General features: G+C 45.0%; 4 protein-coding genes and 4 long non-coding RNA genes across 11 annotated transcripts; 4 read left to right on the top strand and 4 right to left on the bottom strand.

Moving 5' to 3' along the window:
* Positions 1–3,802: 3,802 nt before the first annotated feature.
* On the bottom strand, positions 3,803–8,638 carry LOC123421902. Of its 2 annotated transcripts, XR_006620055.1 has the most exons (4): positions 7,147–8,638; positions 6,944–7,057; positions 4,766–4,876; positions 3,804–4,252 (listed from the first exon to the last, which is right to left on the bottom strand). It is a non-coding gene; the product is annotated as an uncharacterized LOC123421902 (long non-coding RNA). The 2 variants fall into 2 exon arrangements; XR_006620054.1 differs by having other exon boundaries at positions 3,803–4,252; positions 6,944–8,638.
* Positions 8,639–11,482: 2,844 nt separating this feature from the next.
* On the top strand, positions 11,483–15,091 carry LOC123421909 (beta-galactosidase 1-like). Its single transcript, XM_045107621.1, has 11 exons — positions 11,483–11,647; positions 11,743–12,018; positions 12,105–12,197; positions 12,326–12,478; positions 12,593–12,681; positions 12,846–12,951; positions 13,074–13,161; positions 13,291–13,412; positions 13,514–13,872; positions 13,964–14,052; positions 14,148–15,091. The coding sequence occupies exons 1-11, from the start codon at positions 11,483–11,485 to the stop codon at positions 15,089–15,091; spliced, it is 2,484 nt and encodes an 827-aa protein (XP_044963556.1).
* A 4,114-nt stretch (positions 15,092–19,205) lies between these two features.
* Positions 19,206–25,199, bottom strand: LOC123421905. The gene is made up of 3 exons (XR_006620058.1): positions 23,505–25,199; positions 21,327–21,437; positions 19,206–20,812 (listed from the first exon to the last, which is right to left on the bottom strand). It is a non-coding gene; the product is annotated as an uncharacterized LOC123421905 (long non-coding RNA).
* Positions 25,200–28,043: 2,844 nt separating this feature from the next.
* Positions 28,044–31,652, top strand: LOC123421908 (beta-galactosidase 1-like). The gene is made up of 11 exons (XM_045107620.1): positions 28,044–28,208; positions 28,304–28,579; positions 28,666–28,758; positions 28,887–29,039; positions 29,154–29,242; positions 29,407–29,512; positions 29,635–29,722; positions 29,852–29,973; positions 30,075–30,433; positions 30,525–30,613; positions 30,709–31,652. The coding sequence occupies exons 1-11, from the start codon at positions 28,044–28,046 to the stop codon at positions 31,650–31,652; spliced, it is 2,484 nt and encodes an 827-aa protein (XP_044963555.1).
* A 4,112-nt stretch (positions 31,653–35,764) lies between these two features.
* LOC123421903 lies at positions 35,765–41,758 on the bottom strand. 2 transcript variants are annotated; one of them, XR_006620057.1, is made up of 4 exons: positions 40,267–41,758; positions 40,064–40,177; positions 37,886–37,996; positions 35,765–37,371 (listed from the first exon to the last, which is right to left on the bottom strand). It is a non-coding gene; the product is annotated as an uncharacterized LOC123421903 (long non-coding RNA). The 2 variants fall into 2 exon arrangements; XR_006620056.1 differs by having other exon boundaries at positions 40,064–41,758.
* A 2,844-nt stretch (positions 41,759–44,602) lies between these two features.
* On the top strand, positions 44,603–48,211 carry LOC123421907 (beta-galactosidase 1-like). Its single transcript, XM_045107618.1, has 11 exons — positions 44,603–44,767; positions 44,863–45,138; positions 45,225–45,317; positions 45,446–45,598; positions 45,713–45,801; positions 45,966–46,071; positions 46,194–46,281; positions 46,411–46,532; positions 46,634–46,992; positions 47,084–47,172; positions 47,268–48,211. Exons 1-11 carry the CDS (start codon positions 44,603–44,605, stop codon positions 48,209–48,211), a joined length of 2,484 nt encoding a protein of 827 aa, XP_044963553.1.
* Positions 48,212–52,320: 4,109 nt separating this feature from the next.
* Positions 52,321–58,313, bottom strand: LOC123421906. Of its 2 annotated transcripts, XR_006620060.1 has the most exons (4): positions 56,822–58,313; positions 56,619–56,732; positions 54,442–54,552; positions 52,321–53,927 (listed from the first exon to the last, which is right to left on the bottom strand). It is a non-coding gene; the product is annotated as an uncharacterized LOC123421906 (long non-coding RNA). The 2 variants fall into 2 exon arrangements; XR_006620059.1 differs by having other exon boundaries at positions 56,619–58,313.
* A 2,845-nt stretch (positions 58,314–61,158) lies between these two features.
* LOC123421901 (beta-galactosidase 1-like) lies at positions 61,159–64,767 on the top strand. The gene is made up of 11 exons (XM_045107617.1): positions 61,159–61,323; positions 61,419–61,694; positions 61,781–61,873; positions 62,002–62,154; positions 62,269–62,357; positions 62,522–62,627; positions 62,750–62,837; positions 62,967–63,088; positions 63,190–63,548; positions 63,640–63,728; positions 63,824–64,767. The coding sequence occupies exons 1-11, from the start codon at positions 61,159–61,161 to the stop codon at positions 64,765–64,767; spliced, it is 2,484 nt and encodes an 827-aa protein (XP_044963552.1).
* Positions 64,768–69,965: the final 5,198 nt, after the last annotated feature.

Raw genomic sequence — 69,965 nt, 5'->3', positions numbered from 1 at the left:
ACTGACGCAGTAACAAGTTCGCGAGTTTGCCTTAAAAAATGTACTATTATTCTATACTTGTAAGTTCTATATACTTCAGAGTCATACCAGACCAGGAGCATCTAGAATTTTAGATCCCACATCTGCGGTGCAAGGTACTAAACTGTTGCTACCTGAACGAATTCCATGTATCGTTCTTACTATCTCTTATGCATGTGATCTTGCATGGGCTCTTGTGTTGAGTATGGTATATGCCTCCTATGCATGTGTTATTCTTCACGTAACACCCTCATATTTTTCTGACACAGAGTTGGCAACAATACTGGCGATCGAGTTACAACTGGGATGTAGGTTAACCGGCGACATGCCGCTCTCAACGTGCAAGTGCAGCAGCCCTATAACGTGCGTCCACATGGATCTCTGCAGTTGCCGGTGGAAATCCATGGTGATTCCTATGTATTTCTGGCAATGTGCAGGCTCACTGCTGGCGCTGGGTGGCTACTAGGGGCGTACAAAGGCGGCTAAGTTTTCCTTCATTTTAAATGGTATTCTTGATTTGCGACAATCCTAAGGGCCTATTTAGCGGGAAAAATCTACCAAAATACTTTACCTTGATTTTGGTGATACATTGGGTTTTCGAAGGCGGACCGAGAGGGAGCTCGAAGCACGCCTCCTGCAGGTGTAGATGGTCACGGTGGAACACATGGTTTGTGATTGATGAGATATTTTAGGAATTTTACGATGGAAGCCACCCGCAATTGCCCAACAATTTTGTGTGAATATTTACGAAAGAGTATGGCTTTGACATTTAAAACATTTGGACATGTCCGAAATGTCTTTGACATTGATTGAAATATGAAAACAATAGAAATTTATGTGAGTATTTATAAATTATGTTTGTGAGCATCGTGAGTGTACCTTTTCAAAGCTACATTTTTGTTTTGTGCGTGTACCATACAGTATTGTACAGGTCGACCAGGATAGAAAACCATGCGTGTTAGGATCTTGTTGCATGCAGCGTCACCATACAATATGAAGGCTCATGCGAGGGATGGTTCCAACTAGACAAAGATAATCCGGTCTTGATAGAGGGGCAAGGCTGTCCCGTCGACAGTTTTCTTGAAAAACCCTGCGATCGCTATGCACGTAGGAAGGGGGTTTGACAAAAAAGCGACGAATAGGTGAACGTCACCAATTTTTTAGATAAGAAAAAGGAGAAGAAGGATGTTTACCGTTTGCTAGCAGACCCTTATATTACGGACCTATATCGCGCGTTTACAGTTTGCAAAAATCGCTTTTTACGACTAGCGAGGGTCGCGGCAAAACATAACCCGCATCGTGGAACTATAAAACAGAATATTCACGAATATTCTGTTCTACAGTTTCATGGGCAGGTTCTGTTCTGCCATGGCCCTTGCCAACCCGCAAATCGCAAGAATTCAAACTTACAATTTGGCATCAATTCCATTGATTTGTAGCAAATTTGAACAACCAAACACAATTTTCGCTCAAATTAAACCATTGTTTTTTTTATCAAGACACTAAAGAACATCATGCAAAAGCAACCACCATCTTCACCACCGTCTTGGTTCTCGTTTCTCTCCACAACCCCAAAAGAATCTCACGCAAAAGCCATTATCATCTCCGTGACCATCATCGTCAACATCATCACTCTCCATTTCCGCCACCCATTCCCCCACCGGCGCTGAAGTCATCACACCTTGCAGCCATCATTCTTCTCTTCAAGATTTCTTTTCTTGCCATATCATGTCATTCTTTGGTGATGTCGTTCATTTTATTGTGATTCATTGTCATGATCTTGTTCTCCTCTGCAAGAAGCTTGGACAAAGCCTTGTTCTCCTCGGTAAGGGCTTTCCTCTCCTCAATGGCGGCCTTGCACAACCCTTCTTCCTTGAGTAAGGGCCACTTTCTTGCTTCTCCTGCGCTTTCTTCTCGGCCAACTCCTGCTTCATCTCCTCATTTGATTGCACCATGATATCTATCTTATCATGCAAGCTTGATGCCTTCGATTCCCTCTTGATCTTGTCCTTCGCCTTTTTGTTTCATCCGACTTGTTCTTGTTTCTTGGGCCATCATCATCTTCATCATCATCATCCGTCTCGGTGAGGGAGCCATTCTTCGGTGGGGATTCTTCCTCAATGAACTCCCAGTTTTGGCTATGTTGATGCAATTTCGAACAATGCTCTAGGTTGAATGACCTACCATGGGAAGCTTCCATGTCCTTGTACCTTTCTTGCACAATTACTCCTAAAAAACAAAAACAAAATTCAACATATGAAACATGTTTCAAACATTTAAAGTACAACGTGAGAAAGAACTCACATAGTTCAATTCAACGGTATCACTTGGTGGTGCATTGCGGTCTTATTCCAAGCAAGCAGCCCAACGGCTACAAACCGGCTTGATAGCGTCCCAACGACCTTGAAGAGACCTCAAGGTGAGCGGTGTTCTATTGGGATACTTCGCCATGAAGCAGAGGAATTGACCCTCTATCATTTGCCAATAGCACTTGGCGGTTTGTCTGTGATGGTCGTCGCATCAAGAGACACAACTTCCCACGCCTTGATAAAAAACTAACAAAAGAATTGTCACCGCATGTTAATTTTTATGCCAAACAAACTAACAACAAGAAGCTATGCATATTCTTCTTATTATTCCACTCAAATCATGGTGAAGTCAGATTTGATACAGGGGATTACTCCACTTTAAGATTATATACAATTTAAAGTTCAGAACCGAGTGACCATACCAGCAGAGGAGAGTAGTCTACTTTGAACCATGCTTGCGCCTTTGTTCTCAAATCACGCGAGAAAACCAAAACATACAAACTGTGCGTGCTATGCAGATGTGGAGGAGGGGGGAAGCTCACCATGTTTGCTAGGATGGGCAAGCAGCCATCCGTCTGCTAGTCCTTCCACATGACCAATGTCCAGTCTATAATGAGCAAGCTAAAAAAAGTGTAATGTATGTGTCCAGTAAACATGCACACAACAAAATAGCAATCGGCCGGTCATCTAATCTATGTAAAACAATTCAGTGATCCCACTCCTATCTTGCATTGTTTCATTGACAAAACCCATTAAAATGAGAGTCATGAATGAGTGAAAAGAAATACATGTTCTGTTATGGAGCTAGCAGTTAGGAAATAGCATGTCTAGCTTTCCAAATCAAGAAGATTTAGACAATCGAGCAACAATAGATGATCAAGCAACAGTGAAAATGACCAAATGAACTGTACATGATCATAGGAACGATTGATATCAGGAATGCACTGTTAGGGTACATAGGACAGAACATGCCAGAATTTGATAACAACCCTAGGAATCAAACAACCATGTCATCACTAGTAGACGAATCAGAGTTATAGTGTTTTAGAGGACATGCCATAAGGGGCTTCTTTATAACAAAGCCTGGTAAACCATCACACATATCACACAGCCAAAACATTCCAACCACTGGCATGGAGATCAACCAAGGACCAACTGCAACCAGCACACACATTACCCAGCACGTCGACAAGGGAAACACTCCAGCGCATGCAACACAATACCCGGCAAAAGACAAAAACTCATAGGACTAAAATTGAGGGCTAAATCCACTAATTATTTTACCATAATCACCACGAGAAGCACAAGTGCTTGCATTAGAGACCATCAGCGCAACCCAGAATCCTAGAAATTGCCATGTAATTAAATGTACCAAGGATGGATGGTCATCAGCACAAGTGCTTGCATTGCAAGACGAGTGTTTGTGACTCCTTGAGCATCTCAATGAGTTCAAATCGATTTCTGAATGCAACATCATATGTGAACTATAATTATGTGCAATAATTCTGCCAACATAAACAAAATGATACGAAAACAAGGCATGATCGTACTGAAGAAAACTAATAAAATGAGCCTACTACTAAGTTTTCCACTCATTCAAAATTCATTTGTACTTTCAAGTAATACTTTGACAAAAACTCAGGTATAACTTGGTATTTATAATATAGCAGGCCCCCAAAACAAAACGAAAATAACAAATGGCAACTCATATGTGACAATTCTAGTAAAAAGCAGCAGCAAGTGTGATAAAAGGAAGTTCTTGTACTAGGTTGTAGTAGCAGTTGCTAGTACCTTTCTTCACGGACAGATGAAGAACAATAATGTTCTCTTCCTTTTCCTGACTGAGATCAGCACCACAATCTAGAATGTAACTGAAGAAGGGCGGGTTTAAGCCATCCACGGTGTGCCCCAACCTCCAGGGGAACCTTGACAATGTAACAATTTAATTCATGACACTGACAAAGACCAACATGTATATATATTAGGAAGTAGTAACAAACATGAGCAGGCTAATGGACATGGGAAGTGTGTAATCGTGTAAGGACAGGCTATGGTTTGATATATTCCAAATTATCACCATTTACATGAAAACCAAAAAGAACTGGACATATATTCACATGTTGAGCTATACTGTTTTTCCTGAATCCGAATAATGATAGGATGCCCAGTTTACATAGTGCCTACTCCAGCCACCAAGTCTCTAATTTAGAAAGAATGGGCTATATTCTACACTAACCCAGCAACACAGACATGATGATTCACTCCAACTGTATTTGAATATAAAATATATGTTTGGACCCCGCTAGTCCCAGGGCCTATGCTAGTCCCAGGTTCCATTGAAACTAGTATAGAGCTTGCAAGTTGCAATTGTTGCATCAACATTGTGTACAATGATGTTTTGCCGGGGGGATGAGAATAGGAACGCGATGATGTGACACCTTTTGCACGCATCCTGGATAGGAGCAGTTAGTAGATACGTGCTTTGCCGACTACTAGAACCGTGGTCCATGGCCATCAATACCACAAATGGAAGGACAGGCTAGTTGGTTCTGTAAATTGAAAAAAAAACATTATTTCCATGTCAAAGTATTATGATAACAATCCGAAAATAGGAAATGGCCGATACTGAAATTTAAAGTATTGAACGTCACAAGCATGGGTACAGCTAGTGTCACACGTCCAACAATCTAAAGTGAGACTACTGCTGCTATCACTGGCAGTGGAGCAGGAAAGGCGCTAGTTTTGACAACTTGTATGTGTACTACTGCAAATGAACCAGATCAACCATGCGGCTAACTGAAAAATGGAAACAAAGTCCTCCACATGCCTTGGAATTATTTCTCACATGTTGACCCGACAAACAATTAACTAGTTGATTACTCGGATGTATGCAGACCGTTATTTATTTCTTCAAGTAATTTTTCGTTTCAGGTGATCCAAGTCTAGCCAGAATTGCACGAGGAATCGTACTTGCAAAATTAACTTGATGCTCGCGAGACTGGAGAGTGCTGCTACATGCACAAATTCAGTCTTCCAGGTTGACCTCTCAAATATTTTAGGTCTTGATAGATGACCATGTCATGGGCTCATGGCAACCTATGGTCACCATAGTACTATTAGAGTATCTCTAGCAGACCCCCTAAAAGGGCCGAACCCGCAAAATAACCGCCAAAATACAGGTCAAGGCGGAAAATGCTGCTAGACCAGACCCCACTACCGCGTCCGGCCCGTAATTTTTTTTTGCGGGGCGCGACAAAATGCCCACCCTAACCCGCGAAAATGCAGGTTCTTCCGCCCACCCCGTCGGTGCCCTGTATATATCTAAGCGGTTAGTTGGTGGGACATTTCACCCGCGCTTTTCCCCCACCTACCGCCGCCGGGTGCCGCCTTCGATTCCGGCCGTACCAGCCGTCCGGATCATGACGGTGGGCCGCCGCAGTCCCAAGATCGGCCTCCACCACGCCCTCGTGCCTCGGCTTACCGGAAAGCTACAAATCGGTGGTTGTTTTGTCGCGACCACCAGATTGGCTTTTCCAGCCACCGTTGGCTGCACCAAAGCCATGGATTGGTCGGGAGCACCCCGCACAGCCTCGGCAAAGCGCGAGCGCCGCATGCAGGTACTGGTTCCATCCTCTAGTTGCTGGCGTCGGTTTGCCGGCAAGGACTCTTCCGGCCATCGCTTGGGCTCGGCTTGCCGATGCCACTCATAGAGTGCGATGACTGCCTAGAAACAGTGTTGCGGCTCACATCCAACACACGGCAGCACCTCGGATGGGTATTCTTCAAATGCAGAAACGACGGGGTATGCCCTTCTTCCTCTTCTGCTTTGTCAACTTATTTGGTTAAATTATGGTAGCTTATTGAGGTGTTCATCTGTGTAGGAAGGTAGATGCTAATTTTGGTATTGGAAAGAAGAATACATCGATCTATTGATAGAAAGAAACTTAATAGATGTTCGTGCACTCCTTAGTATAATTGAACCTAACGATGCAGCTGCATGTGCAATTAGAATAGATATTAGAGGTGAATCAACGTCTAATTGTTTAGAATCAAAGCCGAAGAATGAAGAATGCAAGATGAAGAACCCCTGGATCAACAATGAATGCATGGAGAAGATGTTGATCCAACTAGTGGGAGCAGTTATGGAAGTTGGATATCTTCTAAAATGTCTAATTGTGGTTCTTGTTTTTTTTGGTCTTGCTGTTTTAGCAATAATTTGGTGAATTATGATGTATCCAATGCCTTTGAAGAAAATAAAGAAGCAACTAAATGTGTTTTCATGCCTGAAAATGCAATGGAAATAATAGATTTCGCAGGCCAGCGTGGGCGGCGGCCCAGCAGACCCCGTAAAATGGACCCTCATAAAAGGATATTTTGCCGCACACGCCGGTCCACAAAAGGGTTTTTCCGCGAACTGCAAACGACTTTTGCGGATCGGCTTTATACGAGGTCTGCTATAGATGCTCTTACATATAAGCAGGAGTCAAATACACGAATTCAGACTGAAGAAGCCATACGTACATGTTCCATATATTATCATCTATCATATAAATGAAGCAGGTATTTGTTCTACCCGAGCGCAACCAGAGGGGAGCAGGGGAAGGAGAGGAGCTAACCATGACTGTTATGGAGCCGATGCCGAACAGGCAGCGGGTCCAACGAAAGAGCCTACCACCACACACCTCGATGAACCCCTTGTCATCTCGTGTACCGATGGAATCCTGCTGCTGCTGCACAAGAAGGACATAACGAATGTTGATCTCAAATGGAGAAGGAAAAGAAGAAATCATGTCCTAGTAATGGATCCAGTAACAAAGACCTGTCCTAGACGCTGGAGCGGGGCTCCATGGAGTTCAGCTTGGGGGTGCCCTCCCTGGGTGAGCTTGTCGAGCCCCACCAACACGTACCAATGTTTAGCACCTGCACATGCAGTGCAAAAAAGAGGTCAATCAACATACCAAAGTGATGAGAGGTTTATGACCATTGTCAACCTGAACCCATGGTCAATACTGTTCGATCTAGTACTGGTTTCCGTGTGGATGTGTGCCTAGCCAGTATTCAAATTTATTGATTGAGCTCAATCCTTCTGCTCATGAACTTGCTCGTAGGGCTGCACGGTGGGTTTTTCCTGAAAAGGATGGACCTTTCATGTAGTTAATTCTGCTGGTATGACTTTAATCTTGTTCCTCCAAAATGGGGTAGAACATGGTGGTTTGATGACATATTTATCTGTTGTGGTTACTCTCAGTATCCGGCAATTACTTTCACCAACTCAAGAAATTATACGAGGCCATGAAGTTCAAAATTTTGGATAGACATGTGTCACTTTTTAAAAAGAATGTTGATACAGAAGTGCATCTCTCTCGAAGAAAAAGATACAGCTTTTTTGAAAACACATATACTATAGATAGGCAAGAACCTGTTTTTTTTTTCTTTTCTTTTAGAACAAATATAATAGACTTGGCAAATGGCTGGACCTGTTTTACACGTTATTCAACAGAAGAGCATATAATGAACATTTTATTCCACAGTAATGTCAATGTGAGCACTCAAAAGCAATATGCTTCATTTCAATGGAGGAAAAAATATCCATTTGACACAGGGATACGGTCAATTTCAACAACAAAATAGGCAACATCACAGAAAAATAGAACTCCGGTGAGATTGTAGAGGTGTTGGCAAGAGCCTCTCTCTCTCCCAATGGATGCACACACGCGCGCAAGCTGTTGGAGCAAATTGACACAAGCAAAAACAGAGGAGGAGGAGAGCAGCACACACACAGATTTGTTTTGCAGGCAACGGATGCCTTTTTTCTTTCTTCTTGCTTGACCAACAACACACACCGGTTCTGCTTTTGATGTCCAGTTACAAAAATCATTTTCTTGTACCGAATTTGAGAGGGGAAGATGGGTTAGAGCAGCTTACTACCTTGACGAGCGAGGAGAACCAGAGGAGGGATGTCCATGGCGTACAGAGCAGCAGCACAACAAGCAGGTGCATGTCCCCTAGAGCAGCAGTACAGCAGGCGGATGAAACAACCTTCCTCTCCCATGGCGAAGGTGCTCGATCAGGGAGAGAGAAAAGGTGAGGTGAGGAAGAGCCTACAGAAATATTACGAGACCGAAAGTTGAAGATTTTGGAGAGACATGCGCGGCCTTCTTAAAAAGAATACTGATAGAGGCAAACTAGATGTACACAAAATAGAATAGAGCAGCTCATAATGTCTAGCACTATACACAAAATAGGCAACTTCAGAGAAAAATAGTAGTCGTACTCTAGTGAGATTGTAGGGAGGCGCCAAACCAGATGAGATCATGCGAATAACAAATCATTTTTTTGTAAAGATCTTTCAGGTAGGCAAGAACCTGTTTTTTTTTCGTTTTGAACAACTATAATAGAGCTGGCAAATGGTTGGCTCCTTCTTACAAGTCATTCAAAAGAATAGAACAGCTCCGTGATGTCTAGCACTCGAAAGCAATATGCTTCATTTCAAAGAAGGAAAAACAAAAAGACTCATTTGACAGAATAATAGGGCCAGTTCAACAACAAAATAGGCAACGTCGCAGAAAAATACTACTCTAATGAGCTGGATCATTTTCTTGTACCAAATCTGAGGAAATCTGAGAGGATGAGATGGGTCGGAGCAGCTTATTACTTCCTTTCTGGTTTAGGGTCTTGAGCAGCAGCACATGCCTCCTCTCCCATGGTGCCTTCCACGCTCGCCATGGCCGGTGATAGGGTTCAGGTTCCTCTTGCCTGCTAGGTCGCCATGGCCGCGGGCTAGGGAGGGAGGGACTGCTGCTGGTGTGGCCATGGCATCGAGCTAGGGTTTCGTCCTGAGCTGCTGGATTCGATCTGGGGTGTAGGGAGAGAAGGGTGGCGTAGAAGGCGGAGGCCGGAAGGTCGCCGACGAGTCTGGGAGTGGGGAGCTCGCCGGTTGTCGGAGAGGGAGGTGGTCATTGGCGGCTGGATGGGGATGGGGATGGGATGGGGATGGGGATGAGATGGGGTTGGGGTTGGGGTTGGGGGCGGGGTTGGTTGGGAATCGGGAAGGAGGGCCTATCGTCTCTACTGGTTGGTGTTTGGTTATCTTAAAAATCATTTTTAATTGGCACCGATGGGCCTGCCCGCTGCAATAGTTCAAAACCATGAAAAATTTCATGTGGTCTTGGCGGGCCTGTACGCGCCGGTTCGAAACGAATTTTCCTTCTGGCGCGGACCAACAAGAGCGCGCGAGCCATAGAAGGTTTTCGTCATCGACGAATGCTTCTGATTGGTCAGCGTTGAGCTCTCATGGATCGATCCCCTCCTTCCATTTGGTCCATTCATTTTTTCGAATCCAACGACATACACTTCACGTCACGTGGATCATGCTCATTGCTCTCTGTATATCCCGTTTAACGATTCTAGCCTAAACTTCCTTCACCTATTATATATAAATCTAAATGTAAAACCTAATAAACATGTTCAATACAAATATACTCCCTTCGTCTGGAATTACTTGTCGTAAAAGTAATAAAAATAAATGTATCTACAACTAAAATAAACCTAGATACATCCATTCCAAACGAAGGGACTACGAAACTAAGAAGACGTTCAACTTTGTTGGTATAAGTTTTTTCTTCATGTCTACCTCGTCCCGTGTTCCTCCCTCGTCTGATGGTGGACACCCGACTAGTCCCTATAAATTTGACCATCAACTTTGTTGGTATAAGTTTTTTCTTCATGTCTACCTCTCCTTTTGTTGCTATTATTTTGTCCCTATAAAAGGCACAGTGTCCACAACAGCAGCGATCAATTCATTGCATGCAATGGTATTAATTAGAAAAATTAACATTTTTTTTTCTTTTTTTTCTCTTCGTCTTGGCCGCGATGCACAACCTAAGATGACCTATACACCAAGAAGGAGGAAGTACCTCTCCTTGATACTACCCATAGTGGGAGTAACATAGGTAGTACTCCCTCAATCTGGGTTTTATAGAGCATGTGCTTAGTTCAACTTTGTTGATTCCATGCTTCATGGCGGTAAACGGGCTCAATGCAGTAAGGATCCCGGTGGGATGGTGGATTGCCACTGGAGATAACCCTCCGACTCCATACGTTGGAGGCTCTCTCCAAGCCTTGGACAACGCCTTTCGATGGGCAGAGTACGTAGTCTAATTCACGAAATTGATTTTTTTCGAAACTTATCAATACAAAATTAAAGGAATTATGAATTAATCAACACATTTGTGGATGTATTTGTAGGGCACGCAAGCTAGGAGTGATCATAGGCTTGCAAGAAGCTCTTCGGTTGGGATTATTTCTCAATCAACTTTCACTTTTGGCTATGTTGATGCAATTTCAAACAATGCTTTAGGTTGAATGGCCTACCACAGGAAGCTTCCGTGTCCTTGTACCTTTCTTACAGAATTTCTACCACAGGGAGTTTTTCCACATGGTTTCTCACGAAAGGTTTTTAATGAGGCAATATCAATGCAAGCATGGACGATATATGTCATTTTCTCTTTATTTTCCCACTGGGTTTTAGAAGGAGTTTTTCATGGCATATTGTATGTTTTCTTCTCAATTTTTTCCACAGGGTTTTGGAGGAGAACATTTCAAAGATGATGGGTCTCAAGGACAAGCGAGGATTAGGGGGTGTTAGGATTTATTTTAAACTAATTATAATAATTAGGGAATAATCCTCCCTTGTACAGAACCGCTTCGTGCGGGTTGCTAGCCAACCGACGCGACGGTTTTTTCACGACCCCCACGAGCGGACGCATCCGTTCGTGGCGACGGTTAATTCCCTGTGTATTTAATCCTCATGGATCATCAATGAAAGAGACAGTTCGATCAAATCATACTTTCACAGATGCATGTGCTCTCTCATCGCGACTCTCTCCCTTCCTAATCAAAGAATAGATAAAACGAATAGACCATCTGATTTAAAACAAGAGTCCATGTGAATATGCACTTCCATATACACACGCGTGCTTATCCTACTAATCCATGGCTCTAACGCAGTTTGTTAGCTGCACGCATGAGTGCGTGCGTGGCTCTTTGCTTATCCTACTAATCCACGCCAATATATCTTTCTTTCCCCAATAAATACACACGGCCGGCGGTGCGTGCGTGCATCCTTTCTTCTCCCTAGCTAGCAGCTTCTCGCCATGGAGCGCGTGTCGTGGCAACCACTTGCGCTCCTCCTCCTCGCGGCGGCCGCGGCCGTCGCCAGCGGCACTGAGGTCGGGTACGACGGCCGGTCGATGGTCATCGATGGCGAGCGCCGCCTCCTCATCTCCGGCTCCATCCACTACCCCAGGAGCACGCCAGAGGTATGCATTGCACACGGAGCAGCAGATGAATACACCATCGTCTCGTCTTAGTTTCCATGAATGAATTGTAAGTCTCGATCGTTGCTTGCCTGCAGATGTGGCCGGATCTGATCAGGAAGGCCAAGGAGGGCGGGCTGGACGCCATCGAGACGTACGTCTTCTGGAACGGCCACGAGCCTCGCCGCCGGCAGTACAACTTCGAGGGCAGCTACGACATCGTGCGCTTCTTCAAGGAGGTCCAGGACGCCGGCATGTACGCCATCCTCCGCATCGGCCCCTACATCTGCGGCGAGTGGAACTACGGCGGCCTGCCGGCATGGCTGCGCGACATCTCCGGCATGCAGTTCCGCATGCACAACAACCCCTTCGAGGTACCCACACTGCTAGCAGATCCTTCCCAACAATATAATGGTTTTCCTTGGAGGTCAAAATACGACCAAGTTATTGATGCTTGCAGCAAGAGATGGAGACCTTCACGACCCTCATCGTCGACAAGCTCAAGGAGGCCAAGATGTTCGCCGGACAGGGAGGCCCCATCATCCTCTCTCAGGTACGTAGTAACTAACTAATATTAATTATGTGAAACTTATCTAGCTTGCATTCCTAGCTACTTGTCGTCGACAAAAGAGTGGATCAGTGAATATAACATATATATATGTGAACAATTTACATATATAGATCGAGAACGAGTACGGGAACGTCATGGACAAGCTCAACAACGACGAGTCGGCGTCTGAGTACATCCACTGGTGCGCCGCCATGGCCAACAAGCAGAACGTAGGCGTGCCGTGGATCATGTGCCAGCAGGACCAAGACGTCCCACCCAACGTGGTCAGCGCATGCACATTTTCATCTTTCCTATTTTTGTCTCTACCAATTATTATTCTTCTTTCTTCCCAAGTGTAAAACAAAAAAAACTCAATGCTAAGTCTTCTTAATTACTAGATCAACACCTGCAACGGCTTCTACTGCCACGACTGGTTCCCCAAGAGGACCGACATCCCCAAGATCTGGACTGAGAACTGGACTGGCTGGTACCCTACATATATATATACCTGGATCAACCTTTATATATTAATTTTCCTTCTTTTTTTCTTATGGAACCTACATGCATATGCGCGAAATTGGTTAGCACGTTCTACTATATGTTGAATGAAGTTCAGATTGCTCTTACATTTTATCCACGATATATAATTAGGTTCAAAGCCTGGGACAAGCCTGATTTCCACCGGTCCGCCGAAGACATCGCCTTCTCTGTTGCCATGTTCTTCCAGACGCGAGGATCGCTCCAGAACTACTACATGGTGATTGATTTATAACTAATCTATACTTTTCTCTTCTACATTAATTTCCATCCTCTAGCAGGCTGGCATGAACTGAATTTTACATCATTTGACATGTTGATCGTCAATTTATATGTGATCAGTACCATGGTGGCACCAACTTTGGCCGCACGTCGGGTGGCCCATACATCACAACCAGCTATGACTACGATGCCCCTCTCGATGAGTACGGTACGTGAACCATCTCTTGTTGTTCCTTCAATTCATATATTCGTCCCAAGCTTATTTGCATCTTGTAAATTAATAATTAGTGTCAATATGCAAATCATATTCATTATCCTTTTATGTTTTTGTTTTCAGGTAACATCAGGCAGCCAAAATACGGGCACCTCAAGGACCTCCACAATGTCCTCAAGTCCATGGAGAAGATCCTACTCCATGGGGACTACAAGGACACCACCATGGGCAACACCAACGTCATGGTAACTAACATGCATTCACATACAATACAAAAATCCTAGCACTGTTTTTAATGGTGTTCACAACAAAATTGATCCATTTGGTTCATCAATATCTACACTAGGTTACCAAGTACACGCTGGACAACTCCTCTGCCTGCTTCATCAGCAACAAGTTCGACGACAAGGAGGTCAATGTGACCCTCGACGACGGCGCAACCCATGTCGTGCCCGCATGGTCCGTGAGCATCCTGCCGGACTGCAAGACCGTCGCGTACAACAGCGCCAAGATCAAGACACAGACGTCGGTGATGGTGAAGAGGCCGGGGGTGGAAACCGTGACGGATGGCCTTGCTTGGTCGTGGATGCCCGAGAACCTCCATCCTTTCATGACGGATGAGAAGGGTAACTTCAGGAAGAACGAGCTGCTCGAGCAGATCGCGACGTCGGGCGACCAGAGCGACTACCTATGGTACAGGACAAGGTAATCAAACATCTTGATGCTTAATACAGAACTACACTGTTGCATAAGATTGAAATATAAATTAATCTCTGGTGATGATCAAAATGTGCAGCTTGGAGCACAAGGGGGAATCGAACTACAAGTTGCACGTGAACACGACTGGCCATGAGCTCTACGCTTTCGTCAATGGCAAGCTTGTTGGTGAGCGTCCCAATATACTCTGAGTGGTTTGCACACTGATGGATTAATGAACTTGATCAAGCTAATGTTAATTGATTTGATTAATTGGCATGCAGGGAGGCACTACGCTCCTAATGGCGGATTCGTCTTCCAAATGGAGACACCGGTGAAGCTCCACTCTGGCAAGAACTACATCTCCCTCCTCAGCGCCACCATCGGGCTCAAGAACTATGGTGCTCTGTTCGAGATGATGCCCGCCGGCATCGTGGGAGGGCCGGTGAAGCTCGTCGACACCGTCACCAACACCACCGCCTACGACCTCTCCAACAGCTCCTGGTCCTACAAGGCCGGCCTCGCCGGCGAGTACAGGGAGACCCACCTCGACAAGGCCAAGGACCGCAGCCAATGGAGAGGCGGCACCATCCCGGTGCACCGCCCCTTCACCTGGTACAAGGCGACCTTTGAGGCCCCCACCGGTGAGGAGCCCGTGGTGGCGGACCTGCTGGGGCTCGGCAAGGGCGTGGTGTGGGTCAACGGCAACAACCTGGGCCGCTACTGGCCGTCATACGTCGCCGCGGACATGGACGGCTGCCGGCGGTGCGACTACCGCGGCACATTCATGGCGGATGGCGACGGGCAGAAGTGCCTCACTGGCTGCAACGAGCCGTCCCAGAGGTTCTACCATGTGCCACGGTCGTTCCTCAAGGCCGGCGAGCCCAACACGATGGTGCTGTTCGAGGAGGCCGGCGGCGACCCGACGAGGGTGAGCTTCCACACCGTCGCTGTCGGGGCGGCGTGCGCGGAGGCCGCCGAGGTCGGCGACGAGGTGGCGCTGGCGTGCAGCCATGGCAGGACCATCTCCAGCGTGGACGTGGCCAGCCTCGGCGTCACGCGCGGCAAGTGCGGCGCGTACCAGGGCGGCTGCGAGTCCAAGGCGGCGCTGGCGGCGTTCACGGCAGCGTGCGTCGGCAAGGAGTCGTGCACGGTGCGGCACACGGAGGACTTCCGCGCCGGGTCCGGGTGTGACTCCGGCGTGCTCACCGTGCAGGCAACCTGCTGATCCCCACATGAACCAAGGAATAAATTATAGTTAGTGTCGTTTAGGCTTAGTGTTAGCTAACGTCAATCAGGAGCTAGGCATATGTGTTAGGGGGCTAAGTAATTAGCCCAGAACAATTACATGGTTCGCTTCATGTGATTTTCGATGGAGATCATCGAGGTTAAACCAAGAATTTTTCGCCTCCTCGATCAGTTTGCTATAGGGTGAAGATTTTCGGTTGAAGAAACAGGCAGACAATACATATGCGTTGGTAATTTCTATTTCTTATATACATATGGGTTTGCTTATTTGAATCACAAGTAACAACGTGGGAAAATAAATTTTGCACCTTTAATTAAATTAAATATTTAACAGCATCCACGTATAGTTTAAAAAAATTAACTTTTTCTACATAATGTTCCATTCATTTGGCACAAACAAATACACTTATTTATTTTTAATGTTCTTTCTCATGTCTCATTCTGTTGATAATAAAAAGGTTTGTTTAAACTTCTTGTAAATCTAAATAATACGATTTTCCATTGCTTAACAAAAAAGTATTATTTCATTCTATTACATATATTTTCTGATTAACTCGCACAGTGGCCCTCTCAAGTGTGCGAGCAAGTGTTCTACTATAACCATCACAAACATTATGTAAATAACGTATCACTTATGTGGTAAAGTTCTTTAAATAAGTTATATGACATTTCGGGGAAAACATTTTAAATTGATGATCAAATGTGGTCTTCACATGCGATTGTTAGTGCTCTAAGTGTTAGCTACCGTGAGGAACAGGTTAATTATTCTGCAGGATATGTGTTAGGGGGCTAATTAGCCTAGAACAAATGCATGGTTCAGTTCATGTGATTTTTGATGGATCAAGGTTCAATCTAGAATTTGTTGGGGTGATTGTGGCAGCTCGTTTTGTTATGGGGAAGATTTTCCGTCGGAGACACAGGCACATGAAGAATTTGTTGCGGTGATTTTCCAAGTTTCATATGTACTCATCACATAGTTTGAAACAATAAGGTTCTGTAACTATCACAAATGTTATTCAATTAAAGTCCGGACCAGGAGCATATAGAATTTTAGATCCCACATCTGCGATGCTAGCTACATGTACTAAACTTTTGCTACACCTGGACGAATTCCATGTACCGTATCATTCTGATGCATGTGATAATGCAGGGCTCTTGTGTTAATTATGGTACTATATGCCTATGGACCATCTACAATATCATTCTTATGCATGCGATAACGCAGGCCTCTTGTGTCATTCATCAGCACGTAACACCCTCATATTCTTCTCACACATAGTTGACAATAAGAGTTACACTCGGGGGGGGGGGGGGGGGGGGGCTAAACCGGCAGTGTGGTGCAGTACGGAGCAGTTACACATGACGCTGTAACATTCACTTACTCTGGGAGTTGGTCGTAATACTTGGTTAGGCCATGTTGAAGATCTTCTGTTCGCCCCTGTAAACACTGACGCAGTAACAAGTTCGCGAGTTTGCCTTAAAAAATGTACTATTATTCTATACTTGTAAGTTCTATATACTTCAGAGTCATACCAGACCAGGAGCATCTAGAATTTTAGATCCCACATCTGCGGTGCAAGGTACTAAACTGTTGCTACCTGAACGAATTCCATGTATCGTTCTTACTATCTCTTATGCATGTGATCTTGCATGGGCTCTTGTGTTGAGTATGGTATATGCCTCCTATGCATGTGTTATTCTTCACGTAACACCCTCATATTTTTCTGACACAGAGTTGGCAACAATACTGGCGATCGAGTTACAACTGGGATGTAGGTTAACCGGCGACATGCCGCTCTCAACGTGCAAGTGCAGCAGCCCTATAACGTGCGTCCACATGGATCTCTGCAGTTGGCCGGTGGAAATCCATGGTGATTCCTATGTATTTCTGGCAATGTGCAGGCTCACTGCTGGCGCTGGGTGGCTACTAGGGGCGTACAAAGGCGGCTAAGTTTTCCTTCATTTTAAATGGTATTCTTGATTTGCGACAATCCTAAGGGCCTATTTAGCGGGAAAAATCTACCAAAATACTTTACCTTGATTTTGGTGATACATTGGGTTTTCGAAGGCGGACCGAGAGGGAGCTCGAAGCACGCCTCCTGCAGGTGTAGATGGTCACGGTGGAACACATGGTTTGTGATTGATGAGATATTTTAGGAATTTTACGATGGAAGCCACCCGCAATTGCCCAACAATTTTGTGTGAATATTTACGAAAGAGTATGGCTTTGACATTTAAAACATTTGGACATGTCCGAAATGTCTTTGACATTGATTGAAATATGAAAACAATAGAAATTTATGTGAGTATTTATAAATTATGTTTGTGAGCATCGTGAGTGTACCTTTTCAAAGCTACATTTTTGTTTTGTGCGTGTACCATACAGTATTGTACAGGTCGACCAGGATAGAAAACCATGCGTGTTAGGATCTTGTTGCATGCAGCGTCACCATACAATATGAAGGCTCATGCGAGGGATGGTTCCAACTAGACAAAGATAATCCGGTCTTGATAGAGGGGCAAGGCTGTCCCGTCGACAGTTTTCTTGAAAAACCCTGCGATCGCTATGCACGTAGGAAGGGGGTTTGACAAAAAAGCGACGAATAGGTGAACGTCACCAATTTTTTAGATAAGAAAAAGGAGAAGAAGGATGTTTACCGTTTGCTAGCAGACCCTTATATTACGGACCTATATCGCGCGTTTACAGTTTGCAAAAAATCGCTTTTTACGACTAGCGAGGGTCGCGGCAAAACATAACCCGCATCGTGGAACTATAAAACAGAATATTCACGAATATTCTGTTCTACAGTTTCATGGGCAGGTTCTGTTCTGCCATGGCCCTTGCCAACCCGCAAATCGCAAGAATTCAAACTTACAATTTGGCATCAATTCCATTGATTTGTAGCAAATTTGAACAACCAAACACAATTTTCGCTCAAATTAAACCATTGTTTTTTTTATCAAGACACTAAAGAACATCATGCAAAAGCAACCACCATCTTCACCACCGTCTTGGTTCTCGTTTCTCTCCACAACCCCAAAAGAATCTCACGCAAAAGCCATTATCATCTCCGTGACCATCATCGTCAACATCATCACTCTCCATTTCCGCCACCCATTCCCCCACCGGCGCTGAAGTCATCACACCTTGCAGCCATCATTCTTCTCTTCAAGATTTCTTTTCTTGCCATATCATGTCATTCTTTGGTGATGTCGTTCATTTTATTGTGATTCATTGTCATGATCTTGTTCTCCTCTGCAAGAAGCTTGGACAAAGCCTTGTTCTCCTCGGTAAGGGCTTTCCTCTCCTCAATGGCGGCCTTGCACAACCCTTCTTCCTTGAGTAAGGGCCACTTTCTTGCTTCTCCTGCGCTTTCTTCTCGGCCAACTCCTGCTTCATCTCCTCATTTGATTGCACCATGATATCTATCTTATCATGCAAGCTTGATGCCTTCGATTCCCTCTTGATCTTGTCCTTCGCCTTTTTGTTTCCATCCGACTTGTTCTTGTTTCTTGGGCCATCATCATCTTCATCATCATCATCCGTCTCGGTGAGGGAGCCATTCTTCGGTGGGGATTCTTCCTCAATGAACTCCCAGTTTTGGCTATGTTGATGCAATTTCGAACAATGCTCTAGGTTGAATGACCTACCATGGGAAGCTTCCATGTCCTTGTACCTTTCTTGCACAATTACTCCTAAAAAACAAAAACAAAATTCAACATATGAAACATGTTTCAAACATTTAAAGTACAACGTGAGAAAGAACTCACATAGTTCAATTCAACGGTATCACTTGGTGGTGCATTGCGGTCTTATTCCAAGCAAGCAGCCCAACGGCTACAAACCGGCTTGATAGCGTCCCAACGACCTTGAAGAGACCTCAAGGTGAGCGGTGTTCTATTGGGATACTTCGCCATGAAGCAGAGGAATTGACCCTCTATCATTTGCCAATAGCACTTGGCGGTTTGTCTGTGATGGTCGTCGCATCAAGAGACACAACTTCCCACGCCTTGATAAAAAACTAACAAAAGAATTGTCACCGCATGTTAATTTTTATGCCAAACAAACTAACAACAAGAAGCTATGCATATTCTTCTTATTATTCCACTCAAATCATGGTGAAGTCAGATTTGATACAGGGGATTACTCCACTTTAAGATTATATACAATTTAAAGTTCAGAACCGAGTGACCATACCAGCAGAGGAGAGTAGTCTACTTTGAACCATGCTTGCGCCTTTGTTCTCAAATCACGCGAGAAAACCAAAACATACAAACTGTGCGTGCTATGCAGATGTGGAGGAGGGGGGAAGCTCACCATGTTTGCTAGGATGGGCAAGCAGCCATCCGTCTGCTAGTCCTTCCACATGACCAATGTCCAGTCTATAATGAGCAAGCTAAAAAAAGTGTAATGTATGTGTCCAGTAAACATGCACACAACAAAATAGCAATCGGCCGGTCATCTAATCTATGTAAAACAATTCAGTGATCCCACTCCTATCTTGCATTGTTTCATTGACAAAACCCATTAAAATGAGAGTCATGAATGAGTGAAAAGAAATACATGTTCTGTTATGGAGCTAGCAGTTAGGAAATAGCATGTCTAGCTTTCCAAATCAAGAAGATTTAGACAATCGAGCAACAATAGATGATCAAGCAACAGTGAAAATGACCAAATGAACTGTACATGATCATAGGAACGATTGATATCAGGAATGCACTGTTAGGGTACATAGGACAGAACATGCCAGAATTTGATAACAACCCTAGGAATCAAACAACCATGTCATCACTAGTAGACGAATCAGAGTTATAGTGTTTTAGAGGACATGCCATAAGGGGCTTCTTTATAACAAAGCCTGGTAAACCATCACACATATCACACAGCCAAAACATTCCAACCACTGGCATGGAGATCAACCAAGGACCAACTGCAACCAGCACACACATTACCCAGCACGTCGACAAGGGAAACACTCCAGCGCATGCAACACAATACCCGGCAAAAGACAAAAACTCATAGGACTAAAATTGAGGGCTAAATCCACTAATTATTTTACCATAATCACCACGAGAAGCACAAGTGCTTGCATTAGAGACCATCAGCGCAACCCAGAATCCTAGAAATTGCCATGTAATTAAATGTACCAAGGATGGATGGTCATCAGCACAAGTGCTTGCATTGCAAGACGAGTGTTTGTGACTCCTTGAGCATCTCAATGAGTTCAAATCGATTTCCGAATGCAACATCATATGTGAACTATAATTATGTGCAATAATTCTGCCAACATAAACAAAATGATACGAAAACAAGGCATGATCGTACTGAAGAAAACTAATAAAATGAGCCTACTACTAAGTTTTCCACTCATTCAAAATTCATTTGTACTTTCAAGTAATACTTTGACAAAAACTCAGGTATAACTTGGTATTTATAATATAGCAGGCCCCCAAAACAAAACGAAAATAACAAATGGCAACTCATATGTGACAATTCTAGTAAAAAGCAGCAGCAAGTGTGATAAAAGGAAGTTCTTGTACTAGGTTGTAGTAGCAGTTGCTAGTACCTTTCTTCACGGACAGATGAAGAACAATAATGTTCTCTTCCTTTTCCTGACTGAGATCAGCACCACAATCTAGAATGTAACTGAAGAAGGGCGGGTTTAAGCCATCCACGGTGTGCCCCAACCTCCAGGGGAACCTTGACAATGTAACAATTTAATTCATGACACTGACAAAGACCAACATGTATATATATTAGGAAGTAGTAACAAACATGAGCAGGCTAATGGACATGGGAAGTGTGTAATCGTGTAAGGACAGGCTATGGTTTGATATATTCCAAATTATCACCATTTACATGAAAACCAAAAAGAACTGGACATATATTCACATGTTGAGCTATACTGTTTTTCCTGAATCCGAATAATGATAGGATGCCCAGTTTACATAGTGCCTACTCCAGCCACCAAGTCTCTAATTTAGAAAGAATGGGCTATATTCTACACTAACCCAGCAACACAGACATGATGATTCACTCCAACTGTATTTGAATATAAAATATATGTTTGGACCCCGGCTAGTCCCAGGGCCTATGCTAGTCCCAGGTTCCATTGAAACTAGTATAGAGCTTGCAAGTTGCAATTGTTGCATCAACATTGTGTACAATGATGTTTTGCCGGGGGGATGAGAATAGGAACGCGATGATGTGACACCTTTTGCACGCATCCTGGATAGGAGCAGTTAGTAGATACGTGCTTTGCCGACTACTAGAACCGTGGTCCATGGCCATCAATACCACAAATGGAAGGACAGGCTAGTTGGTTCTGTAAATTGAAAAAAAAACATTATTTCCATGTCAAAGTATTATGATAACAATCCGAAAATAGGAAATGGCCGATACTGAAATTTAAAGTATTGAACGTCACAAGCATGGGTACAGCTAGTGTCACACGTCCAACAATCTAAAGTGAGACTACTGCTGCTATCACTGGCAGTGGAGCAGGAAAGGCGCTAGTTTTGACAACTTGTATGTGTACTACTGCAAATGAACCAGATCAACCATGCGGCTAACTGAAAAATGGAAACAAAGTCCTCCACATGCCTTGGAATTATTTCTCACATGTTGACCCGACAAACAATTAACTAGTTGATTACTCGGATGTATGCAGACCGTTATTTATTTCTTCAAGTAATTTTTCGTTTCAGGTGATCCAAGTCTAGCCAGAATTGCACGAGGAATCGTACTTGCAAAATTAACTTGATGCTCGCGAGACTGGAGAGTGCTGCTACATGCACAAATTCAGTCTTCCAGGTTGACCTCTCAAATATTTTAGGTCTTGATAGATGACCATGTCATGGGCTCATGGCAACCTATGGTCACCATAGTACTATTAGAGTATCTCTAGCAGACCCCCTAAAAGGGCCGAACCCGCAAAATAACCGCCAAAATACAGGTCAAGGCGGAAAATGCTGCTAGACCAGACCCCACTACCGCGTCCGGCCCGTAATTTTTTTTTGCGGGGCGCGACAAAATGCCCACCCTAACCCGCGAAAATGCAGGTTCTTCCGCCCACCCCGTCGGTGCCCTGTATATATCTAAGCGGTTAGTTGGTGGGACATTTCACCCGCGCTTTTCCCCCACCTACCGCCGCCGGGTGCCGCCTTCGATTCCGGCCGTACCAGCCGTCCGGATCATGACGGTGGGCCGCCGCAGTCCCAAGATCGGCCTCCACCACGCCCTCGTGCCTCGGCTTACCGGAAAGCTACAAATCGGTGGTTGTTTTGTCGCGACCACCAGATTGGCTTTTCCAGCCACCGTTGGCTGCACCAAAGCCATGGATTGGTCGGGAGCACCCCGCACAGCCTCGGCAAAGCGCGAGCGCCGCATGCAGGTACTGGTTCCATCCTCTAGTTGCTGGCGTCGGTTTGCCGGCAAGGACTCTTCCGGCCATCGCTTGGGCTCGGCTTGCCGATGCCACTCATAGAGTGCGATGACTGCCTAGAAACAGTGTTGCGGCTCACATCCAACACACGGCAGCACCTCGGATGGGTATTCTTCAAATGCAGAAACGACGGGGTATGCCCTTCTTCCTCTTCTGCTTTGTCAACTTATTTGGTTAAATTATGGTAGCTTATTGAGGTGTTCATCTGTGTAGGAAGGTAGATGCTAATTTTGGTATTGGAAAGAAGAATACATCGATCTATTGATAGAAAGAAACTTAATAGATGTTCGTGCACTCCTTAGTATAATTGAACCTAACGATGCAGCTGCATGTGCAATTAGAATAGATATTAGAGGTGAATCAACGTCTAATTGTTTAGAATCAAAGCCGAAGAATGAAGAATGCAAGATGAAGAACCCCTGGATCAACAATGAATGCATGGAGAAGATGTTGATCCAACTAGTGGGAGCAGTTATGGAAGTTGGATATCTTCTAAAATGTCTAATTGTGGTTCTTGTTTTTTTTGGTCTTGCTGTTTTAGCAATAATTTGGTGAATTATGATGTATCCAATGCCTTTGAAGAAAATAAAGAAGCAACTAAATGTGTTTTCATGCCTGAAAATGCAATGGAAATAATAGATTTCGCAGGCCAGCGTGGGCGGCGGCCCAGCAGACCCCGTAAAATGGACCCTCATAAAAGGATATTTTGCCGCACACGCCGGTCCACAAAAGGGTTTTTCCGCGAACTGCAAACGACTTTTGCGGATCGGCTTTATACGAGGTCTGCTATAGATGCTCTTACATATAAGCAGGAGTCAAATACACGAATTCAGACTGAAGAAGCCATACGTACATGTTCCATATATTATCATCTATCATATAAATGAAGCAGGTATTTGTTCTACCCGAGCGCAACCAGAGGGGAGCAGGGGAAGGAGAGGAGCTAACCATGACTGTTATGGAGCCGATGCCGAACAGGCAGCGGGTCCAACGAAAGAGCCTACCACCACACACCTCGATGAACCCCTTGTCATCTCGTGTACCGATGGAATCCTGCTGCTGCTGCACAAGAAGGACATAACGAATGTTGATCTCAAATGGAGAAGGAAAAGAAGAAATCATGTCCTAGTAATGGATCCAGTAACAAAGACCTGTCCTAGACGCTGGAGCGGGGCTCCATGGAGTTCAGCTTGGGGGTGCCCTCCCTGGGTGAGCTTGTCGAGCCCCACCAACACGTACCAATGTTTAGCACCTGCACATGCAGTGCAAAAAAGAGGTCAATCAACATACCAAAGTGATGAGAGGTTTATGACCATTGTCAACCTGAACCCATGGTCAATACTGTTCGATCTAGTACTGGTTTCCGTGTGGATGTGTGCCTAGCCAGTATTCAAATTTATTGATTGAGCTCAATCCTTCTGCTCATGAACTTGCTCGTAGGGCTGCACGGTGGGTTTTTCCTGAAAAGGATGGACCTTTCATGTAGTTAATTCTGCTGGTATGACTTTAATCTTGTTCCTCCAAAATGGGGTAGAACATGGTGGTTTGATGACATATTTATCTGTTGTGGTTACTCTCAGTATCCGGCAATTACTTTCACCAACTCAAGAAATTATACGAGGCCATGAAGTTCAAAATTTTGGATAGACATGTGTCACTTTTTAAAAAGAATGTTGATACAGAAGTGCATCTCTCTCGAAGAAAAAGATACAGCTTTTTTGAAAACACATATACTATAGATAGGCAAGAACCTGTTTTTTTTTTCTTTTCTTTTAGAACAAATATAATAGACTTGGCAAATGGCTGGACCTGTTTTACACGTTATTCAACAGAAGAGCATATAATGAACATTTTATTCCACAGTAATGTCAATGTGAGCACTCAAAAGCAATATGCTTCATTTCAATGGAGGAAAAAATATCCATTTGACACAGGGATACGGTCAATTTCAACAACAAAATAGGCAACATCACAGAAAAATAGAACTCCGGTGAGATTGTAGAGGTGTTGGCAAGAGCCTCTCTCTCTCCCAATGGATGCACACACGCGCGCAAGCTGTTGGAGCAAATTGACACAAGCAAAAACAGAGGAGGAGGAGAGCAGCACACACACAGATTTGTTTTGCAGGCAACGGATGCCTTTTTTCTTTCTTCTTGCTTGACCAACAACACACACCGGTTCTGCTTTTGATGTCCAGTTACAAAAATCATTTTCTTGTACCGAATTTGAGAGGGGAAGATGGGTTAGAGCAGCTTACTACCTTGACGAGCGAGGAGAACCAGAGGAGGGATGTCCATGGCGTACAGAGCAGCAGCACAACAAGCAGGTGCATGTCCCCTAGAGCAGCAGTACAGCAGGCGGATGAAACAACCTTCCTCTCCCATGGCGAAGGTGCTCGATCAGGGAGAGAGAAAAGGTGAGGTGAGGAAGAGCCTACAGAAATATTACGAGACCGAAAGTTGAAGATTTTGGAGAGACATGCGCGGCCTTCTTAAAAAGAATACTGATAGAGGCAAACTAGATGTACACAAAATAGAATAGAGCAGCTCATAATGTCTAGCACTATACACAAAATAGGCAACTTCAGAGAAAAATAGTAGTCGTACTCTAGTGAGATTGTAGGGAGGCGCCAAACCAGATGAGATCATGCGAATAACAAATCATTTTTTTGTAAAGATCTTTCAGGTAGGCAAGAACCTGTTTTTTTTTCGTTTTGAACAACTATAATAGAGCTGGCAAATGGTTGGCTCCTTCTTACAAGTCATTCAAAAGAATAGAACAGCTCCGTGATGTCTAGCACTCGAAAGCAATATGCTTCATTTCAAAGAAGGAAAAACAAAAAGACTCATTTGACAGAATAATAGGGCCAGTTCAACAACAAAATAGGCAACGTCGCAGAAAAATACTACTCTAATGAGCTGGATCATTTTCTTGTACCAAATCTGAGGAAATCTGAGAGGATGAGATGGGTCGGAGCAGCTTATTACTTCCTTTCTAGTTTAGGGTCTTGAGCAGCAGCACATGCCTCCTCTCCCATGGTGCCTTCCACGCTCGCCATGGCCGGTGATAGGGTTCAGGTTCCTCTTGCCTGCTAGGTCGCCATGGCCGCGGGCTAGGGAGGGAGGGACTGCTGCTGGTGTGGCCATGGCATCGAGCTAGGGTTTCGTCCTGAGCTGCTGGATTCGATCTGGGGTGTAGGGAGAGAAGGGTGGCGTAGAAGGCGGAGGCCGGAAGGTCGCCGACGAGTCTGGGAGTGGGGAGCTCGCCGGTTGTCGGAGAGGGAGGTGGTCATTGGCGGCTGGATGGGGATGGGGATGGGATGGGGATGGGGATGAGATGGGGTTGGGGTTGGGGTTGGGGGCGGGGTTGGTTGGGAATCGGGAAGGAGGGCCTATCGTCTCTACTGGTTGGTGTTTGGTTATCTTAAAAATCATTTTTAATTGGCACCGATGGGCCTGCCCGCTGCAATAGTTCAAAACCATGAAAAATTTCATGTGGTCTTGGCGGGCCTGTACGCGCCGGTTCGAAACGAATTTTCCTTCTGGCGCGGACCAACAAGAGCGCGCGAGCCATAGAAGGTTTTCGTCATCGACGAATGCTTCTGATTGGTCAGCGTTGAGCTCTCATGGATCGATCCCCTCCTTCCATTTGGTCCATTCATTTTTTCGAATCCAACGACATACACTTCACGTCACGTGGATCATGCTCATTGCTCTCTGTATATCCCGTTTAACGATTCTAGCCTAAACTTCCTTCACCTATTATATATAAATCTAAATGTAAAACCTAATAAACATGTTCAATACAAATATACTCCCTTCGTCTGGAATTACTTGTCGTAAAAGTAATAAAAATAAATGTATCTACAACTAAAATAAACCTAGATACATCCATTCCAAACGAAGGGACTACGAAACTAAGAAGACGTTCAACTTTGTTGGTATAAGTTTTTTCTTCATGTCTACCTCGTCCCGTGTTCCTCCCTCGTCTGATGGTGGACACCCGACTAGTCCCTATAAATTTGACCATCAACTTTGTTGGTATAAGTTTTTTCTTCATGTCTACCTCTCCTTTTGTTGCTATTATTTTGTCCCTATAAAAGGCACAGTGTCCACAACAGCAGCGATCAATTCATTGCATGCAATGGTATTAATTAGAAAAATTAACATTTTTTTTTCTTTTTTTTCTCTTCGTCTTGGCCGCGATGCACAACCTAAGATGACCTATACACCAAGAAGGAGGAAGTACCTCTCCTTGATACTACCCATAGTGGGAGTAACATAGGTAGTACTCCCTCAATCTGGGTTTTATAGAGCATGTGCTTAGTTCAACTTTGTTGATTCCATGCTTCATGGCGGTAAACGGGCTCAATGCAGTAAGGATCCCGGTGGGATGGTGGATTGCCACTGGAGATAACCCTCCGACTCCATACGTTGGAGGCTCTCTCCAAGCCTTGGACAACGCCTTTCGATGGGCAGAGTACGTAGTCTAATTCACGAAATTGATTTTTTTCGAAACTTATCAATACAAAATTAAAGGAATTATGAATTAATCAACACATTTGTGGATGTATTTGTAGGGCACGCAAGCTAGGAGTGATCATAGGCTTGCAAGAAGCTCTTCGGTTGGGATTATTTCTCAATCAACTTTCACTTTTGGCTATGTTGATGCAATTTCAAACAATGCTTTAGGTTGAATGGCCTACCACAGGAAGCTTCCGTGTCCTTGTACCTTTCTTACAGAATTTCTACCACAGGGAGTTTTTCCACATGGTTTCTCACGAAAGGTTTTTAATGAGGCAATATCAATGCAAGCATGGACGATATATGTCATTTTCTCTTTATTTTCCCACTGGGTTTTAGAAGGAGTTTTTCATGGCATATTGTATGTTTTCTTCTCAATTTTTTCCACAGGGTTTTGGAGGAGAACATTTCAAAGATGATGGGTCTCAAGGACAAGCGAGGATTAGGGGGTGTTAGGATTTATTTTAAACTAATTATAATAATTAGGGAATAATCCTCCCTTGTACAGAACCGCTTCGTGCGGGTTGCTAGCCAACCGACGCGACGGTTTTTTCACGACCCCCACGAGCGGACGCATCCGTTCGTGGCGACGGTTAATTCCCTGTGTATTTAATCCTCATGGATCATCAATGAAAGAGACAGTTCGATCAAATCATACTTTCACAGATGCATGTGCTCTCTCATCGCGACTCTCTCCCTTCCTAATCAAAGAATAGATAAAACGAATAGACCATCTGATTTAAAACAAGAGTCCATGTGAATATGCACTTCCATATACACACGCGTGCTTATCCTACTAATCCATGGCTCTAACGCAGTTTGTTAGCTGCACGCATGAGTGCGTGCGTGGCTCTTTGCTTATCCTACTAATCCACGCCAATATATCTTTCTTTCCCCAATAAATACACACGGCCGGCGGTGCGTGCGTGCATCCTTTCTTCTCCCTAGCTAGCAGCTTCTCGCCATGGAGCGCGTGTCGTGGCAACCACTTGCGCTCCTCCTCCTCGCGGCGGCCGCGGCCGTCGCCAGCGGCACTGAGGTCGGGTACGACGGCCGGTCGATGGTCATCGATGGCGAGCGCCGCCTCCTCATCTCCGGCTCCATCCACTACCCCAGGAGCACGCCAGAGGTATGCATTGCACACGGAGCAGCAGATGAATACACCATCGTCTCGTCTTAGTTTCCATGAATGAATTGTAAGTCTCGATCGTTGCTTGCCTGCAGATGTGGCCGGATCTGATCAGGAAGGCCAAGGAGGGCGGGCTGGACGCCATCGAGACGTACGTCTTCTGGAACGGCCACGAGCCTCGCCGCCGGCAGTACAACTTCGAGGGCAGCTACGACATCGTGCGCTTCTTCAAGGAGGTCCAGGACGCCGGCATGTACGCCATCCTCCGCATCGGCCCCTACATCTGCGGCGAGTGGAACTACGGCGGCCTGCCGGCATGGCTGCGCGACATCTCCGGCATGCAGTTCCGCATGCACAACAACCCCTTCGAGGTACCCACACTGCTAGCAGATCCTTCCCAACAATATAATGGTTTTCCTTGGAGGTCAAAATACGACCAAGTTATTGATGCTTGCAGCAAGAGATGGAGACCTTCACGACCCTCATCGTCGACAAGCTCAAGGAGGCCAAGATGTTCGCCGGACAGGGAGGCCCCATCATCCTCTCTCAGGTACGTAGTAACTAACTAATATTAATTATGTGAAACTTATCTAGCTTGCATTCCTAGCTACTTGTCGTCGACAAAAGAGTGGATCAGTGAATATAACATATATATATGTGAACAATTTACATATATAGATCGAGAACGAGTACGGGAACGTCATGGACAAGCTCAACAACGACGAGTCGGCGTCTGAGTACATCCACTGGTGCGCCGCCATGGCCAACAAGCAGAACGTAGGCGTGCCGTGGATCATGTGCCAGCAGGACCAAGACGTCCCACCCAACGTGGTCAGCGCATGCACATTTTCATCTTTCCTATTTTTGTCTCTACCAATTATTATTCTTCTTTCTTCCCAAGTGTAAAACAAAAAAAACTCAATGCTAAGTCTTCTTAATTACTAGATCAACACCTGCAACGGCTTCTACTGCCACGACTGGTTCCCCAAGAGGACCGACATCCCCAAGATCTGGACTGAGAACTGGACTGGCTGGTACCCTACATATATATATACCTGGATCAACCTTTATATATTAATTTTCCTTCTTTTTTTCTTATGGAACCTACATGCATATGCGCGAAATTGGTTAGCACGTTCTACTATATGTTGAATGAAGTTCAGATTGCTCTTACATTTTATCCACGATATATAATTAGGTTCAAAGCCTGGGACAAGCCTGATTTCCACCGGTCCGCCGAAGACATCGCCTTCTCTGTTGCCATGTTCTTCCAGACGCGAGGATCGCTCCAGAACTACTACATGGTGATTGATTTATAACTAATCTATACTTTTCTCTTCTACATTAATTTCCATCCTCTAGCAGGCTGGCATGAACTGAATTTTACATCATTTGACATGTTGATCGTCAATTTATATGTGATCAGTACCATGGTGGCACCAACTTTGGCCGCACGTCGGGTGGCCCATACATCACAACCAGCTATGACTACGATGCCCCTCTCGATGAGTACGGTACGTGAACCATCTCTTGTTGTTCCTTCAATTCATATATTCGTCCCAAGCTTATTTGCATCTTGTAAATTAATAATTAGTGTCAATATGCAAATCATATTCATTATCCTTTTATGTTTTTGTTTTCAGGTAACATCAGGCAGCCAAAATACGGGCACCTCAAGGACCTCCACAATGTCCTCAAGTCCATGGAGAAGATCCTACTCCATGGGGACTACAAGGACACCACCATGGGCAACACCAACGTCATGGTAACTAACATGCATTCACATACAATACAAAAATCCTAGCACTGTTTTTAATGGTGTTCACAACAAAATTGATCCATTTGGTTCATCAATATCTACACTAGGTTACCAAGTACACGCTGGACAACTCCTCTGCCTGCTTCATCAGCAACAAGTTCGACGACAAGGAGGTCAATGTGACCCTCGACGACGGCGCAACCCATGTCGTGCCCGCATGGTCCGTGAGCATCCTGCCGGACTGCAAGACCGTCGCGTACAACAGCGCCAAGATCAAGACACAGACGTCGGTGATGGTGAAGAGGCCGGGGGTGGAAACCGTGACGGATGGCCTTGCTTGGTCGTGGATGCCCGAGAACCTCCATCCTTTCATGACGGACGAGAAGGGTAACTTCAGGAAGAACGAGCTGCTCGAGCAGATCGCGACGTCGGGCGACCAGAGCGACTACCTATGGTACAGGACAAGGTAATCAAACATCTTGATGCTTAATACAGAACTACACTGTTGCATAAGATTGAAATATAAATTAATCTCTGGTGATGATCAAAATGTGCAGCTTGGAGCACAAGGGGGAATCGAACTACAAGTTGCACGTGAACACGACTGGCCATGAGCTCTACGCTTTCGTCAATGGCAAGCTTGTTGGTGAGCGTCCCAATATACTCTGAGTGGTTTGCACACTGATGGATTAATGAACTTGATCAAGCTAATGTTAATTGATTTGATTAATTGGCATGCAGGGAGGCACTACGCTCCTAATGGCGGATTCGTCTTCCAAATGGAGACACCGGTGAAGCTCCACTCTGGCAAGAACTACATCTCCCTCCTCAGCGCCACCATCGGGCTCAAGAACTATGGTGCTCTGTTCGAGATGATGCCCGCCGGCATCGTGGGAGGGCCGGTGAAGCTCGTCGACACCGTCACCAACACCACCGCCTACGACCTCTCCAACAGCTCCTGGTCCTACAAGGCCGGCCTCGCCGGCGAGTACAGGGAGACCCACCTCGACAAGGCCAAGGACCGCAGCCAATGGAGAGGCGGCACCATCCCGGTGCACCGCCCCTTCACCTGGTACAAGGCGACCTTTGAGGCCCCCACCGGTGAGGAGCCCGTGGTGGCGGACCTGCTGGGGCTCGGCAAGGGCGTGGTGTGGGTCAACGGCAACAACCTGGGCCGCTACTGGCCGTCATACGTCGCCGCGGACATGGACGGCTGCCGGCGGTGCGACTACCGCGGCACATTCATGGCGGATGGCGACGGGCAGAAGTGCCTCACTGGCTGCAACGAGCCGTCCCAGAGGTTCTACCATGTGCCACGGTCGTTCCTCAAGGCCGGCGAGCCCAACACGATGGTGCTGTTCGAGGAGGCCGGCGGCGACCCGACGAGGGTGAGCTTCCACACCGTCGCTGTCGGGGCGGCGTGCGCGGAGGCCGCCGAGGTCGGCGACGAGGTGGCGCTGGCGTGCAGCCATGGCAGGACCATCTCCAGCGTGGACGTGGCCAGCCTCGGCGTCACGCGCGGCAAGTGCGGCGCGTACCAGGGCGGCTGCGAGTCCAAGGCGGCGCTGGCGGCGTTCACGGCAGCGTGCGTCGGCAAGGAGTCGTGCACGGTGCGGCACACGGAGGACTTCCGCGCCGGGTCCGGGTGTGACTCCGGCGTGCTCACCGTGCAGGCAACCTGCTGATCCCCACATGAACCAAGGAATAAATTATAGTTAGTGTCGTTTAGGCTTAGTGTTAGCTAACGTCAATCAGGAGCTAGGCATATGTGTTAGGGGGCTAAGTAATTAGCCCAGAACAATTACATGGTTCGCTTCATGTGATTTTCGATGGAGATCATCGAGGTTAAACCAAGAATTTTTCGCCTCCTCGATCAGTTTGCTATAGGGTGAAGATTTTCGGTTGAAGAAACAGGCAGACAATACATATGCGTTGGTAATTTCTATTTCTTATATACATATGGGTTTGCTTATTTGAATCACAAGTAACAACGTGGGAAAATAAATTTTGCACCTTTAATTAAATTAAATATTTAACAGCATCCACGTATAGTTTAAAAAAATTAACTTTTTCTACATAATGTTCCATTCATTTGGCACAAACAAATACACTTATTTATTTTTAATGTTCTTTCTCATGTCTCATTCTGTTGATAATAAAAAGGTTTGTTTAAACTTCTTGTAAATCTAAATAATACGATTTTCCATTGCTTAACAAAAAAGTATTATTTCATTCTATTACATATATTTTCTGATTAACTCGCACAGTGGCCCTCTCAAGTGTGCGAGCAAGTGTTCTACTATAACCATCACAAACATTATGTAAATAACGTATCACTTATGTGGTAAAGTTCTTTAAATAAGTTATATGACATTTCGGGGAAAACATTTTAAATTGATGATCAAATGTGGTCTTCACATGCGATTGTTAGTGCTCTAAGTGTTAGCTACCGTGAGGAACAGGTTAATTATTCTGCAGGATATGTGTTAGGGGGCTAATTAGCCTAGAACAAATGCATGGTTCAGTTCATGTGATTTTTGATGGATCAAGGTTCAATCTAGAATTTGTTGGGGTGATTGTGGCAGCTCGTTTTGTTATGGGGAAGATTTTCCGTCGGAGACACAGGCACATGAAGAATTTGTTGCGGTGATTTTCCAAGTTTCATATGTACTCATCACATAGTTTGAAACAATAAGGTTCTGTAACTATCACAAATGTTATTCAATTAAAGTCCGGACCAGGAGCATATAGAATTTTAGATCCCACATCTGCGATGCTAGCTACATGTACTAAACTTTTGCTACACCTGGACGAATTCCATGTACCGTATCATTCTGATGCATGTGATAATGCAGGGCTCTTGTGTTAATTATGGTACTATATGCCTATGGACCATCTACAATATCATTCTTATGCATGCGATAACGCAGGCCTCTTGTGTCATTCATCAGCACGTAACACCCTCATATTCTTCTCACACATAGTTGACAATAAGAGTTACACTCGGGGGGGGGGGGGGGGGGGCTAAACCGGCAGTGTGGTGCAGTACGGAGCAGTTACACATGACGCTGTAACATTCACTTACTCTGGGAGTTGGTCGTAATACTTGGTTAGGCCATGTTGAAGATCTTCTGTTCGCCCCTGTAAACACTGACGCAGTAACAAGTTCGCGAGTTTGCCTTAAAAAATGTACTATTATTCTATACTTGTAAGTTCTATATACTTCAGAGTCATACCAGACCAGGAGCATCTAGAATTTTAGATCCCACATCTGCGGTGCAAGGTACTAAACTGTTGCTACCTGAACGAATTCCATGTATCGTTCTTACTATCTCTTATGCATGTGATCTTGCATGGGCTCTTGTGTTGAGTATGGTATATGCCTCCTATGCATGTGTTATTCTTCACGTAACACCCTCATATTTTTCTGACACAGAGTTGGCAACAATACTGGCGATCGAGTTACAACTGGGATGTAGGTTAACCGGCGACATGCCGCTCTCAACGTGCAAGTGCAGCAGCCCTATAACGTGCGTCCACATGGATCTCTGCAGTTGGCCGGTGGAAATCCATGGTGATTCCTATGTATTTCTGGCAATGTGCAGGCTCACTGCTGGCGCTGGGTGGCTACTAGGGGCGTACAAAGGCGGCTAAGTTTTCCTTCATTTTAAATGGTATTCTTGATTTGCGACAATCCTAAGGGCCTATTTAGCGGGAAAAATCTACCAAAATACTTTACCTTGATTTTGGTGATACATTGGGTTTTCGAAGGCGGACCGAGAGGGAGCTCGAAGCACGCCTCCTGCAGGTGTAGATGGTCACGGTGGAACACATGGTTTGTGATTGATGAGATATTTTAGGAATTTTACGATGGAAGCCACCCGCAATTGCCCAACAATTTTGTGTGAATATTTACGAAAGAGTATGGCTTTGACATTTAAAACATTTGGACATGTCCGAAATGTCTTTGACATTGATTGAAATATGAAAACAATAGAAATTTATGTGAGTATTTATAAATTATGTTTGTGAGCATCGTGAGTGTACCTTTTCAAAGCTACATTTTTGTTTTGTGCGTGTACCATACAGTATTGTACAGGTCGACCAGGATAGAAAACCATGCGTGTTAGGATCTTGTTGCATGCAGCGTCACCATACAATATGAAGGCTCATGCGAGGGATGGTTCCAACTAGACAAAGATAATCCGGTCTTGATAGAGGGGCAAGGCTGTCCCGTCGACAGTTTTCTTGAAAAACCCTGCGATCGCTATGCACGTAGGAAGGGGGTTTGACAAAAAAGCGACGAATAGGTGAACGTCACCAATTTTTTAGATAAGAAAAAGGAGAAGAAGGATGTTTACCGTTTGCTAGCAGACCCTTATATTACGGACCTATATCGCGCGTTTACAGTTTGCAAAAAATCGCTTTTTACGACTAGCGAGGGTCGCGGCAAAACATAACCCGCATCGTGGAACTATAAAACAGAATATTCACGAATATTCTGTTCTACAGTTTCATGGGCAGGTTCTGTTCTGCCATGGCCCTTGCCAACCCGCAAATCGCAAGAATTCAAACTTACAATTTGGCATCAATTCCATTGATTTGTAGCAAATTTGAACAACCAAACACAATTTTCGCTCAAATTAAACCATTGTTTTTTTTATCAAGACACTAAAGAACATCATGCAAAAGCAACCACCATCTTCACCACCGTCTTGGTTCTCGTTTCTCTCCACAACCCCAAAAGAATCTCACGCAAAAGCCATTATCATCTCCGTGACCATCATCGTCAACATCATCACTCTCCATTTCCGCCACCCATTCCCCCACCGGCGCTGAAGTCATCACACCTTGCAGCCATCATTCTTCTCTTCAAGATTTCTTTTCTTGCCATATCATGTCATTCTTTGGTGATGTCGTTCATTTTATTGTGATTCATTGTCATGATCTTGTTCTCCTCTGCAAGAAGCTTGGACAAAGCCTTGTTCTCCTCGGTAAGGGCTTTCCTCTCCTCAATGGCGGCCTTGCACAACCCTTCTTCCTTGAGTAAGGGCCACTTTCTTGCTTCTCCTGCGCTTTCTTCTCGGCCAACTCCTGCTTCATCTCCTCATTTGATTGCACCATGATATCTATCTTATCATGCAAGCTTGATGCCTTCGATTCCCTCTTGATCTTGTCCTTCGCCTTTTTGTTTCCATCCGACTTGTTCTTGTTTCTTGGGCCATCATCATCTTCATCATCATCATCCGTCTCGGTGAGGGAGCCATTCTTCGGTGGGGATTCTTCCTCAATGAACTCCCAGTTTTGGCTATGTTGATGCAATTTCGAACAATGCTCTAGGTTGAATGACCTACCATGGGAAGCTTCCATGTCCTTGTACCTTTCTTGCACAATTACTCCTAAAAAACAAAAACAAAATTCAACATATGAAACATGTTTCAAACATTTAAAGTACAACGTGAGAAAGAACTCACATAGTTCAATTCAACGGTATCACTTGGTGGTGCATTGCGGTCTTATTCCAAGCAAGCAGCCCAACGGCTACAAACCGGCTTGATAGCGTCCCAACGACCTTGAAGAGACCTCAAGGTGAGCGGTGTTCTATTGGGATACTTCGCCATGAAGCAGAGGAATTGACCCTCTATCATTTGCCAATAGCACTTGGCGGTTTGTCTGTGATGGTCGTCGCATCAAGAGACACAACTTCCCACGCCTTGATAAAAAACTAACAAAAGAATTGTCACCGCATGTTAATTTTTATGCCAAACAAACTAACAACAAGAAGCTATGCATATTCTTCTTATTATTCCACTCAAATCATGGTGAAGTCAGATTTGATACAGGGGATTACTCCACTTTAAGATTATATACAATTTAAAGTTCAGAACCGAGTGACCATACCAGCAGAGGAGAGTAGTCTACTTTGAACCATGCTTGCGCCTTTGTTCTCAAATCACGCGAGAAAACCAAAACATACAAACTGTGCGTGCTATGCAGATGTGGAGGAGGGGGGAAGCTCACCATGTTTGCTAGGATGGGCAAGCAGCCATCCGTCTGCTAGTCCTTCCACATGACCAATGTCCAGTCTATAATGAGCAAGCTAAAAAAAGTGTAATGTATGTGTCCAGTAAACATGCACACAACAAAATAGCAATCGGCCGGTCATCTAATCTATGTAAAACAATTCAGTGATCCCACTCCTATCTTGCATTGTTTCATTGACAAAACCCATTAAAATGAGAGTCATGAATGAGTGAAAAGAAATACATGTTCTGTTATGGAGCTAGCAGTTAGGAAATAGCATGTCTAGCTTTCCAAATCAAGAAGATTTAGACAATCGAGCAACAATAGATGATCAAGCAACAGTGAAAATGACCAAATGAACTGTACATGATCATAGGAACGATTGATATCAGGAATGCACTGTTAGGGTACATAGGACAGAACATGCCAGAATTTGATAACAACCCTAGGAATCAAACAACCATGTCATCACTAGTAGACGAATCAGAGTTATAGTGTTTTAGAGGACATGCCATAAGGGGCTTCTTTATAACAAAGCCTGGTAAACCATCACACATATCACACAGCCAAAACATTCCAACCACTGGCATGGAGATCAACCAAGGACCAACTGCAACCAGCACACACATTACCCAGCACGTCGACAAGGGAAACACTCCAGCGCATGCAACACAATACCCGGCAAAAGACAAAAACTCATAGGACTAAAATTGAGGGCTAAATCCACTAATTATTTTACCATAATCACCACGAGAAGCACAAGTGCTTGCATTAGAGACCATCAGCGCAACCCAGAATCCTAGAAATTGCCATGTAATTAAATGTACCAAGGATGGATGGTCATCAGCACAAGTGCTTGCATTGCAAGACGAGTGTTTGTGACTCCTTGAGCATCTCAATGAGTTCAAATCGATTTCCGAATGCAACATCATATGTGAACTATAATTATGTGCAATAATTCTGCCAACATAAACAAAATGATACGAAAACAAGGCATGATCGTACTGAAGAAAACTAATAAAATGAGCCTACTACTAAGTTTTCCACTCATTCAAAATTCATTTGTACTTTCAAGTAATACTTTGACAAAAACTCAGGTATAACTTGGTATTTATAATATAGCAGGCCCCCAAAACAAAACGAAAATAACAAATGGCAACTCATATGTGACAATTCTAGTAAAAAGCAGCAGCAAGTGTGATAAAAGGAAGTTCTTGTACTAGGTTGTAGTAGCAGTTGCTAGTACCTTTCTTCACGGACAGATGAAGAACAATAATGTTCTCTTCCTTTTCCTGACTGAGATCAGCACCACAATCTAGAATGTAACTGAAGAAGGGCGGGTTTAAGCCATCCACGGTGTGCCCCAACCTCCAGGGGAACCTTGACAATGTAACAATTTAATTCATGACACTGACAAAGACCAACATGTATATATATTAGGAAGTAGTAACAAACATGAGCAGGCTAATGGACATGGGAAGTGTGTAATCGTGTAAGGACAGGCTATGGTTTGATATATTCCAAATTATCACCATTTACATGAAAACCAAAAAGAACTGGACATATATTCACATGTTGAGCTATACTGTTTTTCCTGAATCCGAATAATGATAGGATGCCCAGTTTACATAGTGCCTACTCCAGCCACCAAGTCTCTAATTTAGAAAGAATGGGCTATATTCTACACTAACCCAGCAACACAGACATGATGATTCACTCCAACTGTATTTGAATATAAAATATATGTTTGGACCCCGGCTAGTCCCAGGGCCTATGCTAGTCCCAGGTTCCATTGAAACTAGTATAGAGCTTGCAAGTTGCAATTGTTGCATCAACATTGTGTACAATGATGTTTTGCCGGGGGGATGAGAATAGGAACGCGATGATGTGACACCTTTTGCACGCATCCTGGATAGGAGCAGTTAGTAGATACGTGCTTTGCCGACTACTAGAACCGTGGTCCATGGCCATCAATACCACAAATGGAAGGACAGGCTAGTTGGTTCTGTAAATTGAAAAAAAAACATTATTTCCATGTCAAAGTATTATGATAACAATCCGAAAATAGGAAATGGCCGATACTGAAATTTAAAGTATTGAACGTCACAAGCATGGGTACAGCTAGTGTCACACGTCCAACAATCTAAAGTGAGACTACTGCTGCTATCACTGGCAGTGGAGCAGGAAAGGCGCTAGTTTTGACAACTTGTATGTGTACTACTGCAAATGAACCAGATCAACCATGCGGCTAACTGAAAAATGGAAACAAAGTCCTCCACATGCCTTGGAATTATTTCTCACATGTTGACCCGACAAACAATTAACTAGTTGATTACTCGGATGTATGCAGACCGTTATTTATTTCTTCAAGTAATTTTTCGTTTCAGGTGATCCAAGTCTAGCCAGAATTGCACGAGGAATCGTACTTGCAAAATTAACTTGATGCTCGCGAGACTGGAGAGTGCTGCTACATGCACAAATTCAGTCTTCCAGGTTGACCTCTCAAATATTTTAGGTCTTGATAGATGACCATGTCATGGGCTCATGGCAACCTATGGTCACCATAGTACTATTAGAGTATCTCTAGCAGACCCCCTAAAAGGGCCGAACCCGCAAAATAACCGCCAAAATACAGGTCAAGGCGGAAAATGCTGCTAGACCAGACCCCACTACCGCGTCCGGCCCGTAATTTTTTTTTGCGGGGCGCGACAAAATGCCCACCCTAACCCGCGAAAATGCAGGTTCTTCCGCCCACCCCGTCGGTGCCCTGTATATATCTAAGCAGTTAGTTGGTGGGACATTTCACCCGCGCTTTTCCCCCACCTACCGCCGCCGGGTGCCGCCTTCGATTCCGGCCGTACCAGCCGTCCGGATCATGACGGTGGGCCGCCGCAGTCCCAAGATCGGCCTCCACCACGCCCTCGTGCCTCGGCTTACCGGAAAGCTACAAATCGGTGGTTGTTTTGTCGCGACCACCAGATTGGCTTTTCCAGCCACCGTTGGCTGCACCAAAGCCATGGATTGGTCGGGAGCACCCCGCACAGCCTCGGCAAAGCGCGAGCGCCGCATGCAGGTACTGGTTCCATCCTCTAGTTGCTGGCGTCGGTTTGCCGGCAAGGACTCTTCCGGCCATCGCTTGGGCTCGGCTTGCCGATGCCACTCATAGAGTGCGATGACTGCCTAGAAACAGTGTTGCGGCTCACATCCAACACACGGCAGCACCTCGGATGGGTATTCTTCAAATGCAGAAACGACGGGGTATGCCCTTCTTCCTCTTCTGCTTTGTCAACTTATTTGGTTAAATTATGGTAGCTTATTGAGGTGTTCATCTGTGTAGGAAGGTAGATGCTAATTTTGGTATTGGAAAGAAGAATACATCGATCTATTGATAGAAAGAAACTTAATAGATGTTCGTGCACTCCTTAGTATAATTGAACCTAACGATGCAGCTGCATGTGCAATTAGAATAGATATTAGAGGTGAATCAACGTCTAATTGTTTAGAATCAAAGCCGAAGAATGAAGAATGCAAGATGAAGAACCCCTGGATCAACAATGAATGCATGGAGAAGATGTTGATCCAACTAGTGGGAGCAGTTATGGAAGTTGGATATCTTCTAAAATGTCTAATTGTGGTTCTTGTTTTTTTTGGTCTTGCTGTTTTAGCAATAATTTGGTGAATTATGATGTATCCAATGCCTTTGAAGAAAATAAAGAAGCAACTAAATGTGTTTTCATGCCTGAAAATGCAATGGAAATAATAGATTTCGCAGGCCAGCGTGGGCGGCGGCCCAGCAGACCCCGTAAAATGGACCCTCATAAAAGGATATTTTGCCGCACACGCCGGTCCACAAAAGGGTTTTTCCGCGAACTGCAAACGACTTTTGCGGATCGGCTTTATACGAGGTCTGCTATAGATGCTCTTACATATAAGCAGGAGTCAAATACACGAATTCAGACTGAAGAAGCCATACGTACATGTTCCATATATTATCATCTATCATATAAATGAAGCAGGTATTTGTTCTACCCGAGCGCAACCAGAGGGGAGCAGGGGAAGGAGAGGAGCTAACCATGACTGTTATGGAGCCGATGCCGAACAGGCAGCGGGTCCAACGAAAGAGCCTACCACCACACACCTCGATGAACCCCTTGTCATCTCGTGTACCGATGGAATCCTGCTGCTGCTGCACAAGAAGGACATAACGAATGTTGATCTCAAATGGAGAAGGAAAAGAAGAAATCATGTCCTAGTAATGGATCCAGTAACAAAGACCTGTCCTAGACGCTGGAGCGGGGCTCCATGGAGTTCAGCTTGGGGGTGCCCTCCCTGGGTGAGCTTGTCGAGCCCCACCAACACGTACCAATGTTTAGCACCTGCACATGCAGTGCAAAAAAGAGGTCAATCAACATACCAAAGTGATGAGAGGTTTATGACCATTGTCAACCTGAACCCATGGTCAATACTGTTCGATCTAGTACTGGTTTCCGTGTGGATGTGTGCCTAGCTAGTATTCAAATTTATTGATTGAGCTCAATCCTTCTGCTCATGAACTTGCTCGTAGGGCTGCACGGTGGGTTTTTCCTGAAAAGGATGGACCTTTCATGTAGTTAATTCTGCTGGTATGACTTTAATCTTGTTCCTCCAAAATGGGGTAGAACATGGTGGTTTGATGACATATTTATCTGTTGTGGTTACTCTCAGTATCCGGCAATTACTTTCACCAACTCAAGAAATTATACGAGGCCATGAAGTTCAAAATTTTGGATAGACATGTGTCACTTTTTAAAAAGAATGTTGATACAGAAGTGCATCTCTCTCGAAGAAAAAGATACAGCTTTTTTGAAAACACATATACTATAGATAGGCAAGAACCTGTTTTTTTTTTCTTTTCTTTTAGAACAAATATAATAGACTTGGCAAATGGCTGGACCTGTTTTACACGTTATTCAACAGAAGAGCATATAATGAACATTTTATTCCACAGTAATGTCAATGTGAGCACTCAAAAGCAATATGCTTCATTTCAATGGAGGAAAAAATATCCATTTGACACAGGGATACGGTCAATTTCAACAACAAAATAGGCAACATCACAGAAAAATAGAACTCCGGTGAGATTGTAGAGGTGTTGGCAAGAGCCTCTCTCTCTCCCAATGGATGCACACACGCGCGCAAGCTGTTGGAGCAAATTGACACAAGCAAAAACAGAGGAGGAGGAGAGCAGCACACACACAGATTTGTTTTGCAGGCAACGGATGCCTTTTTTCTTTCTTCTTGCTTGACCAACAACACACACCGGTTCTGCTTTTGATGTCCAGTTACAAAAATCATTTTCTTGTACCGAATTTGAGAGGGGAAGATGGGTTAGAGCAGCTTACTACCTTGACGAGCGAGGAGAACCAGAGGAGGGATGTCCATGGCGTACAGAGCAGCAGCACAACAAGCAGGTGCATGTCCCCTAGAGCAGCAGTACAGCAGGCGGATGAAACAACCTTCCTCTCCCATGGCGAAGGTGCTCGATCAGGGAGAGAGAAAAGGTGAGGTGAGGAAGAGCCTACAGAAATATTACGAGACCGAAAGTTGAAGATTTTGGAGAGACATGCGCGGCCTTCTTAAAAAGAATACTGATAGAGGCAAACTAGATGTACACAAAATAGAATAGAGCAGCTCATAATGTCTAGCACTATACACAAAATAGGCAACTTCAGAGAAAAATAGTAGTCGTACTCTAGTGAGATTGTAGGGAGGCGCCAAACCAGATGAGATCATGCGAATAACAAATCATTTTTTTGTAAAGATCTTTCAGGTAGGCAAGAACCTGTTTTTTTTTCGTTTTGAACAACTATAATAGAGCTGGCAAATGGTTGGCTCCTTCTTACAAGTCATTCAAAAGAATAGAACAGCTCCGTGATGTCTAGCACTCGAAAGCAATATGCTTCATTTCAAAGAAGGAAAAACAAAAAGACTCATTTGACAGAATAATAGGGCCAGTTCAACAACAAAATAGGCAACGTCGCAGAAAAATACTACTCTAATGAGCTGGATCATTTTCTTGTACCAAATCTGAGGAAATCTGAGAGGATGAGATGGGTCGGAGCAGCTTATTACTTCCTTTCTGGTTTAGGGTCTTGAGCAGCAGCACATGCCTCCTCTCCCATGGTGCCTTCCACGCTCGCCATGGCCGGTGATAGGGTTCAGGTTCCTCTTGCCTGCTAGGTCGCCATGGCCGCGGGCTAGGGAGGGAGGGACTGCTGCTGGTGTGGCCATGGCATCGAGCTAGGGTTTCGTCCTGAGCTGCTGGATTCGATCTGGGGTGTAGGGAGAGAAGGGTGGCGTAGAAGGCGGAGGCCGGAAGGTCGCCGACGAGTCTGGGAGTGGGGAGCTCGCCGGTTGTCGGAGAGGGAGGTGGTCATTGGCGGCTGGATGGGGATGGGGATGGGATGGGGATGGGGATGAGATGGGGTTGGGGTTGGGGTTGGGGGCGGGGTTGGTTGGGAATCGGGAAGGAGGGCCTATCGTCTCTACTGGTTGGTGTTTGGTTATCTTAAAAATCATTTTTAATTGGCACCGATGGGCCTGCCCGCTGCAATAGTTCAAAACCATGAAAAATTTCATGTGGTCTTGGCGGGCCTGTACGCGCCGGTTCGAAACGAATTTTCCTTCTGGCGCGGACCAACAAGAGCGCGCGAGCCATAGAAGGTTTTCGTCATCGACGAATGCTTCTGATTGGTCAGCGTTGAGCTCTCATGGATCGATCCCCTCCTTCCATTTGGTCCATTCATTTTTTCGAATCCAACGACATACACTTCACGTCACGTGGATCATGCTCATTGCTCTCTGTATATCCCGTTTAACGATTCTAGCCTAAACTTCCTTCACCTATTATATATAAATCTAAATGTAAAACCTAATAAACATGTTCAATACAAATATACTCCCTTCGTCTGGAATTACTTGTCGTAAAAGTAATAAAAATAAATGTATCTACAACTAAAATAAACCTAGATACATCCATTCCAAACGAAGGGACTACGAAACTAAGAAGACGTTCAACTTTGTTGGTATAAGTTTTTTCTTCATGTCTACCTCGTCCCGTGTTCCTCCCTCGTCTGATGGTGGACACCCGACTAGTCCCTATAAATTTGACCATCAACTTTGTTGGTATAAGTTTTTTCTTCATGTCTACCTCTCCTTTTGTTGCTATTATTTTGTCCCTATAAAAGGCACAGTGTCCACAACAGCAGCGATCAATTCATTGCATGCAATGGTATTAATTAGAAAAATTAACATTTTTTTTTCTTTTTTTTCTCTTCGTCTTGGCCGCGATGCACAACCTAAGATGACCTATACACCAAGAAGGAGGAAGTACCTCTCCTTGATACTACCCATAGTGGGAGTAACATAGGTAGTACTCCCTCAATCTGGGTTTTATAGAGCATGTGCTTAGTTCAACTTTGTTGATTCCATGCTTCATGGCGGTAAACGGGCTCAATGCAGTAAGGATCCCGGTGGGATGGTGGATTGCCACTGGAGATAACCCTCCGACTCCATACGTTGGAGGCTCTCTCCAAGCCTTGGACAACGCCTTTCGATGGGCAGAGTACGTAGTCTAATTCACGAAATTGATTTTTTTCGAAACTTATCAATACAAAATTAAAGGAATTATGAATTAATCAACACATTTGTGGATGTATTTGTAGGGCACGCAAGCTAGGAGTGATCATAGGCTTGCAAGAAGCTCTTCGGTTGGGATTATTTCTCAATCAACTTTCACTTTTGGCTATGTTGATGCAATTTCAAACAATGCTTTAGGTTGAATGGCCTACCACAGGAAGCTTCCGTGTCCTTGTACCTTTCTTACAGAATTTCTACCACAGGGAGTTTTTCCACATGGTTTCTCACGAAAGGTTTTTAATGAGGCAATATCAATGCAAGCATGGACGATATATGTCATTTTCTCTTTATTTTCCCACTGGGTTTTAGAAGGAGTTTTTCATGGCATATTGTATGTTTTCTTCTCAATTTTTTCCACAGGGTTTTGGAGGAGAACATTTCAAAGATGATGGGTCTCAAGGACAAGCGAGGATTAGGGGGTGTTAGGATTTATTTTAAACTAATTATAATAATTAGGGAATAATCCTCCCTTGTACAGAACCGCTTCGTGCGGGTTGCTAGCCAACCGACGCGACGGTTTTTTCACGACCCCCACGAGCGGACGCATCCGTTCGTGGCGACGGTTAATTCCCTGTGTATTTAATCCTCATGGATCATCAATGAAAGAGACAGTTCGATCAAATCATACTTTCACAGATGCATGTGCTCTCTCATCGCGACTCTCTCCCTTCCTAATCAAAGAATAGATAAAACGAATAGACCATCTGATTTAAAACAAGAGTCCATCTGAATATGCACTTCCATATACACACGCGTGCTTATCCTACTAATCCATGGCTCTAACGCAGTTTGTTAGCTGCACGCATGAGTGCGTGCGTGGCTCTTTGCTTATCCTACTAATCCACGCCAATATATCTTTCTTTCCCCAATAAATACACACGGCCGGCGGTGCGTGCGTGCATCCTTTCTTCTCCCTAGCTAGCAGCTTCTCGCCATGGAGCGCGTGTCGTGGCAACCACTTGCGCTCCTCCTCCTCGCGGCGGCCGCGGCCGTCGCCAGCGGCACTGAGGTCGGGTACGACGGCCGGTCGATGGTCATCGATGGCGAGCGCCGCCTCCTCATCTCCGGCTCCATCCACTACCCCAGGAGCACGCCAGAGGTATGCATTGCACACGGAGCAGCAGATGAATACACCATCGTCTCGTCTTAGTTTCCATGAATGAATTGTAAGTCTCGATCGTTGCTTGCCTGCAGATGTGGCCGGATCTGATCAGGAAGGCCAAGGAGGGCGGGCTGGACGCCATCGAGACGTACGTCTTCTGGAACGGCCACGAGCCTCGCCGCCGGCAGTACAACTTCGAGGGCAGCTACGACATCGTGCGCTTCTTCAAGGAGGTCCAGGACGCCGGCATGTACGCCATCCTCCGCATCGGCCCCTACATCTGCGGCGAGTGGAACTACGGCGGCCTGCCGGCATGGCTGCGCGACATCTCCGGCATGCAGTTCCGCATGCACAACAACCCCTTCGAGGTACCCACACTGCTAGCAGATCCTTCCCAACAATATAATGGTTTTCCTTGGAGGTCAAAATACGACCAAGTTATTGATGCTTGCAGCAAGAGATGGAGACCTTCACGACCCTCATCGTCGACAAGCTCAAGGAGGCCAAGATGTTCGCCGGACAGGGAGGCCCCATCATCCTCTCTCAGGTACGTAGTAACTAACTAATATTAATTATGTGAAACTTATCTAGCTTGCATTCCTAGCTACTTGTCGTCGACAAAAGAGTGGATCAGTGAATATAACATATATATATGTGAACAATTTACATATATAGATCGAGAACGAGTACGGGAACGTCATGGACAAGCTCAACAACGACGAGTCGGCGTCTGAGTACATCCACTGGTGCGCCGCCATGGCCAACAAGCAGAACGTAGGCGTGCCGTGGATCATGTGCCAGCAGGACCAAGACGTCCCACCCAACGTGGTCAGCGCATGCACATTTTCATCTTTCCTATTTTTGTCTCTACCAATTATTATTCTTCTTTCTTCCCAAGTGTAAAACAAAAAAAACTCAATGCTAAGTCTTCTTAATTACTAGATCAACACCTGCAACGGCTTCTACTGCCACGACTGGTTCCCCAAGAGGACCGACATCCCCAAGATCTGGACTGAGAACTGGACTGGCTGGTACCCTACATATATATATACCTGGATCAACCTTTATATATTAATTTTCCTTCTTTTTTTCTTATGGAACCTACATGCATATGCGCGAAATTGGTTAGCACGTTCTACTATATGTTGAATGAAGTTCAGATTGCTCTTACATTTTATCCACGATATATAATTAGGTTCAAAGCCTGGGACAAGCCTGATTTCCACCGGTCCGCCGAAGACATCGCCTTCTCTGTTGCCATGTTCTTCCAGACGCGAGGATCGCTCCAGAACTACTACATGGTGATTGATTTATAACTAATCTATACTTTTCTCTTCTACATTAATTTCCATCCTCTAGCAGGCTGGCATGAACTGAATTTTACATCATTTGACATGTTGATCGTCAATTTATATGTGATCAGTACCATGGTGGCACCAACTTTGGCCGCACGTCGGGTGGCCCATACATCACAACCAGCTATGACTACGATGCCCCTCTCGATGAGTACGGTACGTGAACCATCTCTTGTTGTTCCTTCAATTCATATATTCGTCCCAAGCTTATTTGCATCTTGTAAATTAATAATTAGTGTCAATATGCAAATCATATTCATTATCCTTTTATGTTTTTGTTTTCAGGTAACATCAGGCAGCCAAAATACGGGCACCTCAAGGACCTCCACAATGTCCTCAAGTCCATGGAGAAGATCCTACTCCATGGGGACTACAAGGACACCACCATGGGCAACACCAACGTCATGGTAACTAACATGCATTCACATACAATACAAAAATCCTAGCACTGTTTTTAATGGTGTTCACAACAAAATTGATCCATTTGGTTCATCAATATCTACACTAGGTTACCAAGTACACGCTGGACAACTCCTCTGCCTGCTTCATCAGCAACAAGTTCGACGACAAGGAGGTCAATGTGACCCTCGACGACGGCGCAACCCATGTCGTGCCCGCATGGTCCGTGAGCATCCTGCCGGACTGCAAGACCGTCGCGTACAACAGCGCCAAGATCAAGACACAGACGTCGGTGATGGTGAAGAGGCCGGGGGTGGAAACCGTGACGGATGGCCTTGCTTGGTCGTGGATGCCCGAGAACCTCCATCCTTTCATGACGGACGAGAAGGGTAACTTCAGGAAGAACGAGCTGCTCGAGCAGATCGCGACGTCGGGCGACCAGAGCGACTACCTATGGTACAGGACAAGGTAATCAAACATCTTGATGCTTAATACAGAACTACACTGTTGCATAAGATTGAAATATAAATTAATCTCTGGTGATGATCAAAATGTGCAGCTTGGAGCACAAGGGGGAATCGAACTACAAGTTGCACGTGAACACGACTGGCCATGAGCTCTACGCTTTCGTCAATGGCAAGCTTGTTGGTGAGCGTCCCAATATACTCTGAGTGGTTTGCACACTGATGGATTAATGAACTTGATCAAGCTAATGTTAATTGATTTGATTAATTGGCATGCAGGGAGGCACTACGCTCCTAATGGCGGATTCGTCTTCCAAATGGAGACACCGGTGAAGCTCCACTCTGGCAAGAACTACATCTCCCTCCTCAGCGCCACCATCGGGCTCAAGAACTATGGTGCTCTGTTCGAGATGATGCCCGCCGGCATCGTGGGAGGGCCGGTGAAGCTCGTCGACACCGTCACCAACACCACCGCCTACGACCTCTCCAACAGCTCCTGGTCCTACAAGGCCGGCCTCGCCGGCGAGTACAGGGAGACCCACCTCGACAAGGCCAAGGACCGCAGCCAATGGAGAGGCGGCACCATCCCGGTGCACCGCCCCTTCACCTGGTACAAGGCGACCTTTGAGGCCCCCACCGGTGAGGAGCCCGTGGTGGCGGACCTGCTGGGGCTCGGCAAGGGCGTGGTGTGGGTCAACGGCAACAACCTGGGCCGCTACTGGCCGTCATACGTCGCCGCGGACATGGACGGCTGCCGGCGGTGCGACTACCGCGGCACATTCATGGCGGATGGCGACGGGCAGAAGTGCCTCACTGGCTGCAACGAGCCGTCCCAGAGGTTCTACCATGTGCCACGGTCGTTCCTCAAGGCCGGCGAGCCCAACACGATGGTGCTGTTCGAGGAGGCCGGCGGCGACCCGACGAGGGTGAGCTTCCACACCGTCGCTGTCGGGGCGGCGTGCGCGGAGGCCGCCGAGGTCGGCGACGAGGTGGCGCTGGCGTGCAGCCATGGCAGGACCATCTCCAGCGTGGACGTGGCCAGCCTCGGCGTCACGCGCGGCAAGTGCGGCGCGTACCAGGGCGGCTGCGAGTCCAAGGCGGCGCTGGCGGCGTTCACGGCAGCGTGCGTCGGCAAGGAGTCGTGCACGGTGCGGCACACGGAGGACTTCCGCGCCGGGTCCGGGTGTGACTCCGGCGTGCTCACCGTGCAGGCAACCTGCTGATCCCCACATGAACCAAGGAATAAATTATAGTTAGTGTCGTTTAGGCTTAGTGTTAGCTAACGTCAATCAGGAGCTAGGCATATGTGTTAGGGGGCTAAGTAATTAGCCCAGAACAATTACATGGTTCGCTTCATGTGATTTTCGATGGAGATCATCGAGGTTAAACCAAGAATTTTTCGCCTCCTCGATCAGTTTGCTATAGGGTGAAGATTTTCGGTTGAAGAAACAGGCAGACAATACATATGCGTTGGTAATTTCTATTTCTTATATACATATGGGTTTGCTTATTTGAATCACAAGTAACAACGTGGGAAAATAAATTTTGCACCTTTAATTAAATTAAATATTTAACAGCATCCACGTATAGTTTAAAAAAATTAACTTTTTCTACATAATGTTCCATTCATTTGGCACAAACAAATACACTTATTTATTTTTAATGTTCTTTCTCATGTCTCATTCTGTTGATAATAAAAAGGTTTGTTTAAACTTCTTGTAAATCTAAATAATACGATTTTCCATTGCTTAACAAAAAAGTATTATTTCATTCTATTACATATATTTTCTGATTAACTCGCACAGTGGCCCTCTCAAGTGTGCGAGCAAGTGTTCTACTATAACCATCACAAACATTATGTAAATAACGTATCACTTATGTGGTAAAGTTCTTTAAATAAGTTATATGACATTTCGGGGAAAACATTTTAAATTGATGATCAAATGTGGTCTTCACATGCGATTGTTAGTGCTCTAAGTGTTAGCTACCGTGAGGAACAGGTTAATTATTCTGCAGGATATGTGTTAGGGGGCTAATTAGCCTAGAACAAATGCATGGTTCAGTTCATGTGATTTTTGATGGATCAAGGTTCAATCTAGAATTTGTTGGGGTGATTGTGGCAGCTCGTTTTGTTATGGGGAAGATTTTCCGTCGGAGACACAGGCACATGAAGAATTTGTTGCGGTGATTTTCCAAGTTTCATATGTACTCATCACATAGTTTGAAACAATAAGGTTCTGTAACTATCACAAATGTTATTCAATTAAAGTCCGGACCAGGAGCATATAGAATTTTAGATCCCACATCTGCGATGCTAGCTACATGTACTAAACTTTTGCTACACCTGGACGAATTCCATGTACCGTATCATTCTGATGCATGTGATAATGCAGGGCTCTTGTGTTAATTATGGTACTATATGCCTATGGACCATCTACAATATCATTCTTATGCATGCGATAACGCAGGCCTCTTGTGTCATTCATCAGCACGTAACACCCTCATATTCTTCTCACACATAGTTGACAATAAGAGTTACACTCGGGGGGGGGGGGGGGGCTAAACCGGCAGTGTGGTGCAGTACGGAGCAGTTACACATGACGCTGTAACATTCACTTACTCTGGGAGTTGGTCGTAATACTTGGTTAGGCCATGTTGAAGATCTTCTGTTCGCCCCTGTAAACACTGACGCAGTAACAAGTTCGCGAGTTTGCCTTAAAAAATGTACTATTATTCTATACTTGTAAGTTCTATATACTTCAGAGTCATACCAGACCAGGAGCATCTAGAATTTTAGATCCCACATCTGCGGTGCAAGGTACTAAACTGTTGCTACCTGAACGAATTCCATGTATCGTTCTTACTATCTCTTATGCATGTGATCTTGCATGGGCTCTTGTGTTGAGTATGGTATATGCCTCCTATGCATGTGTTATTCTTCACGTAACACCCTCATATTTTTCTGACACAGAGTTGGCAACAATACTGGCGATCGAGTTACAACTGGGATGTAGGTTAACCGGCGACATGCCGCTCTCAACGTGCAAGTGCAGCAGCCCTATAACGTGCGTCCACATGGATCTCTGCAGTTGGCCGGTGGAAATCCATGGTGATTCCTATGTATTTCTGGCAATGTGCAGGCTCACTGCTGGCGCTGGGTGGCTACTAGGGGCGTACAAAGGCGGCTAAGTTTTCCTTCATTTTAAATGGTATTCTTGATTTGCGACAATCCTAAGGGCCTATTTAGCGGGAAAAATCTACCAAAATACTTTACCTTGATTTTGGTGATACATTGGGTTTTCGAAGGCGGACCGAGAGGGAGCTCGAAGCACGCCTCCTGCAGGTGTAGATGGTCACGGTGGAACACATGGTTTGTGATTGATGAGATATTTTAGGAATTTTACGATGGAAGCCACCCGCAATTGCCCAACAATTTTGTGTGAATATTTACGAAAGAGTATGGCTTTGACATTTAAAACATTTGGACATGTCCGAAATGTCTTTGACATTGATTGAAATATGAAAACAATAGAAATTTATGTGAGTATTTATAAATTATGTTTGTGAGCATCGTGAGTGTACCTTTTCAAAGCTACATTTTTGTTTTGTGCGTGTACCATACAGTATTGTACAGGTCGACCAGGATAGAAAACCATGCGTGTTAGGATCTTGTTGCATGCAGCGTCACCATACAATATGAAGGCTCATGCGAGGGATGGTTCCAACTAGACAAAGATAATCCGGTCTTGATAGAGGGGCAAGGCTGTCCCGTCGACAGTTTTCTTGAAAAACCCTGCGATCGCTATGCACGTAGGAAGGGGGTTTGACAAAAAAGCGACGAATAGGTGAACGTCACCAATTTTTTAGATAAGAAAAAGGAGAAGAAGGATGTTTACCGTTTGCTAGCAGACCCTTATATTACGGACCTATATCGCGCGTTTACAGTTTGCAAAAAATCGCTTTTTACGACTAGCGAGGGTCGCGGCAAAACATAACCCGCATCGTGGAACTATAAAACAGAATATTCACGAATATTCTGTTCTACAGTTTCATGGGCAGGTTCTGTTCTGCCATGGCCCTTGCCAACCCGCAAATCGCAAGAATTCAAACTTACAATTTGGCATCAATTCCATTGATTTGTAGCAAATTTGAACAACCAAACACAATTTTCGCTCAAATTAAACCATTGTTTTTTTTATCAAGACACTAAAGAACATCATGCAAAAGCAACCACCATCTTCACCACCGTCTTGGTTCTCGTTTCTCTCCACAACCCCAAAAGAATCTCACGCAAAAGCCATTATCATCTCCGTGACCATCATCGTCAACATCATCACTCTCCATTTCCGCCACCCATTCCCCCACCGGCGCTGAAGTCATCACACCTTGCAGCCATCATTCTTCTCTTCAAGATTTCTTTTCTTGCCATATCATGTCATTCTTTGGTGATGTCGTTCATTTTATTGTGATTCATTGTCATGATCTTGTTCTCCTCTGCAAGAAGCTTGGACAAAGCCTTGTTCTCCTCGGTAAGGGCTTTCCTCTCCTCAATGGCGGCCTTGCACAACCCTTCTTCCTTGAGTAAGGGCCACTTTCTTGCTTCTCCTGCGCTTTCTTCTCGGCCAACTCCTGCTTCATCTCCTCATTTGATTGCACCATGATATCTATCTTATCATGCAAGCTTGATGCCTTCGATTCCCTCTTGATCTTGTCCTTCGCCTTTTTGTTTCCATCCGACTTGTTCTTGTTTCTTGGGCCATCATCATCTTCATCATCATCATCCGTCTCGGTGAGGGAGCCATTCTTCGGTGGGGATTCTTCCTCAATGAACTCCCAGTTTTGGCTATGTTGATGCAATTTCGAACAATGCTCTAGGTTGAATGACCTACCATGGGAAGCTTCCATGTCCTTGTACCTTTCTTGCACAATTACTCCTAAAAAACAAAAACAAAATTCAACATATGAAACATGTTTCAAACATTTAAAGTACAACGTGAGAAAGAACTCACATAGTTCAATTCAACGGTATCACTTGGTGGTGCATTGCGGTCTTATTCCAAGCAAGCAGCCCAACGGCTACAAACCGGCTTGATAGCGTCCCAACGACCTTGAAGAGACCTCAAGGTGAGCGGTGTTCTATTGGGATACTTCGCCATGAAGCAGAGGAATTGACCCTCTATCATTTGCCAATAGCACTTGGCGGTTTGTCTGTGATGGTCGTCGCATCAAGAGACACAACTTCCCACGCCTTGATAAAAAACTAACAAAAGAATTGTCACCGCATGTTAATTTTTATGCCAAACAAACTAACAACAAGAAGCTATGCATATTCTTCTTATTATTCCACTCAAATCATGGTGAAGTCAGATTTGATACAGGGGATTACTCCACTTTAAGATTATATACAATTTAAAGTTCAGAACCGAGTGACCATACCAGCAGAGGAGAGTAGTCTACTTTGAACCATGCTTGCGCCTTTGTTCTCAAATCACGCGAGAAAACCAAAACATACAAACTGTGCGTGCTATGCAGATGTGGAGGAGGGGGGAAGCTCACCATGTTTGCTAGGATGGGCAAGCAGCCATCCGTCTGCTAGTCCTTCCACATGACCAATGTCCAGTCTATAATGAGCAAGCTAAAAAAAGTGTAATGTATGTGTCCAGTAAACATGCACACAACAAAATAGCAATCGGCCGGTCATCTAATCTATGTAAAACAATTCAGTGATCCCACTCCTATCTTGCATTGTTTCATTGACAAAACCCATTAAAATGAGAGTCATGAATGAGTGAAAAGAAATACATGTTCTGTTATGGAGCTAGCAGTTAGGAAATAGCATGTCTAGCTTTCCAAATCAAGAAGATTTAGACAATCGAGCAACAATAGATGATCAAGCAACAGTGAAAATGACCAAATGAACTGTACATGATCATAGGAACGATTGATATCAGGAATGCACTGTTAGGGTACATAGGACAGAACATGCCAGAATTTGATAACAACCCTAGGAATCAAACAACCATGTCATCACTAGTAGACGAATCAGAGTTATAGTGTTTTAGAGGACATGCCATAAGGGGCTTCTTTATAACAAAGCCTGGTAAACCATCACACATATCACACAGCCAAAACATTCCAACCACTGGCATGGAGATCAACCAAGGACCAACTGCAACCAGCACACACATTACCCAGCACGTCGACAAGGGAAACACTCCAGCGCATGCAACACAATACCCGGCAAAAGACAAAAACTCATAGGACTAAAATTGAGGGCTAAATCCACTAATTATTTTACCATAATCACCACGAGAAGCACAAGTGCTTGCATTAGAGACCATCAGCGCAACCCAGAATCCTAGAAATTGCCATGTAATTAAATGTACCAAGGATGGATGGTCATCAGCACAAGTGCTTGCATTGCAAGACGAGTGTTTGTGACTCCTTGAGCATCTCAATGAGTTCAAATCGATTTCCGAATGCAACATCATATGTGAACTATAATTATGTGCAATAATTCTGCCAACATAAACAAAATGATACGAAAACAAGGCATGATCGTACTGAAGAAAACTAATAAAATGAGCCTACTACTAAGTTTTCCACTCATTCAAAATTCATTTGTACTTTCAAGTAATACTTTGACAAAAACTCAGGTATAACTTGGTATTTATAATATAGCAGGCCCCCAAAACAAAACGAAAATAACAAATGGCAACTCATATGTGACAATTCTAGTAAAAAGCAGCAGCAAGTGTGATAAAAGGAAGTTCTTGTACTAGGTTGTAGTAGCAGTTGCTAGTACCTTTCTTCACGGACAGATGAAGAACAATAATGTTCTCTTCCTTTTCCTGACTGAGATCAGCACCACAATCTAGAATGTAACTGAAGAAGGGCGGGTTTAAGCCATCCACGGTGTGCCCCAACCTCCAGGGGAACCTTGACAATGTAACAATTTAATTCATGACACTGACAAAGACCAACATGTATATATATTAGGAAGTAGTAACAAACATGAGCAGGCTAATGGACATGGGAAGTGTGTAATCGTGTAAGGACAGGCTATGGTTTGATATATTCCAAATTATCACCATTTACATGAAAACCAAAAAGAACTGGACATATATTCACATGTTGAGCTATACTGTTTTTCCTGAATCCGAATAATGATAGGATGCCCAGTTTACATAGTGCCTACTCCAGCCACCAAGTCTCTAATTTAGAAAGAATGGGCTATATTCTACACTAACCCAGCAACACAGACATGATGATTCACTCCAACTGTATTTGAATATAAAATATATGTTTGGACCCCGGCTAGTCCCAGGGCCTATGCTAGTCCCAGGTTCCATTGAAACTAGTATAGAGCTTGCAAGTTGCAATTGTTGCATCAACATTGTGTACAATGATGTTTTGCCGGGGGGATGAGAATAGGAACGCGATGATGTGACACCTTTTGCACGCATCCTGGATAGGAGCAGTTAGTAGATACGTGCTTTGCCGACTACTAGAACCGTGGTCCATGGCCATCAATACCACAAATGGAAGGACAGGCTAGTTGGTTCTGTAAATTGAAAAAAAAACATTATTTCCATGTCAAAGTATTATGATAACAATCCGAAAATAGGAAATGGCCGATACTGAAATTTAAAGTATTGAACGTCACAAGCATGGGTACAGCTAGTGTCACACGTCCAACAATCTAAAGTGAGACTACTGCTGCTATCACTGGCAGTGGAGCAGGAAAGGCGCTAGTTTTGACAACTTGTATGTGTACTACTGCAAATGAACCAGATCAACCATGCGGCTAACTGAAAAATGGAAACAAAGTCCTCCACATGCCTTGGAATTATTTCTCACATGTTGACCCGACAAACAATTAACTAGTTGATTACTCGGATGTATGCAGACCGTTATTTATTTCTTCAAGTAATTTTTCGTTTCAGGTGATCCAAGTCTAGCCAGAATTGCACGAGGAATCGTACTTGCAAAATTAACTTGATGCTCGCGAGACTGGAGAGTGCTGCTACATGCACAAATTCAGTCTTCCAGGTTGACCTCTCAAATATTTTAGGTCTTGATAGATGACCATGTCATGGGCTCATGGCAACCTATGGTCACCATAGTACTATTAGAGTATCTCTAGCAGACCCCCTAAAAGGGCCGAACCCGCAAAATAACCGCCAAAATACAGGTCAAGGCGGAAAATGCTGCTAGACCAGACCCCACTACCGCGTCCGGCCCGTAATTTTTTTTTGCGGGGCGCGACAAAATGCCCACCCTAACCCGCGAAAATGCAGGTTCTTCCGCCCACCCCGTCGGTGCCCTGTATATATCTAAGCGGTTAGTTGGTGGGACATTTCACCCGCGCTTTTCCCCCACCTACCGCCGCCGGGTGCCGCCTTCGATTCCGGCCGTACCAGCCGTCCGGATCATGACGGTGGGCCGCCGCAGTCCCAAGATCGGCCTCCACCACGCCCTCGTGCCTCGGCTTACCGGAAAGCTACAAATCGGTGGTTGTTTTGTCGCGACCACCAGATTGGCTTTTCCAGCCACCGTTGGCTGCACCAAAGCCATGGATTGGTCGGGAGCACCCCGCACAGCCTCGGCAAAGCGCGAGCGCCGCATGCAGGTACTGGTTCCATCCTCTAGTTGCTGGCGTCGGTTTGCCGGCAAGGACTCTTCCGGCCATCGCTTGGGCTCGGCTTGCCGATGCCACTCATAGAGTGCGATGACTGCCTAGAAACAGTGTTGCGGCTCACATCCAACACACGGCAGCACCTCGGATGGGTATTCTTCAAATGCAGAAACGACGGGGTATGCCCTTCTTCCTCTTCTGCTTTGTCAACTTATTTGGTTAAATTATGGTAGCTTATTGAGGTGTTCATCTGTGTAGGAAGGTAGATGCTAATTTTGGTATTGGAAAGAAGAATACATCGATCTATTGATAGAAAGAAACTTAATAGATGTTCGTGCACTCCTTAGTATAATTGAACCTAACGATGCAGCTGCATGTGCAATTAGAATAGATATTAGAGGTGAATCAACGTCTAATTGTTTAGAATCAAAGCCGAAGAATGAAGAATGCAAGATGAAGAACCCCTGGATCAACAATGAATGCATGGAGAAGATGTTGATCCAACTAGTGGGAGCAGTTATGGAAGTTGGATATCTTCTAAAATGTCTAATTGTGGTTCTTGTTTTTTTGGTCTTGCTGTTTTAGCAATAATTTGGTGAATTATGATGTATCCAATGCCTTTGAAGAAAATAAAGAAGCAACTAAATGTGTTTTCATGCCTGAAAATGCAATGGAAATAATAGATTTCGCAGGCCAGCGTGGGCGGCGGCCCAGCAGACCCCGTAAAATGGACCCTCATAAAAGGATATTTTGCCGCACACGCCGGTCCACAAAAGGGTTTTTCCGTGAACTGCAAACGACTTTTGCGGATCGGCTTTATACGAGGTCTGCTATAGATGCTCTTACATATAAGCAGGAGTCAAATACACGAATTCAGACTGAAGAAGCCATACGTACATGTTCCATATATTATCATCTATCATATAAATGAAGCAGGTATTTGTTCTACCCGAGCGCAACCAGAGGGGAGCAGGGGAAGGAGAGGAGCTAACCATGACTGTTATGGAGCCGATGCCGAACAGGCAGCGGGTCCAACGAAAGAGCCTACCACCACACACCTCGATGAACCCCTTGTCATCTCGTGTACCGATGGAATCCTGCTGCTGCTGCACAAGAAGGACATAACGAATGTTGATCTCAAATGGAGAAGGAAAAGAAGAAATCATGTCCTAGTAATGGATCCAGTAACAAAGACCTGTCCTAGACGCTGGAGCGGGGCTCCATGGAGTTCAGCTTGGGGGTGCCCTCCCTGGGTGAGCTTGTCGAGCCCCACCAACACGTACCAATGTTTAGCACCTGCACATGCAGTGCAAAAAAGAGGTCAATCAACATACCAAAGTGATGAGAGGTTTATGACCATTGTCAACCTGAACCCATGGTCAATACTGTTCGATCTAGTACTGGTTTCCGTGTGGATGTGTGCCTAGCCAGTATTCAAATTTATTGATTGAGCTCAATCCTTCTGCTCATGAACTTGCTCGTAGGGCTGCACGGTGGGTTTTTCCTGAAAAGGATGGACCTTTCATGTAGTTAATTCTGCTGGTATGACTTTAATCTTGTTCCTCCAAAATGGGGTAGAACATGGTGGTTTGATGACATATTTATCTGTTGTGGTTACTCTCAGTATCCGGCAATTACTTTCACCAACTCAAGAAATTATACGAGGCCATGAAGTTCAAAATTTTGGATAGACATGTGTCACTTTTTAAAAAGAATGTTGATACAGAAGTGCATCTCTCTCGAAGAAAAAGATACAGCTTTTTTGAAAACACATATACTATAGATAGGCAAGAACCTGTTTTTTTTTTCTTTTCTTTTAGAACAAATATAATAGACTTGGCAAATGGCTGGACCTGTTTTACACGTTATTCAACAGAAGAGCATATAATGAACATTTTATTCCACAGTAATGTCAATGTGAGCACTCAAAAGCAATATGCTTCATTTCAATGGAGGAAAAAATATCCATTTGACACAGGGATACGGTCAATTTCAACAACAAAATAGGCAACATCACAGAAAAATAGAACTCCGGTGAGATTGTAGAGGTGTTGGCAAGAGCCTCTCTCTCTCCCAATGGATGCACACACGCGCGCAAGCTGTTGGAGCAAATTGACACAAGCAAAAACAGAGGAGGAGGAGAGCAGCACACACACAGATTTGTTTTGCAGGCAACGGATGCCTTTTTTCTTTCTTCTTGCTTGACCAACAACACACACCGGTTCTGCTTTTGATGTCCAGTTACAAAAATCATTTTCTTGTACCGAATTTGAGAGGGGAAGATGGGTTAGAGCAGCTTACTACCTTGACGAGCGAGGAGAACCAGAGGAGGGATGTCCATGGCGTACAGAGCAGCAGCACAACAAGCAGGTGCATGTCCCCTAGAGCAGCAGTACAGCAGGCGGATGAAACAACCTTCCTCTCCCATGGCGAAGGTGCTCGATCAGGGAGAGAGAAAAGGTGAGGTGAGGAAGAGCCTACAGAAATATTACGAGACCGAAAGTTGAAGATTTTGGAGAGACATGCGCGGCCTTCTTAAAAAGAATACTGATAGAGGCAAACTAGATGTACACAAAATAGAATAGAGCAGCTCATAATGTCTAGCACTATACACAAAATAGGCAACTTCAGAGAAAAATAGTAGTCGTACTCTAGTGAGATTGTAGGGAGGCGCCAAACCAGATGAGATCATGCGAATAACAAATCATTTTTTTGTAAAGATCTTTCAGGTAGGCAAGAACCTGTTTTTTTTTCGTTTTGAACAACTATAATAGAGCTGGCAAATGGTTGGCTCCTTCTTACAAGTCATTCAAAAGAATAGAACAGCTCCGTGATGTCTAGCACTCGAAAGCAATATGCTTCATTTCAAAGAAGGAAAAACAAAAAGACTCATTTGACAGAATAATAGGGCCAGTTCAACAACAAAATAGGCAACGTCGCAGAAAAATACTACTCTAATGAGCTGGATCATTTTCTTGTACCAAATCTGAGGAAATCTGAGAGGATGAGATGGGTCGGAGCAGCTTATTACTTCCTTTCTGGTTTAGGGTCTTGAGCAGCAGCACATGCCTCCTCTCCCATGGTGCCTTCCACGCTCGCCATGGCCGGTGATAGGGTTCAGGTTCCTCTTGCCTGCTAGGTCGCCATGGCCGCGGGCTAGGGAGGGAGGGACTGCTGCTGGTGTGGCCATGGCATCGAGCTAGGGTTTCGTCCTGAGCTGCTGGATTCGATCTGGGGTGTAGGGAGAGAAGGGTGGCGTAGAAGGCGGAGGCCGGAAGGTCGCCGACGAGTCTGGGAGTGGGGAGCTCGCCGGTTGTCGGAGAGGGAGGTGGTCATTGGCGGCTGGATGGGGATGGGGATGGGATGGGGATGGGGATGAGATGGGGTTGGGGTTGGGGTTGGGGGCGGGGTTGGTTGGGAATCGGGAAGGAGGGCCTATCGTCTCTACTGGTTGGTGTTTGGTTATCTTAAAAATCATTTTTAATTGGCACCGATGGGCCTGCCCGCTGCAATAGTTCAAAACCATGAAAAATTTCATGTGGTCTTGGCGGGCCTGTACGCGCCGGTTCGAAACGAATTTTCCTTCTGGCGCGGACCAACAAGAGCGCGCGAGCCATAGAAGGTTTTCGTCATCGACGAATGCTTCTGATTGGTCAGCGTTGAGCTCTCATGGATCGATCCCCTCCTTCCATTTGGTCCATTCATTTTTTCGAATCCAACGACATACACTTCACGTCACGTGGATCATGCTCATTGCTCTCTGTATATCCCGTTTAACGATTCTAGCCTAAACTTCCTTCACCTATTATATATAAATCTAAATGTAAAACCTAATAAACATGTTCAATACAAATATACTCCCTTCGTCTGGAATTACTTGTCGTAAAAGTAATAAAAATAAATGTATCTACAACTAAAATAAACCTAGATACATCCATTCCAAACGAAGGGACTACGAAACTAAGAAGACGTTCAACTTTGTTGGTATAAGTTTTTTCTTCATGTCTACCTCGTCCCGTGTTCCTCCCTCGTCTGATGGTGGACACCCGACTAGTCCCTATAAATTTGACCATCAACTTTGTTGGTATAAGTTTTTTCTTCATGTCTACCTCTCCTTTTGTTGCTATTATTTTGTCCCTATAAAAGGCACAGTGTCCACAACAGCAGCGATCAATTCATTGCATGCAATGGTATTAATTAGAAAAATTAACATTTTTTTTTCTTTTTTTTTCTCTTCGTCTTGGCCGCGATGCACAACCTAAGATGACCTATACACCAAGAAGGAGGAAGTACCTCTCCTTGATACTACCCATAGTGGGAGTAACATAGGTAGTACTCCCTCAATCTGGGTTTTATAGAGCATGTGCTTAGTTCAACTTTGTTGATTCCATGCTTCATGGCGGTAAACGGGCTCAATGCAGTAAGGATCCCGGTGGGATGGTGGATTGCCACTGGAGATAACCCTCCGACTCCATACGTTGGAGGCTCTCTCCAAGCCTTGGACAACGCCTTTCGATGGGCAGAGTACGTAGTCTAATTCACGAAATTGATTTTTTTCGAAACTTATCAATACAAAATTAAAGGAATTATGAATTAATCAACACATTTGTGGATGTATTTGTAGGGCACGCAAGCTAGGAGTGATCATAGGCTTGCAAGAAGCTCTTCGGTTGGGATTATTTCTCAATCAACTTTCACTTTTGGCTATGTTGATGCAATTTCAAACAATGCTTTAGGTTGAATGGCCTACCACAGGAAGCTTCCGTGTCCTTGTACCTTTCTTACAGAATTTCTACCACAGGGAGTTTTTCCACATGGTTTCTCACGAAAGGTTTTTAATGAGGCAATATCAATGCAAGCATGGACGATATATGTCATTTTCTCTTTATTTTCCCACTGGGTTTTAGAAGGAGTTTTTCATGGCATATTGTATGTTTTCTTCTCAATTTTTTCCACAGGGTTTTGGAGGAGAACATTTCAAAGATGATGGGTCTCAAGGACAAGCGAGGATTAGGGGGTGTTAGGATTTATTTTAAACTAATTATAATAATTAGGGAATAATCCTCCCTTGTACAGAACCGCTTCGTGCGGGTTGCTAGCCAACCGACGCGACGGTTTTTTCACGACCCCCACGAGCGGACGCATCCGTTCGTGGCGACGGTTAATTCCCTGTGTATTTAATCCTCATGGATCATCAATGAAAGAGACAGTTCGATCAAATCATACTTTCACAGATGCATGTGCTCTCTCATCGCGACTCTCTCCCTTCCTAATCAAAGAATAGATAAAACGAATAGACCATCTGATTTAAAACAAGAGTCCATGTGAATATGCACTTCCATATACACACGCGTGCTTATCCTACTAATCCATGGCTCTAACGCAGTTTGTTAGCTGCACGCATGAGTGCGTGCGTGGCTCTTTGCTTATCCTACTAATCCACGCCAATATATCTTTCTTTCCCCAATAAATACACACGGCCGGCGGTGCGTGCGTGCATCCTTTCTTCTCCCTAGCTAGCAGCTTCTCGCCATGGAGCGCGTGTCGTGGCAACCACTTGCGCTCCTCCTCCTCGCGGCGGCCGCGGCCGTCGCCAGCGGCACTGAGGTCGGGTACGACGGCCGGTCGATGGTCATCGATGGCGAGCGCCGCCTCCTCATCTCCGGCTCCATCCACTACCCCAGGAGCACGCCAGAGGTATGCATTGCACACGGAGCAGCAGATGAATACACCATCGTCTCGTCTTAGTTTCCATGAATGAATTGTAAGTCTCGATCGTTGCTTGCCTGCAGATGTGGCCGGATCTGATCAGGAAGGCCAAGGAGGGCGGGCTGGACGCCATCGAGACGTACGTCTTCTGGAACGGCCACGAGCCTCGCCGCCGGCAGTACAACTTCGAGGGCAGCTACGACATCGTGCGCTTCTTCAAGGAGGTCCAGGACGCCGGCATGTACGCCATCCTCCGCATCGGCCCCTACATCTGCGGCGAGTGGAACTACGGCGGCCTGCCGGCATGGCTGCGCGACATCTCCGGCATGCAGTTCCGCATGCACAACAACCCCTTCGAGGTACCCACACTGCTAGCAGATCCTTCCCAACAATATAATGGTTTTCCTTGGAGGTCAAAATACGACCAAGTTATTGATGCTTGCAGCAAGAGATGGAGACCTTCACGACCCTCATCGTCGACAAGCTCAAGGAGGCCAAGATGTTCGCCGGACAGGGAGGCCCCATCATCCTCTCTCAGGTACGTAGTAACTAACTAATATTAATTATGTGAAACTTATCTAGCTTGCATTCCTAGCTACTTGTCGTCGACAAAAGAGTGGATCAGTGAATATAACATATATATATGTGAACAATTTACATATATAGATCGAGAACGAGTACGGGAACGTCATGGACAAGCTCAACAACGACGAGTCGGCGTCTGAGTACATCCACTGGTGCGCCGCCATGGCCAACAAGCAGAACGTAGGCGTGCCGTGGATCATGTGCCAGCAGGACCAAGACGTCCCACCCAACGTGGTCAGCGCATGCACATTTTCATCTTTCCTATTTTTGTCTCTACCAATTATTATTCTTCTTTCTTCCCAAGTGTAAAACAAAAAAAACTCAATGCTAAGTCTTCTTAATTACTAGATCAACACCTGCAACGGCTTCTACTGCCACGACTGGTTCCCCAAGAGGACCGACATCCCCAAGATCTGGACTGAGAACTGGACTGGCTGGTACCCTACATATATATATACCTGGATCAACCTTTATATATTAATTTTCCTTCTTTTTTTCTTATGGAACCTACATGCATATGCGCGAAATTGGTTAGCACGTTCTACTATATGTTGAATGAAGTTCAGATTGCTCTTACATTTTATCCACGATATATAATTAGGTTCAAAGCCTGGGACAAGCCTGATTTCCACCGGTCCGCCGAAGACATCGCCTTCTCTGTTGCCATGTTCTTCCAGACGCGAGGATCGCTCCAGAACTACTACATGGTGATTGATTTATAACTAATCTATACTTTTCTCTTCTACATTAATTTCCATCCTCTAGCAGGCTGGCATGAACTGAATTTTACATCATTTGACATGTTGATCGTCAATTTATATGTGATCAGTACCATGGTGGCACCAACTTTGGCCGCACGTCGGGTGGCCCATACATCACAACCAGCTATGACTACGATGCCCCTCTCGATGAGTACGGTACGTGAACCATCTCTTGTTGTTCCTTCAATTCATATATTCGTCCCAAGCTTATTTGCATCTTGTAAATTAATAATTAGTGTCAATATGCAAATCATATTCATTATCCTTTTATGTTTTTGTTTTCAGGTAACATCAGGCAGCCAAAATACGGGCACCTCAAGGACCTCCACAATGTCCTCAAGTCCATGGAGAAGATCCTACTCCATGGGGACTACAAGGACACCACCATGGGCAACACCAACGTCATGGTAACTAACATGCATTCACATACAATACAAAAATCCTAGCACTGTTTTTAATGGTGTTCACAACAAAATTGATCCATTTGGTTCATCAATATCTACACTAGGTTACCAAGTACACGCTGGACAACTCCTCTGCCTGCTTCATCAGCAACAAGTTCGACGACAAGGAGGTCAATGTGACCCTCGACGACGGCGCAACCCATGTCGTGCCCGCATGGTCCGTGAGCATCCTGCCGGACTGCAAGACCGTCGCGTACAACAGCGCCAAGATCAAGACACAGACGTCGGTGATGGTGAAGAGGCCGGGGGTGGAAACCGTGACGGATGGCCTTGCTTGGTCGTGGATGCCCGAGAACCTCCATCCTTTCATGACGGACGAGAAGGGTAACTTCAGGAAGAACGAGCTGCTCGAGCAGATCGCGACGTCGGGCGACCAGAGCGACTACCTATGGTACAGGACAAGGTAATCAAACATCTTGATGCTTAATACAGAACTACACTGTTGCATAAGATTGAAATATAAATTAATCTCTGGTGATGATCAAAATGTGCAGCTTGGAGCACAAGGGGGAATCGAACTACAAGTTGCACGTGAACACGACTGGCCATGAGCTCTACGCTTTCGTCAATGGCAAGCTTGTTGGTGAGCGTCCCAATATACTCTGAGTGGTTTGCACACTGATGGATTAATGAACTTGATCAAGCTAATGTTAATTGATTTGATTAATTGGCATGCAGGGAGGCACTACGCTCCTAATGGCGGATTCGTCTTCCAAATGGAGACACCGGTGAAGCTCCACTCTGGCAAGAACTACATCTCCCTCCTCAGCGCCACCATCGGGCTCAAGAACTATGGTGCTCTGTTCGAGATGATGCCCGCCGGCATCGTGGGAGGGCCGGTGAAGCTCGTCGACACCGTCACCAACACCACCGCCTACGACCTCTCCAACAGCTCCTGGTCCTACAAGGCCGGCCTCGCCGGCGAGTACAGGGAGACCCACCTCGACAAGGCCAAGGACCGCAGCCAATGGAGAGGCGGCACCATCCCGGTGCACCGCCCCTTCACCTGGTACAAGGCGACCTTTGAGGCCCCCACCGGTGAGGAGCCCGTGGTGGCGGACCTGCCGGGGCTCGGCAAGGGCGTGGTGTGGGTCAACGGCAACAACCTGGGCCGCTACTGGCCGTCATACGTCGCCGCGGACATGGACGGCTGCCGGCGGTGCGACTACCGCGGCACATTCATGGCGGATGGCGACGGGCAGAAGTGCCTCACTGGCTGCAACGAGCCGTCCCAGAGGTTCTACCATGTGCCACGGTCGTTCCTCAAGGCCGGCGAGCCCAACACGATGGTGCTGTTCGAGGAGGCCGGCGGCGACCCGACGAGGGTGAGCTTCCACACCGTCGCTGTCGGGGCGGCGTGCGCAGAGGCCGCCGAGGTCGGCGACGAGGTGGCGCTGGCGTGCAGCCATGGCAGGACCATCTCCAGCGTGGACGTGGCCAGCCTCGGCGTCACGCGCGGCAAGTGCGGCGCGTACCAGGGCGGCTGCGAGTCCAAGGCGGCGCTGGCGGCGTTCACGGCAGCGTGCGTCGGCAAGGAGTCGTGCACGGTGCGGCACACGGAGGACTTCCGCGCCGGGTCCGGGTGTGACTCCGGCGTGCTCACCGTGCAGGCAACCTGCTGATCCCCACATGAACCAAGGAATAAATTATAGTTAGTGTCGTTTAGGCTTAGTGTTAGCTAACGTCAATCAGGAGCTAGGCATATGTGTTAGGGGGCTAAGTAATTAGCCCAGAACAATTACATGGTTCGCTTCATGTGATTTTCGATGGAGATCATCGAGGTTAAACCAAGAATTTTTCGCCTCCTCGATCAGTTTGCTATAGGGTGAAGATTTTCGGTTGAAGAAACAGGCAGACAATACATATGCGTTGGTAATTTCTATTTCTTATATACATATGGGTTTGCTTATTTGAGTCACAAGTAACAACGTGGGAAAATAAATTTTGCACCTTTAATTAAATTAAATATTTAACAGCATCCACGTATAGTTTAAAAAAATTAACTTTTTCTACATAATGTTCCATTCATTTGGCACAAACAAATACACTTATTTATTTTTAATGTTCTTTCTCATGTCTCATTCTGTTGATAATAAAAAGGTTTGTTTAAACTTCTTGTAAATCTAAATAATACGATTTTCCATTGCTTAACAAAAAAGTATTATTTCATTCTATTACATATATTTTCTGATTAACTCGCACAGTGGCCCTCTCAAGTGTGCGAGCAAGTGTTCTACTATAACCATCACAAACATTATGTAAATAACGTATCACTTATGTGGTAAAGTTCTTTAAATAAGTTATATGACATTTCGGGGAAAACATTTTAAATTGATGATCAAATGTGGTCTTCACATGCGATTGTTAGTGCTCTAAGTGTTAGCTACCGTGAGGAACAGGTTAATTATTCTGCAGGATATGTGTTAGGGGGCTAATTAGCCTAGAACAAATGCATGGTTCAGTTCATGTGATTTTTGATGGATCAAGGTTCAATCTAGAATTTGTTGGGGTGATTGTGGCAGCTCGTTTTGTTATGGGGAAGATTTTCCGTCGGAGACACAGGCACATGAAGAATTTGTTGCGGTGATTTTCCAAGTTTCATATGTACTCATCACATAGTTTGAAACAATAAGGTTCTGTAACTATCACAAATGTTATTCAATTAAAGTCCGGACCAGGAGCATATAGAATTTTAGATCCCACATCTGCGATGCTAGCTACATGTACTAAACTTTTGCTACACCTGGACGAATTCCATGTACCGTATCATTCTGATGCATGTGATAATGCAGGGCTCTTGTGTTAATTATGGTACTATATGCCTATGGACCATCTACAATATCATTCTTATGCATGCGATAACGCAGGCCTCTTGTGTCATTCATCAGCACGTAACACCCTCATATTCTTCTCACACATAGTTGACAATAAGAGTTACACTCGGGGGGGGGGGGGGGGGGGGCTAAACCGGCAGTGTGGTGCAGTACGGAGCAGTTACACATGACGCTGTAACATTCACTTACTCTGGGAGTTGGTCGTAATACTTGGTTAGGCCATGTTGAAGATCTTCTGTTCGCCCCTGTAAACACTGACGCCAGTAACAAGTTCGCGAGTTTGCCTTAAAAAATGTACTATTATTCTATACTTGTAAGTTCTATATACTTCAGAGTCATACCAGACCAGGAGCATCTAGAATTTTAGATCCCACATCTGCGGTGCAAGGTACTAAACTGTTGCTACCTGAACGAATTCCATGTATCGTTCTTACTATCTCTTATGCATGTGATCTTGCATGGGCTCTTGTGTTGAGTATGGTATATGCCTCCTATGCATGTGTTATTCTTCACGTAACACCCTCATATTTTTCTGACACAGAGTTGGCAACAATACTGGCGATCGAGTTACAACTGGGATGTAGGTTAACCGGCGACATGCCGCTCTCAACGTGCAAGTGCAGCAGCCCTATAACGTGCGTCCACATGGATCTCTGCAGTTGGCCGGTGGAAATCCATGGTGATTCCTATGTATTTCTGGCAATGTGCAGGCTCACTGCTGGCGCTGGGTGGCTACTAGGGGCGTACAAAGGCGGCTAAGTTTTCCTTCATTTTAAATGGTATTCTTGATTTGCGACAATCCTAAGGGCCTATTTAGCGGGAAAAATCTACCAAAATACTTTACCTTGATTTTGGTGATACATTGGGTTTTCGAAGGCGGACCGAGAGGGAGCTCGAAGCACGCCTCCTGCAGGTGTAGATGGTCACGGTGGAACACATGGTTTGTGATTGATGAGATATTTTAGGAATTTTACGATGGAAGCCACCCGCAATTGCCCAACAATTTTGTGTGAATATTTACGAAAGAGTATGGCTTTGACATTTAAAACATTTGGACATGTCCGAAATGTCTTTGACATTGATTGAAATATGAAAACAATAGAAATTTATGTGAGTATTTATAAATTATGTTTGTGAGCATCGTGAGTGTACCTTTTCAAAGCTACATTTTTGTTTTGTGCGTGTACCATACAGTATTGTACAGGTCGACCAGGATAGAAAACCATGCGTGTTAGGATCTTGTTGCATGCAGCGTCACCATACAATATGAAGGCTCATGCGAGGGATGGTTCCAACTAGACAAAGATAATCCGGTCTTGATAGAGGGGCAAGGCTGTCCCGTCGACAGTTTTCTTGAAAAACCCTGCGATCGCTATGCACGTAGGAAGGGGGGTTTGACAAAAAAGCGACGAATAGGTGAACGTCACCAATTTTTTAGATAAGAAAAAGGAGAAGAAGGATGTTTACCGTTTGCTAGCAGACCCTTATATTACGGACCTATATCGCGCGTTTACAGTTTGCAAAAAATCGCTTTTTACGACTAGCGAGGGTCGCGGCAAAACATAACCCGCATCGTGGAACTATAAAACAGAATATTCACGAATATTCTGTTCTACAGTTTCATGGGCAGGTTCTGTTCTGCCATGGCCCTTGCCAACCCGCAAATCGCAAGAATTCAAACTTACAATTTGGCATCAATTCCATTGATTTGTAGCAAATTTGAACAACCAAACACAATTTTCGCTCAAATTAAACCATTGTTTTTTTTATCAAGACACTAAAGAACATCATGCAAAAGCAACCACCATCTTCACCACCGTCTTGGTTCTCGTTTCTCTCCACAACCCCAAAAGAATCTCACGCAAAAGCCATTATCATCTCCGTGACCATCATCGTCAACATCATCACTCTCCATTTCCGCCACCCATTCCCCCACCGGCGCTGAAGTCATCACACCTTGCAGCCATCATTCTTCTCTTCAAGATTTCTTTTCTTGCCATATCATGTCATTCTTTGGTGATGTCGTTCATTTTATTGTGATTCATTGTCATGATCTTGTTCTCCTCTGCAAGAAGCTTGGACAAAGCCTTGTTCTCCTCGGTAAGGGCTTTCCTCTCCTCAATGGCGGCCTTGCACAACCCTTCTTCCTTGAGTAAGGGCCACTTTCTTGCTTCTCCTGCGCTTTCTTCTCGGCCAACTCCTGCTTCATCTCCTCATTTGATTGCACCATGATATCTATCTTATCATGCAAGCTTGATGCCTTCGATTCCCTCTTGATCTTGTCCTTCGCCTTTTTGTTTCCATCCGACTTGTTCTTGTTTCTTGGGCCATCATCATCTTCATCATCATCATCCGTCTCGGTGAGGGAGCCATTCTTCGGTGGGGATTCTTCCTCAATGAACTCCCAGTTTTGGCTATGTTGATGCAATTTCGAACAATGCTCTAGGTTGAATGACCTACCATGGGAAGCTTCCATGTCCTTGTACCTTTCTTGCACAATTACTCCTAAAAAACAAAAACAAAATTCAACATATGAAACATGTTTCAAACATTTAAAGTACAACGTGAGAAAGAACTCACATAGTTCAATTCAACGGTATCACTTGGTGGTGCATTGCGGTCTTATTCCAAGCAAGCAGCCCAACGGCTACAAACCGGCTTGATAGCGTCCCAACGACCTTGAAGAGACCTCAAGGTGAGCGGTGTTCTATTGGGATACTTCGCCATGAAGCAGAGGAATTGACCCTCTATCATTTGCCAATAGCACTTGGCGGTTTGTCTGTGATGGTCGTCGCATCAAGAGACACAACTTCCCACGCCTTGATAAAAAACTAACAAAAGAATTGTCACCGCATGTTAATTTTTATGCCAAACAAACTAACAACAAGAAGCTATGCATATTCTTCTTATTATTCCACTCAAATCATGGTGAAGTCAGATTTGATACAGGGGATTACTCCACTTTAAGATTATATACAATTTAAAGTTCAGAACCGAGTGACCATACCAGCAGAGGAGAGTAGTCTACTTTGAACCATGCTTGCGCCTTTGTTCTCAAATCACGCGAGAAAACCAAAACATACAAACTGTGCGTGCTATGCAGATGTGGAGGAGGGGGGAAGCTCACCATGTTTGCTAGGATGGGCAAGCAGCCGTCCGTCTGCTAGTCCTTCCACATGACCAATGTCCAGTCTATAATGAGCAAGCTAAAAAAAGTGTAATGTATGTGTCCAGTAAACATGCACACAACAAAATAGCAATCGGCCGGTCATCTAATCTATGTAAAACAATTCAGTGATCCCACTCCTATCTTGCATTGTTTCATTGACAAAACCCATTAAAATGAGAGTCATGAATGAGTGAAAAGAAATACATGTTCTGTTATGGAGCTAGCAGTTAGGAAATAGCATGTCTAGCTTTCCAAATCAAGAAGATTTAGACAATCGAGCAACAATAGATGATCAAGCAACAGTGAAAATGACCAAATGAACTGTACATGATCATAGGAACGATTGATATCAGGAATGCACTGTTAGGGTACATAGGACAGAACATGCCAGAATTTGATAACAACCCTAGGAATCAAACAACCATGTCATCACTAGTAGACGAATCAGAGTTATAGTGTTTTAGAGGACATGCCATAAGGGGCTTCTTTATAACAAAGCCTGGTAAACCATCACACATATCACACAGCCAAAACATTCCAACCACTGGCATGGAGATCAACCAAGGACCAACTGCAACCAGCACACACATTACCCAGCACGTCGACAAGGGAAACACTCCAGCGCATGCAACACAATACCCGGCAAAAGACAAAAACTCATAGGACTAAATTGAGGGCTAAATCCACTAATTATTTTACCATAATCACCACGAGAAGCACAAGTGCTTGCATTAGAGACCATCAGCGCAACCCAGAATCCTAGAAATTGCCATGTAATTAAATGTACCAAGGATGGATGGTCATCAGCACAAGTGCT

Source organism: Hordeum vulgare, unplaced genomic scaffold, assembly GCF_904849725.1.
Source record: "Hordeum vulgare subsp. vulgare unplaced genomic scaffold, MorexV3_pseudomolecules_assembly, whole genome shotgun sequence".
In the NCBI taxonomy this organism is placed as follows: domain Eukaryota; kingdom Viridiplantae; phylum Streptophyta; class Magnoliopsida; order Poales; family Poaceae; genus Hordeum; species Hordeum vulgare.
Note: the sequence above shows the minus strand (reverse complement) of the source record. Positions and strands in the feature narration are given on the sequence as shown.

Excerpts from the sequence above, each read along its gene's own strand:
- LOC123421909 (XM_045107621.1), top strand. The coding sequence starts at position 11,483 with ATGGAGCGCGTGTCGTGGCAACCACTTGCGCTCCTCCTCCTCGCGGCG. Across the intron at positions 13,873-13,963 it reads TACCTATGGTACAGGACAAG|CTTGGAGCACAAGGGGGAAT; the intron begins GTAATCAAACAT and ends CAAAATGTGCAG. Across the intron at positions 14,053-14,147 it reads CGTCAATGGCAAGCTTGTTG|GGAGGCACTACGCTCCTAAT; the intron begins GTGAGCGTCCCA and ends ATTGGCATGCAG.
- LOC123421908 (XM_045107620.1), top strand. The coding sequence starts at position 28,044 with ATGGAGCGCGTGTCGTGGCAACCACTTGCGCTCCTCCTCCTCGCGGCG. Across the intron at positions 29,243-29,406 it reads ACTGAGAACTGGACTGGCTG|GTTCAAAGCCTGGGACAAGC; the intron begins GTACCCTACATA and ends ATATATAATTAG. Across the intron at positions 30,614-30,708 it reads CGTCAATGGCAAGCTTGTTG|GGAGGCACTACGCTCCTAAT; the intron begins GTGAGCGTCCCA and ends ATTGGCATGCAG.
- LOC123421907 (XM_045107618.1), top strand. The coding sequence starts at position 44,603 with ATGGAGCGCGTGTCGTGGCAACCACTTGCGCTCCTCCTCCTCGCGGCG. Across the intron at positions 45,318-45,445 it reads GCCCCATCATCCTCTCTCAG|ATCGAGAACGAGTACGGGAA; the intron begins GTACGTAGTAAC and ends TTACATATATAG. Across the intron at positions 46,282-46,410 it reads TGCCCCTCTCGATGAGTACG|GTAACATCAGGCAGCCAAAA; the intron begins GTACGTGAACCA and ends TTTTGTTTTCAG.
- LOC123421901 (XM_045107617.1), top strand. The coding sequence starts at position 61,159 with ATGGAGCGCGTGTCGTGGCAACCACTTGCGCTCCTCCTCCTCGCGGCG. Across the intron at positions 62,838-62,966 it reads TGCCCCTCTCGATGAGTACG|GTAACATCAGGCAGCCAAAA; the intron begins GTACGTGAACCA and ends TTTTGTTTTCAG. Across the intron at positions 63,729-63,823 it reads CGTCAATGGCAAGCTTGTTG|GGAGGCACTACGCTCCTAAT; the intron begins GTGAGCGTCCCA and ends ATTGGCATGCAG.